Below are 72,089 nucleotides of genomic sequence, written 5' to 3'. Positions count from 1 at the left end.
TCTGACATCCAATATTGGATCGGGCAATGTGTAAAAGCTCTAATGATTATTATTAATATTCATTGCAGAGGAGTACACTCACTAGATATGGGTTCACTGGTCCCATCTCCATCCTGAATTTCTGGATTCTCTGGCTTGACGACAGATTCTTCCTTTAGAGCTAACAAACACAACACAAGTCACATTATCTCACTGTTAAATGAATGCTCACAAAAGTGATCCTAAAGAAACCCTATAATATTATCTGCCAGGATACTGGACAGTCAACCCCATGGCAGGAGTGTGTATGGAGCCACCATTTATAATTGCAGATCCAAGTGTCATTGTAACATTGTTATTTAATAAGCCTTCTGTGCAGAAATGAAAGGATGTGATTAAAATTGACTAGTTGTTTGATGAATGGCGCTTCTCTACCTTTAACACGACTTGCTCCCTGTGCGCGCGCCTGCAGCTCCGCCTGGCTGCGCTGCACTTGCAGCTTGAAGTTGCTCGCGTCTCGCAGGCGGCCCACGCACGCCGAGCAGATGCCGCACGAGCCCGCGCCGCCCGCCACCAGCTGCATGTTCAATAATCAATCACACACATTTGCTAGTCTTGTATTAAATCAAAGATCATGCTGTCCTAACCCTGTTTCTAACAACATCATCCGTCTATAACTTAACAAAATCTTAAGTTTGTGTACGTTTTGCTACACAGCTACACGAACAAGAATGTTGTACTTACATTTATGTCGAAGCACTGTTTGATCATGTCGGCATATATCTCTGTTTGGCCGAGATGCGTGTACGGCGTCGTGAGGTCCTTGTCCGGGGGGCACAGCAGGCAGCAGCGACACGCTCGCATCGCGTCCATCGCGACAACCGCTACGTTGTGTGTGTGTACTCGCCAATCCCTGCAAGTAGCCCTTGCCTTTGTCTGACAATGACTAACTCCCCCACAATAGGGATGTCTAAGAAATAAAAATGTAATGAACAGAAAGTTAAAATTCTATATACTAAGTGATGTAGCAACGAAATAGTCGTTCTGAAGTAAATAAAACAAAATGAAAAGGGCTTTGCTTTCGTTTCGTGGCACTTTCGTGGTAAAAAAGCTAAAAGCTAATTTCAGTAAGCTATTAACCTCAAATCTGACAAATCTTAAAATCAGTGTTGCCAGCTCGGATTTTGAAAAATTCTACACTAAGTAATAGAGTCTGGCTACTGCAATTTTACACAAATGGTTGGCGGGAAAATCAAAAAATCTTGGGCTGGTCACACTTTGTGTAATAGAAATTATATTTTTGATACTAGAAAATATTTTTGATTTTCCGTGCACACGTAAGGTACCTTAAGGATATAAGTTAAATATACGTTGACGTGCACTCAAAGTCAGCTCACATAATTTCTACTAGCCTGAGCAAATTAGAAAAATCTGCGGAAATAATTCGTGTAGTTTTGAAAATTGGTACAGGTATACCTTGTGGTGTCCAGATAAACATACTAAAAGTCCTCGAGGGTAGGGGGTGTGCTGGGGGTGTAGAGGGGGGTTGAAGGTACTTTTTTCATATTTTTGCTCATATCTCGAATATCTGTACGAATAGCATTATAATTACTTAAGACAAAAGTTTTAACATAAAATTTACTACAAATTTGGTTATGTTTATTTTTACTCTGCGATCAATACTTTAGGGGCTACAGGCTGTTAAAGTTAAATAAGTAATAAAAAATAGACGGTTTAAGAAAACGTCGTTTTTAGGGTTCCGTACCCAAAGGGTAAAACGGGACCCTATTACTAAGACTTCGCTGTCCGTCCGTCCGTCCGTCCGTCCGTCCGTCCGTCCGTCCGTCTGTCACCAGGCTGTATCTCACGAACCGTGATAGCTAGACAGTTGAAATTTTCACAGACTATGTATTTCTGTTGCCGCTATAACAACAAATACTAAAAACAGAATAAAATAAAGATTTAAATGGGGCTCCCATACAACAAACGTGATTTTTGACCAAAGTTAAGCAACGTCGGGCAGGGTCAGTACTTGGATGGGTGACCGTTTTTTTTTTTTTGCTTTTTTTGTTTTTCTTTTTTTTGCATTGTGGTGCGGAACCCTTCGTGCGCGAGTCCGACTCGCACTTGCCCGGTTTTTTTTGTAATTGTTCATCACAAATAAAAAAATTAGCTTAGAGTAAGCAAGCTAAGCAACCTGCTGATAAAATATAAAAAAATAGGCCATATGCATGTCGGGCCATGCTCAGTGTAGGGCAAGGCCTGTTCACTTCCTAAGAAAGTTATGTCCCCAAATAATTGCGCATGTGTGCGCCTGAAGCTTCTATGTGTGCGTTGGCCTCCGAGAAAAAGTTGCGAGTAATAAAAATAAAAACATTTTTCTACAGCAACATTGCTCCCAACTCTGATTAAAATTATCACGAATTGTATACATAATTAATCATAAAACGGGACTTAAAACGCTTAAAACTTAATTACACGCGATTAAGTTTTATAATGAATATTTGCTTCCAACTGTCTTTATCAATATTCATAAAATATATGGAGGGTAGGTACGTCTACCCACCATAATAAAAAAATATATTTGTCAATGACTCTGTCCAACTGCTGTGGTTAAAGTTCATAACGAATTTTATTTATTAAATCTTTAAATAATAAATACAACGTAGCGGTGTTGGAAATTATATTCTCAACTATGGCAACACCGAATGTCATTCTGGCCTCTTTCCTTGATGGCTATCTCTATGGCCGCTGTGTTTGCTACAAGGGGCCAACGTTTTCTGTTCTCTTTCACGACGCAGCAACTAGTATCATTTCTCTCTCCTCGCTCTTTTAAAATGCCGTTTGTCAAAAAAGGACAACCATACTGTTGACAAGGTGGACTTCAAATCGAGTGTTGCCTTTCTTGATGCGCCCAGGCTGTGTATGTGTGCGTAAAAGCGTATATGTGTGCTCTTTTAGGGATGTGAAAAGTCGATTTTAATCATGTTATATATCGATAAACGCTACACGGCGGAACGAAATAGCGATTAATTGAAGCTTCAATATCTTCGTTAAACATAAACATAATTGAAATGCTAATGGATAATAAATATATTATAATATAATTCAATTATTGCGGAACACCTATTTTAGGAGGTATGTATGTATTTTAATTAAATATCTGAACTTTCCCTTGGTTCCCTGCTGGGGCGTGACTATAAAATTGTGATCTGATAACCACAATAAAGAATAAAAGCGTTTTTGGTCATTTTAGGTATCGTTAAGCCTTTAAAGTAAAATTAAAATTGCAAGAAATGTCGATAGTTTATCGATATGACTTTATCGACATGGCTACAGCAACGTGGGCCTCATTGTTAATCGTACACTAAACAAAAGTGGCAACAGTGACAGCTCGCTGAGACACCGTCTATATATATATTATGTCTATGGTTTGCTATCCTCGTATTTTAAATTATATTCTAATTAATAGTTAATTAGTTATCGTCTGTCGTGTAACCCGCCTGACAAATATGAACGTATGGTATTCTGAGAAATACACATTGCTTCATCTGCAGAGACGTGAGTGTTTTATTTCCACGCCAACTCCTTACCGCCATTAACATGCCGTATTCCACTGCACAGGCCCCGATCTTTACTACAAGCGGTACAACCACTTAAGACTGTAAGTCTGTACCTACATAGATTACAGCAATGCACATAGAAAATGTGCTAAATGCGGAGCAACGGCTGTTGAAGCAGCCAGAGTGAAATTTATACAGCTTTAGTGGGTTCAGAAGGAACCGAGTCATAACGCATCTGGAAAGCGTATTAATTAACCGTGAAGAAATGTATGAATGAATACAAGTTACAAATCTGTGTAAAATGCCGTGTGTAAAGTGTAGTGTATCTGTGTGTAAAGTGTAACAGGTAGGCATGCCTAATGTTATTTGTATAATACTGAAAACTTTGTGAATGCGCTTTATTAATGTCTATTTTTATTACAAGGCTTGCTACACGGTCGCCGACAAGCCTTCTAACCGTCTGACCTTGGTCTGTCCTTGGACAGTTTTGGTCAAATTTTGTTGGTAACAACTGTCTACACGGTCCGGGACCGGCCAAGGCCACGCGGTCTGGAGGCTTGTCGGCGACCGTGTAGCAAGCCTTAAGTTGTCAGGGTTTAATTTTCAGTGTATATTTCTATATGTAAAACATAATACAATGTTATAAACATAAATATGCCTTTTTATTTAAATCAATAGATAATACCACAAACAAGGGGTAATATTTGCATCTTTCATATATTTCGTGATATGAAGATAACAAATATGTTTATCAACATAATTACTATAGATGGTCAAGCAAATCTTGTCAGTAGAAAAAGGCGCGAAATTCAAATTTTCTATGAAACGATATCCCTTCGCACCTACATTTTTCAAATTTGCCGCCTTTTTCTACTGACAAGATCTGCTTGACCAACTTTATATACCTATAATACCAATACCAAGGGCCCAACCTTTTCTGTTCTCTTTCACGACGCAGCAACTAGTATCATTTCTCTCTCCTCGCTCTTTTAAAATGCCGTTTGTCAAAAAAGGACAACCATACTGTTGACAAGGTGGACTTCAAATCAAGTGTTGCCTTTCTTGATGCGCCCAGGCTGTGTATGTGTGCGTAAAAGCGTATATGTGTGCTCTTTTAGGGATGTGAAAAGTCGATTTTAATCATGTTATATATCGATAAACGCTACACAGCGGAACGAAATAGCGATTAATTGAAGCTTCAATATCTTCGTTAAACATAAACATAATTGAAATGCTAATGGATAATGAATATATTATAATATAATAATATAATTCAATTATTGCGGAACACCTATTTTAGGAGGTATTTATGTATTTTAATTAAATATCTGAACTTTCCCTTGGTTCCCTGCTGGGGCGTGACTATAAAATTGTGATCTGATAACCACAATAAAGAATAAAAGCGTTTTTGGTCATTTTAGGTATCGTTAAGCCTTTGAAGTAAAATTAAAATTGCAAGAAATGTCGATAGTTTATCGATATGACTTTATCGACATGGCTACAGCAACGTGGGCCTCATTGTTAATCGTACACTAAACAAAAGTGGCAACAGTGACAGCTGAGACACCGTCTATATATATATTATGTCTATGACCAATACCCGCCAGGCTAAACCGGTTGTCAACTTTAGTTCCATTGGTACACATCGAGGGCGCCAGTAGTATAAACGTATAAACGGTTGGGGACATTTTTTTGTATGGAGTTACCGTTCTTCTCCTAGTGAGTATTATATTCTTTGGTGTAGGGTTCCGTAGTTACCCGTCTGTCAAAATAGACTATTTGCCATAACTCAAAAACAGCTGTACCGATTAGGTTCGCTATATTTTCCCTTCAAAGTATTTACTAAGTTATATTTTCCCGATTTTTTTCATATTTTTTGGACCCATGGTTCAAAAGTTAGGGGAACTAAGGGGTAAATCACAACTTTTTTTCTTTCAGATCGATTATTTCCGAAAATATTAAGTTGATCAAAAAATGGTTCTTGAAGACCCTTATTCGTTTTAAAAGACCTATCCAACGACACCCCACACTATAGGGTGGAAGCGAAAAAAAAAAATTCATCCCCACTTTAATGTAGGGCTTCTTCTTCCTCGGTCCCTCATTGCTGAGGATCGCGACCATGTATGCTACGTCTCCACAGTGTGCGATCATAAGCCATATGGGTCACGCACTGCATGTTGCCGCCAACCACTCTCTTCACAATATCAGACCATCTCGTGGGTGCTTTTCCTCGCGCTCGCTTGCCCTCTATTTGGCCCAAGATAATTTGCCTTTCTAGGTCGTGCTTTTTAGACCGCATGATATGACCAAAGAAGCTGAGTGCGCGTTCTTGACAATTTGTAGAGAGCCGTGTGGTGATCTTCAGCTCCTCCTAATGTAGGGCAACCACCATAAAAAAAAATTTTTCTTGTTTTCATGTTTAAATTTGACACGAATATATAAATCAGTTACGCTGACAAAGTTATAAAATATAAATTAGAATAAATATTTTTAGGGTGGCTGCCGTACATTAAAAAGGGGATGAAATTTTTTTTCGCTTCCACCCTATAGTGTGGGGTGTCGTTGGATAGGTCTTTTAAAACGAATACGGGTCTTCCAGAACCATTTTTTGATCTGCGTAATATTTTCGGAAATAATCGATCTGAAAGAAAAAAAGTTGTGTTTTCCACTTTAGTTCCCCTAACATTTGAACCATGGGTCCAAAAAATATGAAAAAAATCGTGAAAGTAAAGCTTAGTAAAGACTTTCAGAGAAAAATATAGCGAACCTAATCGATTAAGCAGTTTTTGAGTTTTTGCAAATAGTCTATTTTGACGGACGGGTAACTACGGAACCCTACACTGACCCGACATGCTCTTGGCCGGTTTTTTTATATTTTATCAGCAGGTCATTTAGCTTGCTTATTCTCAATTAAAATTTTTATTTATGATGAACAATTATGAAAATACGACGTTTTTTAAACCGTCTATTTTTTATCTCTTATTTAACTTTAACAGCCTGTAGCTCCTAAAGTATTGATCGCAGAGTAAAAATAAACATAACCAAATTTGTAGTAAATTTTATGTTAAAACTTTTGTCCGAAGTAATTATAATGCAATTCGTACACATTTTCGAGATATGAGCAAAGATATGAAAAAAGGTACCTTCAACCCCCCTCTACACCCCCAGCACACCCCCTACCCTCGAGGACTTTTAGTATGTTTATCTAGACACCACAAGGTATGCCTGTACCAATTTTCAAAACTACACGAATTATTTCCGCAGCTTGCCCAAATTCGGCTTAATTTGACGTGGCTATACCACTGTGACACGGCACTTTGCATGTGTAATTCAGTTTAACGTTTTTAGGATTGTCTCGAATATAATATAGTTTTGTTTCATGGCAAGAAAGTCATTGATGTAGCAACAAAACGAATGACACCCATTTGGCCAATTAGAAACTAATTAAATCGGATGGTGTTGCTACTTCAAATAAATCCTAAAATTTATGGAATAATATTATTAAATATTTAAATCAAAACTTAATATATAAATACAGAAAAGGTTGAAATATGTTTAAATAATTAAATATGATTTGTTTCTATATGTTATACTTACATATAAAATTATTCCATAAATTTCATTAGTTACTGTTATTTTGATTTACTGGAATCAGTTATGTAACGCTGCCATACATGACCCAAAAATTTTTTATTAAGCTATGAGCTTCATCACATCTGATATTTGAGTAATTCTAAGCATTTCTAGCCTGGGGTAGGGGGGAGGGTGGGGTACAAAGACGGCCGCCACCCGTCATCTTTAAAAAAAATCTATTCTGATCCTGGTGGGTACTAGGGCAAGTTTAGTATCATTTTCGTATAAACCAAAGACGTAGAATTCATTGCTGATATTTGTTTTTTTCATTTTCATAATAATTTTACAAGAAAAACGTAAAAAGGTGAAAAATTTGGTTGGAGATTTTTGCTACGCGGAGCCGAAACTACAAAAGATAGAAAGTTGAAATTTGCACACTAGATTACATTTATAAAGTGTACAAGAGGTAAGAAGCGATTTTGAGAAATTCAACCCCTAAGGGGGTTAAAAAGGGGATGAAAGTTTGTATGGGTTTCAAGTTTTATTTTAAGCTAGGAATTTGAAACTTCGTAAAACGATATATTATTAAAATACAAGAAAACTAATTTCAGCGTTTTTGAAAATTCATCCCCTAAGGTGGTGAAAAAGGGGTTGAAAGTTTGTATGGATATCAAAAAAATTTTCGAACGCGGGACTTGAATCTTTGTATTTGGGGATATTATTAAAAGACAGGAAAAGTAATTTCAGCGTTTTGTAAAATTCATCCCCTAACAGGGTTAAAAAGGGGTTGAAAGTTTGAATCCATTACAAATCCGAGTAGACACACATTTCTTATTGCCTCCCAGGCTTGAAATGCTTAGAATTACTCAAGGAACATATGTGATGAAGCTCATAGCTTAATAAAAATTTTTTGGGTCAACTTTATAACTGCTTCCGCTAATTGTGTTATCCCAGGGACAGTTGGGCTTGAGATCATTTCCTGGTTGGCTTTCGCCCTGGATGGGCATCTTTTAATTTAGAAAGTGAAGCTAAATACATCATGCTCTGGTAGCATCGATCCGAGTTTTGGTTAGGCAGCAGCCGCTGCGTCCATGAGCTAGGAAGCTCATGCAGTAGTTATTTTCGCCATCAACAGTAAGTAGAATGTAATAGTGTCTTCAGGTTTATTTCCTTGGTTGAATCCTTGTCCCTGCATATTTGACCATTTGTTTTGTTTCCAGTCTGCTGGTGAAACAATGTGGTTGGGTGGGATTGTCACAGCTGTGAGATGAATCCTCTCTAGGAATTTCCAGCTGGTAAGAAACGCAGAATATAATAATGTCCCTTGAAAGGTTAGGATACCACATGTTTCTAGCTGTTAATGTTGAAATGTTTTCTTTCAGCTGACTGGGTGCAATGCTATGCTATGTAATATTCTGTTCTGTTATGTCATGTCAAGCGACTGTTATGTTACATTACTGCAATGTTCCTGCTATCTGGTGAGCAGTTTGCAATGAGCATTTCGTCCTTCTGCTGGATGGAGGAGAAGTCACCTCCAAACTGAGACTTTAGTCCTACGGCGGTGCTCTGCGGTGTTTGGTCAGTTGCCTGCTGCCACACTTGGCTCCGGCACAGCGGAGGATGGCACGTCGGGTGAACTGGCGGTAGCATATCGTCTTGAGGTTGGTGTATCTTTTCCTTCCATCCTAGGAGCGTACGTACAGAATATAAATAAGTAGATTTAGTATAAATCATATGTGATGGCAAATGATAATTTAGGGACTAACAAATTTAGATAGGTCTGCTTGTAAATCATTGTAGAACCGTTTTTGGCACGACCCAGCTCTATCGCCTGACATTATAGAATAAGGTGCTTAATGCTAGCTTTAAAAATGATTTACTTGTAGAACAACTTCCCCAGTGTGAGAATAGAAATAAATTATGTGTCACAAAACTAACATTTCATTTTGACATCCTTTAGAAACCCCTGTATAGTTGATGGAAATAAGTGTAAGCACCTGCTTGAGTTTCTGGTAAGATTTAGATTGGTTAATTTAGTAACTTTAATTGTCCGTGAGTTTCCTCAGGGTTAAGCCCACAGCCGGGCTAGGAACACTCACGTGACACCACTAATATGTAAAGTACAGTCAATGATAAACACATATGTTAACACTTTCTCACCAAGGCGAAACAAGGGGAAAAATGAAACCATAGTATTAATCCATCACCAAACAAAATACATAATTACTATGCCAAATATGGTAAATGCTAAGTATCAAAATACTTATAGAGCATAGATATATGATATACTTAGATGACGCCTCAGCGAGCTGTCACTGTTGCCACTTTTGTTAACCGACTTCCAAATCCCAAAGGAGGAGGTTATCAATTCGGTTGTATGTTTTTTATTTTTTTTATTTTTTTTATTTTTTTTTTTATTTTTTATGTTTGTTACTCCATATCTCCGTCATTACTGGACCGATTTTGAAAATTATTTTTTTGATTGTATGTATATGCATACAGATTGGTCCCGTTTTTGTCAAAATCCAGTTCTGATGATGGGATCCATGAGGAATCGACGGAACTCCTCAAATCTTAAAGGCATACATATGGTGATTTTTGTGTTTTTATCAACAAATCAAGCATATACATTCAAAAACGTGACATTTGATGAAGTGGAACTGCTGATGATGATCAGAACGGAACTCTTCAACGACGCATAGTTCACCTTTGGCGATTTGTCCTCTTCGTTATGTTTGTTAAGCAAGTTAAGTTTTTAAGCCACAATTTTATCAAGTTTGAGTTCTGATGATGGGATCCATGAGAAATCGAGGGAACTCCTCAAATTTTAAAGGCATGCGTATAGAGATTTTTGTATTTTCATCAGAAAATCAAGCATTTTCATTAAAAACTGTCGCATTTGATGAAGTGGAACTGCTGATGATGATCAGAACGGAACTCTTCAACGACGCATAGTTCACGTTTGGCGATTTGTCCTCTTCGTTATGTTTGTTAAGCAAGTTTAGTTTTTAAGCCACATTTCTGTCAAGCTCGAGTTCTGATGATGGGATCCATAAGGAATCGAGGGAACTCCTCAAATCTTAAAGGCATACGTATAGAATTTTTTGTATTTTCATCATAAAATCAAGCATTTACATTAAAAACTGTCGCATTTGATGAAGTGGAACTGCTGATGATGATCAGAACAGAACTCTTCAACGACGCATAGTACATGTTTGGTGATTTCGAATTTCGATTTTGACTTGGACTGGGACCCGGACTCATACCCGGATCCGGTTCGGACCCGGACTCGGACTCGGACTCGGACTCGGACCCGGACTCGGACCCGGACTCGGACCCGGACTCGGACCCGGACCCGGACTTGGACCGGGACTCGGACCCGGACTCTGACTCAGAGACCCGGACCTTGACCCGGAAAACCACTATGATACCTAAACTAAATAAACCACTATGATTACCTACCATAAAATGTGGGTATGATGATGCCATACCCCTCCCGCTCAAACTCCCGTACACCGCACCTCATGCGCCGTTAAGTGGGTTAGGTTAGGTTTGAACTGCGATCCTCACAGAACCGAACAAAAGTGGGTTAGGTTTGGTTAGAACTGCGAGTCTTACAGAAACGAAATGCTACTAGAAAAGTGGGTTTGATTAGGTTCGAACTGCGATCCTCACAGAACCGAACTGCTATCAGAGAAGTGGGTTAGGTTAGATAACTACGACCCTTACGGAAACGAAATGCTACTAGAAAGTAGGTACTGGTTTTACCTCCTTTTCTACATAGTGCACCATCTACCATAATCTTTCACCGGGCCCCATAGAAGTCGGTTTTTTTTTCTTAAAAATTATTTAGTGTACGATTCATAGACTTATAATATGTAATGTAATTTATTTATTTGCTAGAATCATGGTTACATAGATGTTAGATAGAAATATAAGTCCAGCACAATTCTGCCGACTTACGGCGTGCAAATTTTGCTATACATACTTAATTACTAACATGCATTTACTCTACATATATTTACATTTCACAGATTAATTATTGCTTAATAACAATGTCAATATTTATAAATAGTTCATTACCAAAATGAGAATAATTACATTAACGGATGTCCTACAGAATACTTGCATTAATTAAATTATAATTAGATAAACCATTTTACATAGAATTACATTTGCAGCCCTTTATTGCGCATAATTATTAAATCTACAGTTGGTTTCTTTTAAGAATTCCTTGACTGAGTAAAAGCACTGCTCTTTCAACCATAAATTAAGTTTTTTGCAAAAATTGTTATAATCCATGTCCGTTATTTGTTTTGGTATAGAGTTATAGATTAAACAGGCCATGTAGTAGCAGTTTTTGCGGTACAGTTTTAGTCTTGGGGCGGGCATGGTTAAATTAACTTGAGTTTCAGCTCTCCGGTTGAAATTGTCGTTCGGCTTAAATAGTGACATATTTGCCTTTACTAGTTTAGCTGTTTCAAAGATATACATGCCCGGTAGCGTCATAAATTTATTTTTAATGAAAATTGGATAGCATGACTCCTCATGATGATGAATATATAAAGACGGTGTCTCAGCGAGCTGTCACTGTTGCCACTTTTGTTTAGTGTACGATTAACAATGAGGCCCACGTTGCTGTAGCCATGTCGATAAAGTCATATCGATAAACTATCGACATTTCTTGTAATTTTAATTTTACTTCAAAGGCTTAACGATACCTAAAATGACCAAAAACGCTTTTATTCTTTATTGTGGTTATCAGATCACAATTTTATAGTCACGCCCCAGCAGGGAACCAAGGGAAAGTTCAGATATTTAATTAAAATACATAAATACCTCCTAAAATAGGTGTTCCGCAATAATTGAATTATATTATTATATTATAATATATTCATTATCCATTAGCATTTCAATTATGTTTATGTTTAACGAAGATATTGAAGCTTCAATTAATCGCTATTTCGTTCCGCTGTGTAGCATTTATCGATATATAACATGATTAAAATCGACTTTTGACATCCCTAAAAGAGCACACATATACGCTTTTACGCACACATACACAGCCTGGGCGCATCAAGAAAGGCAACACTTGATTTGAAGTCCACCTTGTCAACAGTATGGTTGTCCTTTTTTGACAAACGGCATTTTAAAAGAGCGAGGAGTGAGAAATGATACTAGTTGCTGCGCCGTGAAAGAGAACAGAAAACGTTGGGCCCTTGGTACGATTAACAATTTAACACCACCTTGCTGTAGCCATGTCGACAAGACAAAGTCATATCGATAAACTATCGACATGTCTTGCTCTTTAGCCCCCTCTAGACGATGCGCGTGAATCGCGGGCGAAGCCGCGAACGCGAGTGTGGAGTCGATTTCGCTGTCTGCGAAAATTGACTCCACACTCGCGTTCGCGGCTTCGCCCGCGATTCACGCGCATAGTCTGGAGGGGGCTTTTTAAAAATGCCGTTTTAGGGATGTGAAAAGTCGATTTTAATCATGTTATATATCGATAAACGCTACACAGCGGAACGCAATAGCGATTAATTGAAGCTTCAATATCTTCGTTAAACATAAACATAATTGCAATGCTAATTGGATAATGAATAAATTATAACACAATAAAATAATTCAATTAGTGCGGAACACCTATTTTTGTAGGTATTTATGTATTTTAATTAAATATCTGAATATATTATATTTACCTTGGTTCCCTGCTGGGGCGTGACTATAAAATTGTGATCTGATAACCACAATAAAGAATAAAAGCGTTTTTGTTCATTTTAGTAAAAATAAAATTGCAAATTGAAGTAAAATTAAAATTGCAAGAAATGCCGATAGTTTATCGATATGTCTTTATCGACATGGCTAACAGCAAGGTGGGCCTCATTGTCAATCGTACACTAAACAAAAGTGGTCCCACTGACAGCTCGCTTGGAAGGTATCTCTGTATATTATATCCCATCAAAAACATAAATGTAAAAAAGGAGAGCCAAGTTCAATACAAAAATTATGCTTGGCTGTGGGGTTCGCCGCAAAAAAAATGGAGATCTAAATGAGAGCCAAGTTCAAGCAAAGGAACTGGCTAGCCAGCGCCAAGTGTAATATTACACGAACCACTTGGTGCCACTTTTGACCCTTCTATAACTCAAAACATCTTTAACGTAAACACATAAAACTACGTGTGTTTAATTATATCCATAAGGACATCTAGAAGCCCAAATTTCATGAAGCTAGCTCAAACGGTTATAAAGATATGAAGGTCAAAAAGTCGTAAATTTTAAGACTGACTGACATACCTATAGTACCTAAACCTAACCTACTTCCAGATGACCTAGAAGGATGAAATTTGGAATCCAGCTCAGTTATTGTGTGAAAGCGTAGGAAAAAATCTAAAAATTAAAAAAAGTTATAAAATAGGGGGGGTCCCCATACAAAAAAACCATTTTTTATTGTGACTGACATATAAGTACCTAAACCTAACCTACTTCCAGATGACCTAGAAGGATGAATTTGGAATCCAGCTCAGTTATTGTGTGAAAGCGTAGGAAAAAATCTAAAAATTAAAAAAAGTTATAAAATAGGGGGGTCCCCATACAAAAAAACATTTTTTATTCTGACTGACATATAAGTACCTAAACCTAACCTACTTCCAGATGACCTAGAAGGATGAACTTTGGAATCCAGCTCGGTTATTGTGTGTAAGCGTAGGAAAAAATCTAAAAACAAAAAAAAGTTAATAAATAGGGGGGGTTCCCATACAAATTTCTTTTTTATTGTGACTGACATATAGTACCTAAACCTAACCTACTTCCAGATGACCTAGAAGGATGAAATTTGGAATCCAGCTCGGTAATTGTGTGTAAGCGTAGGAAAAAATGTAAAAATAAAAAAAAGTTAAAAAATAGGGGGGGTCCCCATACAAAAAACCTGTAATACGCGCTAAACAACCGGCCCACGGTGTGTCGTTGGCGGCGCGTGGCACCACATAATTAATACAAAGAACAGAAGTAAAAAACATGCAGCGGAAACACAAGAAAAAACATTAAATCTCAATACCTGCCTAGTTTTCTTTACAAAAAGTATTGATATCCCATCAAAAACATAAATGTAAAAAAGGAGAGCCAAGTTCAATACAAAAATTATGCTTGGCTGTGGGGTTCGCCGCAAAAAGAATGGAGATTTAAATGAGTGCCAAGTTCTATGCAAAATCCAAATATGTATTTATATGAACAAAATAACATTATAAACAAGTATTAAACTCTATTTCTTTGCTTTATTGGATACCTATAACAATTGCTGTTATTTAAAAAAAATGTGAGATCTTAAAGTAGGTTAGATTTGGCTTGGCCAGTTTTTATCAGAATTACAAAATATATATGTTGAATAACTTTATAAAATGATTGATGTAATGAAAACTGGCCAAGTCAAATCTAACCTGCTTTAAGATCTCGCATTTTTTTTAAATAACAGCAATTGTTATAGGTATCCAATAAAGCAAAGAAATAGAGTTTAATACTTGTTTATAATGTTATTTTGTTCATATAAATACATATTTGGATTTTGCATAGAACTTGGCACTCATTTAAATCTCCATTCTTTTTGCGGCGAACCCCACAGCCAAGCATAATTTTTGTATTGAACTTGGCTCTCCTTTTTTACATTTATGTTTTTGATGGGATATGTATTTATAGGAACAAAATAACATTATAAACAAGTATTTAAACTCTATTTCCTTGCTTTATTGGATACCTATAACAATTGCTGTTATTTAGAAAAAATGCGAGATCTCTCTGCTGCTCTCGCTCTGCTCTCGCCCTTGTCTGAGCAACCATTCAATATTTATCATTCAAACATAAACGTGAATTACATAAGCTGACATGAGAAAAAAACTCAATATTTACATCGAATTACTTTGCCACTTGTGGATTAAATGCAAGCCGCGCGTCAGTTTTTGAGGAATAAAGAGCGACTTTACGAGCTGAGAATCAGTTACCGCTAACGTTCCAGGCCCCCTCTATCTGACAGGAGGAGGTGGCCGTGCCGAACTTGAACCCGTCCGGGAAGCGCCGCTCCGCCGTCGCCACACTCAGCAACACACTGTAACACAAGTTACTATTGTCAACGTGAGGCCTGTTACATCTGGAGTTTGACAGATGATTTAAAAGCAACGTCACATTAGTCCCATTTTTGTCAAAATCCAGTCCTGATGATGAGCTCCTCATGGAGCTCATCAGGAGGATTGAAGAAACTCCTCAAATTTATAGAATACTAAGGGATTACTGTAATCTATATATATAAATGCCAAGTGTCCTGACTGACTGACTGACTGACTGACTGACTGACTGACTGACTGACTGACTGATTCATCAACGCAGAGCCGAAACTACAGAAGCCAGAAAGTTTAAATTTGCACACCAGATTGAATTTATAAAGTGTACAAGAGAAAAGAAGCGATTTTGAAAAATTCAACCCCTAAGGGGGTTAAAAAGGGGATGAAAGTTTGTATGGGGTTAAAGTTTTCTTTTAAGCTAGGAATTTGAAACTTCGTAAAAAGATATGTTATTAAAATACAAGAAAACTAATTTCAGCGTTTTTGAAAATTCATCCCCTAAGGTGGTGAAAAGGGGGTTGAAAGTTTGTATGGAAATCAAAAAAATTTTCGAGTGGTGGACTTGAATCTTTGTATTTAGGGATATTATTAGAAGACAGGAAAAGTAATTTCAGCGTTTTGTAAAATTCATCCCCTAACAGGGTTAAAAAGGGGTTGAAAGTTTGAATCCATTACAAATGCTTTGAAACTTCTTAGAAAGGCATAATAGCCGATTACAAAAAAAAGTGATTGCAACGTTTTTGGAAATTCAACCCCTAAGGGGGTTAAAAAGGGGATGAACGTTCGTCTTCGGGTGCAAATTTTATTTTAAGCTAGGAACTTGAAACTTTGTAAAAATGTATCAAATTTAAATACAAGAAAACTTATTTCAGCGTTTTTGAAAATTCATCCCCTATGGTGGTGAAAACGGGGTTGAAAGTTTGTATGGATATCATACATATTTCGAGCGCGGGATTTGAATCTTTGTATTTGGGGATATTATTAGAAGACAATAAAAGTGATTTCCGCGATTTGTAAAATTCATCCCCTAACAGGGTTAAAATGGGGTTCAAAGTTTGAATCCATTACAAATGCTTTGAAACTTCTTAGAAAGACATAATAGCTGATTACAAAAAAAAGTAAGTTTTAGGAAATTCTACCCCTAAGGGGGTTAAAAAGGGGGTGAAAGTTCGTCTTGGGGTGTAAATTTAATTTTAAGCTAGGAACTTGAACTTTTTGCAAAAAAAGGTATTAAAATAAAAACATGAAAACTAATTCAAGCACTTTTGAAAATCATCCTTCAAGGTGGTGAGAAAGAGGTTGAAAGTTTGTATGGAGATCAGATATTTTGTGAGTGCGGAACTTTAATCTTTGTATAAGGGCATAGATACCTATTATGAGAATACAAGGAAAGTAATTTCAGCAACCAACATTGCTATTGCTATTGCTAAAAAATAAAAGTACTTAATTTCAACATTGCTTGGATATGAAAATTATAGGTACTAAAGATGTAAAATGTTGAAGATAAGATTCCACGCGGACGAAGTCGCGGGCAACAGCTAGTTTATCTTATAAATCAAGTACCTATGCGCATTTAACCAGTAGGTACTATTTCGTGAAGCGGAGCTCGTGATGAAGACCAGAAGGGAACTCCACAACGACAACATTTTACGTTTTTAGGCACATTGTAAATGTAATCCCATCAAAAACATAAATGTAAAAAAGGAGAGCCAAGTTCAATACAAAAATTATGCTTGGCTGTGGGGTTCGCCGCAAAAAGAATGGAGATTTAAATGAGTGCCAAGTTCTATGCAAAATCGAAATATGTATTTATAGGAACAAAATAACATTATAAACAAGTATTAAACTCTATTTCTTTGCTTTATTAGATACCTATAACAATTGCTGTTATTTAAAAAAATGCGAGATCTTAAAGCAGGTTAGATTTGACTTGGCCAGTTTTCATTACATCAGTCATTTTATAAAGTTATTCAACATATATATTTTTTAATTCTGATAAAAACTGGCCAAGCCAAATCTAACCTACTTTAAGATCTCACATTTTTTTTAAATAACAGCAATTGTTATAGGTATCTAATAAAGCAAAGAAATAGAGTTTAATACTTGTTTATAATGTTATTTTGTTCCTATAAATACATATTTCGATTTTGCATAGAACTTGGCACTCATTTAAATCTCCATTCTTTTTGCGGCGAACCCCACAGCCAAGCATAATTTTTGTATTGAACTTGGCTCTCCTTTTTTACATTTATGTTTTTGATGGGATATCAATACTTTTTGTAAAGAAAACTAGGCAGGTATTGAGATTTAATGTTTTTTCTTGTGTTTCCGCTGCATGTTTTTTACTTCTGTTCTTTGTATTAATTATGTGGTGCCGTGCGCCGCCAACGACACACCGTTGGCCGGTTGTTTAGCGCGTATTACAGGTTTTTTGTATGGGGACCCCCCCTATTTTTTAACTTTTTTTATTTTTAGATTTTTTCCTACGCTTACACACAATTACCGAGCTGGATTCCAAATTTCATCCTTCTAGGTCATCTGGAAGTAGGTTAGGTTTAGGTACTATATGTCAGTCACAATAAAAAAGAAATTTGTATGGGGACCCCCCCTATTTATTAACTTTTTTTTGTTTTTAGATTTTTTCCTACGCTTACACACAATAACCGAGCTGGATTCCAAATTTCATCCTTCTAGGTCACCTGGAAGTAGGTTAGGTTTAGGTACTTATATGTCAGTCACAATAAAAATGGTTTTTTTTGTATGGGGACCCCCCCCAATTTTATAACTTTTTTTAATTTTTAGATTTTTTCCTACGCTTTCATACAATAACTGAGCTGGATTCCAAATTTCATCCTTCTAGGTCATCTGGAAGTAGGTTAGGTTTAGGTACTTATATGTCAGTCACAATAAAAAATGGTTTTTTTGTATGGGGACCCCCCCTATTTTATAACTTTTTTTAATTTTTAGATTTTTTCCTACGCTTTCACACAATAACTGAGCTGGATTCCAAATTTCATCCTTCTGGGTCATCTGGAAGTAGGTTAGGTTTAGGTACTATAGGTATGTCAGTCAGTCTTAAAATTTACGATTTTTTGACCTTCATATCTTTATAACCGTTTGAGCTAGCTTCATGAAATTTGGGCTTCTAGATGTCCTTATGGATATAATTAAACACACGTAGTTTTATGTGTTTACGTTAAAGATGTTTTGAGTTATAGAAGAGTCAAAAGTGGCACCAAGTGGTTCGTGTAATATTACACTTGGCGCTGGCTAGCCAGTTCCTTTGCTTGAACTTGGCTTGACACGCTGCCGCGTGTCTAGATTTCCGCAAATGATTTAATGAACTTTCTATTTTGATATTTATATTTTACTGTTTAAAATTATTTACAATTCTGCTTTGCCTCACGGTTGACTGATAGAGAATGCCTCATGGTATTAGATCAGCCATTAAGTTATCTGTATAAACTTAATGTAGATAATAATTTAATGCAACAAAGTTTAAATAAATGCCTGTTTCCGTCCACTTGGCGTAGTTGCTACAGAAATACGTATAATTTGAATATATACGACTACGCCAAATGGACGCACACTGGCACTGGACGGGAACCGACGCAATCATCCTACTTACCCGATAATTACCGCCTTCATGCAAGCCATGTCTTCGACTGATCACCGAACTACCTGTTATCTTCTTCTATATATATAAATGCAAGTGTCCTGACTGACTGACTGACTGATTCATCAACGCAGAGCCGAAACTACAAAAGCCAGAAAGTTGAAATTTGCACAACAGATTGCATTTATAAAGTGTACAAGAGATAAGAAGCGATTTTGAGAAATTCAACCCCTAAGGGGGTTAAAAAGGGGATGAAAGTTTGTATGGGGTTAAAGTTTTCTTTTAAGCTAGGAATTTGAAACTTCTTAAAAAGATATATTATTAAAATACAAGAAAACGAATTTCAGCGTTTTTGAAAATTCATCCCCTAAGGTGGTGAAAAAGGGGTTGAAAGTTTGTATGGATATCAAAAAAAAAATCAAGTGGTGGACTTGAATCTTTGTATTTAGGGATATTATTAGAAGACAGGAAAAGTAATTTCAGCGTTTTGTAAAATTCATCCCCTAACAGGGTTAAAAAGGGGTTGAAAATTTTAATCCATTACAAATGCTTTGAAACTTCGTAGAAAGGCATAATAGCCGATTACAAAAAATAATGATTGCAACGTTTTTGGAAATTCAACCCCTAAGGGGGTTAAAAAGGGGATGAAAGTTCGTCTTCGGGTGCAAATTTTATTTTAAGCTAGGAACTTGAAACTTTGTAAAAGAGTATCAAATTCAAATACAAGAAAACTAATTTCAGCGTTTTAGAAAATTCATCCCCCATGGTGGTGAAAAAGGGGTTGAAAGTTTGTATGGATATCAAAAAATTTTTCGAGCGCGGGACTTGAATCGTTGTATTTGGGGATATTATTAGAAGACAATAAAAATCATTTCAGCGTTTTGTAAAATTCATCCCCTAACAGGGTTAAAAAGGGGATGAAAGTTTGTATGGGGTTAAAGTTTTCTTTTGAGCTACGAATTTGAATACTTCGTTAAAAGGTATATTATTAAAATACAAGAAAACTTATTTCAGCGTTTTTGAAAATTCATCCCCTAAGGCGGTGAAAAAGGGGTTGAAAGTTTGTATGGATATCAAACATTTTTTCGAGTGGTGGACTTGAATCTTTGTATTTAGGGATATTATTAGAAGACAGGAAAAGTAATTTCAGCGTTTTGTAAAATTCATCCCCTAACAGGGTTAAAAAGGGGTTGAAAGTTTGAATCCATTACAAATGGTTTTGAAACTTCTTAGAAAGGCATAATAGCCGATTACAAAAAAAAGTGATTGCAACGTTTTTGGAATTTCAACCCCTAAGGGGGTTAAAAAGGGGATGGAAGTTCGTCTGCGGGTGCAAATTTTATTTTAAGCAAGGAACTTGAAACTTTGTAAAAACGTTTTAAATTAAAATACAAGAAAACTCATTTCAGCGTTTTTGAACATTCATCCCCTAAGGTGGTGAAAAAGGGGTTGAAAGTTTGTATGGATATCAAACATTTTTTGGAGCGCGGGACTTGAATCTTTGTATTTGGGGATACTATTAGAAGACAATAAAAGTGATTTCAGTGATTTGTAAAATTCATCCCCTAACAGGGTTAAAATGGGGTTCAAAGTTTGAATCCATTACAAATGCTTTGAAACTTCTTAGAAAGTCATAATAGCCGATTACAAAAAAAAACCGGGCAAGTGCGAGTCGGACTCGTGCACGAAGGGTTCCGTACCATAAAGCAAAAAAAAACGGAAAAAATGCAAAATGAAAACGGTCACCCATCCAATTACTGACCACGCCCGACGTTGCTTAACTTTGGTCAAAAATCACGTTTGCTGTATGGGAGCCCCATTTAAATCTTTATTTTATTCTGTTTTTAGTATTTGTTGTTATAGCGGCAACAGAAATACATCATCTGTGAAAATTTCAACGGACGGACGGACGGATGGACGGACGGACGGACGGACGGACAGCGAAGTCTTAGTAATAGGGTTTTACCCTTTGGGTACGGAACCCTAAAAAGTAATTGCAACGTTTTTGGAAATTCAATCCCTAAGGGGGCTAAAAAGGGGATGAAAATTCGTCTTGGGGTGTAAATTTAATTTTAAGCTAGGAAATAACTTTTTGGAAAAAAAGGTAATAAATTAAAAAACATGAAAACTAATTCTTAGCATTTTTGAAAATCATCCCCCAAGGTGGTGAGAAAGGGGTTGAAAGTTTGTATGGAGATCAGATATTTTGTGAGTGCGGAATGCGGAACTTTAATCTTTGTATAAGGGCATAGGTACCTATTATGAGAATACAAGAAAAGTAATTTCAGCAACCAACATCAAAATCCACTTGACTTAAAACTTCATACAACTTGCTAAAAAAGAAAAGTACTTAATTTCAACATTGCTTGGATATGAAAATTATAGGTACTAAAGATGTAAAATGTTGAAGATAAGATTCCACGCGGACGAAGTCGCGGGCAACAGCTAGTCATCATATATAACGAAAACAATAATCACGGCGATCGGCGATAACATACCGTCCAAAATATTTATCTTCAAGAATTGAATGTAAATAAGTAGGTACTTAAGATAAAAGTATGACAAGATAAATATAATACTTGGGTACCTAAGGGACCTAGTTATTTATTACACAATTGCGTGGCTGTTGTTTATATGTTGTGCTTATGAAACTTACTTATATTGATACAAATAAATAAAACTAATAAAATAAATAAATAATTGGGGACAATCATACACAAATCGACCTAGCCCCAAGCCCCAAACTAAGCAAAGCTTGTACTATGGGTGCTAGACGACGATATAATAAATACATACGTAAATACACAGAAAACACCCATGACTCAGGAACAAATATCTATGTTCATCACACAAATAAATGCCCTTACCGCTTAATATATTGCTACAATATGCCTACCTATGTTCATATACATAAATACCTACCTATGTTTTTGTTCATATTTAGGTTAAAAATGTATTAATACCCAAACCAGAAGCAATCACGGTATTCTATACCGGTACTAGCCAAGGACCGGAAAACCCCTCTTTACGCTTAATCCTATCATTTCGGTAACCCAATCGATTCGGTTACCTTATCATTCGGTAACCCTAACTTTGTTAAGGGTTTAGAAACAGGTTTTCATTCAGTTATGGTAGCCTTTATTATCGGTTGCTTATTGGTTTGTTACATTTAATAGTACATTATTGTCGAGGCTCGGAAGTTAGCTACGAGAGCTACTTGCAGGCTGAGGATTCGTTTTAAATGGACGACCTTGGGAGTATATTTATACTCTTTGGGGGTATTTTATTTATATTATTTATTTTATTTATAATATAATAAGATTTATAATAAGAACACACCACATAGGTATAAAGATAAATAAAGGAATGGCAAAAAAACTTGTTTGTGCTGAAAGCTTCATGGACCGCCCCTGCCAACCTCGGTTATTCAATAACAAGTTGAATTTAAGTGTGCGTAAAAATTACAATCGTTTGAATTGATCATAAACCTTATAATGCGGTAACTGAATAGACTGGGTTTTTATTTCGGTTACCGGTAAAAGAGGATAACCGTATCTGATACGGTTACCGAATCAAAGTGTTACCTTATCAAACGGTTACCGTTATGGTAGGGGTTTTTATAACCGCCTCTAAAAATAACCCTATGAAAAACCCCGGTTAAGGTAACCGGTTCCTGTCCCTGGTATATACTAGCTTTTTTGTGACACAAACTAACAACGGCAGCAGGATGTAAGTATGTGAATCTTATGTAGGTAGTGAACTAACAAGAAGACGAGGATACATTAAAAAAAACATATAAATATAATAATTTTAATAATTTTTATTAATCATCATTTACTTAATAAGTTTTTGGTAAAAATTTCATTTTTGGTACAAGCTTTTATCGCTGACTGTATTTTTCTTACGACAGACAACTAATACTCATCGAGACAATTCTAAAAACCCCTGACACAATTAGGTTACGTTGTTTCATCACAGGGTTCCTATGGCCACCTCCTGTCTCCATCACCAGATCAGCTCGATGGTACCTACCATAATATTGCATTGTCATCCGATTTATATATGCATGCAAAATTTCAGCTCAATCGGAAACCGGGAAGTGGATCAAATTTAACTTGCAAGATTTGATTACACACAGACAGACATACAGGTGAGACTACATAAAAGCTTGTAAAAAAGGGTAATATTTTATTACATCCTTTTGGATGTGGGTTTTCTTTATTTTTGCAAAAAGTTTTTGTTTCGAAAATACCGACTTATATGTAAAATGTGAAACGTTAATTCGACTAAACATTGCTTAAAAAACGAAACGATTACTCTGCCAAATGGAAACCGTCCAATAATAGTTCTGCTAATTTACACAGAAGCGAACTAACGGTATGTGAACCAAGAGTCTACGTAACGTTAGTCGACCAAAAGTTACATTGACAAATAAATGACTCTGCGAACGATGTTCGGCGAATCGATAATCTGCTAAAAGTTTCTCGGAGAATCATTAGGTGATATGCCGCTTGCGTCCAGTCCGCGGCCTTACAAATGCATTACTTTACGAAGCGATATTCAGAGCTCATCCTTGACATGTGGGTCCGGCACATCCAGGGACCTGGTCCGTATCACGTCGCGGTAGAACAGTGCAGACTTCCTCGGTCTTCTCTTTCGCTCGGGGTCTGAGAAGTCCACGTCGTATATACCGAATTTGGACCTGAAAGGAAAACCATCCGTAAGCCTTATTTATTGCCAAAACATAAGGTCCACTATAGCCAGTAAGCCTCTTGATATGTGACGTTCCAAGAAAAAAGGTACCTTACGGCGGCCGGCGCTTACGTCGCATAGCGCCGCAATAATATTAGAGCGGCGTAGATAATAGCGTAAGCGCCAACCCTCATAAGGTACCTTTACCCATGGGACGTTACATATGCTCTCTCCAGAAACACTAAGAACGCCTCGGCATGTCTAAGACACCTCGGCATGCCTGAGGACGCCTCGGCATGCCTGAGGACGCCTCGGCATGCCTGAGGACGCCTCGGCAACATGCCGCGGGATCCCTTGCCGTGCCATGCCGATATTAGAGTTCGTCTGCGCCGGGCCCTAAAGGTAGCGACTGACTTGTATCATAACCGTAACACGATACAACTCAACCATACAGCATAGGCTGTCGGTTATTTCGCGAATCCCTTTTAGTGTTACATCACAAGTCAGTGCAGGCCTCGAGTCTCGGGTATTTGAGCACAAGTGAGCAGAGCGTTCGCCGTGTAGCTGTAATGTAACACGTTCGCCGTGAAAGTTACACATTACACCGAAAAGTTCCAAGTCAGTCGCCACCTTAATGTATATATTTACGTGTATCCGTCGACCCACTCGAAGTTGTCCATGAGCGACCAGGCGGTGTACGCGGTCACGTTCGCGCCGTCCTCCTTGATGGCCAGCAGCAGCTGCATAGGAAACTTTACAATGAGGGTTTCCTAGATCGAGATTTTCACTAGATGGCAGCACCGTGACGAGGTCTTTTTGACAACTGCTGTCAAAATCCACCAATAAAAAAACATGGTTAAACATGATTAGTGGATTACGACAGCTAGACCTCTCGCCACGGTGCTGTCATCTAGTGAAAAACTCGATCGCGGAAACCCTATTTAGGAGTGACCCGAATAAGTGGTCATTATTCGTTATTCTGCAAATTTTTCAACGTTCGTATCGTAAAGTACCGAACATGTTCGAAATAATAGTACATTACTACAGAGGCCGGGACGAAAGGGGTTGCCTGCCGAAAACATATAGACGTATAGACGTAATATAGACGTAAGTTGAAAATTTCATTCTGTTTTATTGGATTTATGGTGCGTTGTTGATTTTTTTACTTTAATATGAGTTCCGACGAAATAATGAAATTAATATTAATTGTAATCGTAGGTGTTGGAATTGGCAGCGTAAGCAGAATTGATTTTAAATAACTTGCTGCTGCTGCCGCCAAGTCAAAGACGAAGTATGTATATGGTTGCTTATGGCAATTTTATTATTTGAGAAACTAAGAAAAATGGCTTACAGTTTATTATAAACAGTTTTGTGGCATATTTTAAATGAATGTAACTACAAATTCGTCAACACTGTGGAAATTATACTTATTTACTCCATGCATAAAGCAACGATGTATGTGAAACATGATATCAACATGTAAGACTATGTAAACTTATGTGACGAAAACGACAGTCAGACGGATACAAGGCGAAAAAATCAAAGATACATGAAAATATACGGGTAGTAAAAATACACGACTCGTGTAAAACATACGTGTGATAATGATATAGGTACGTGTTGGTTATATTTTGGGTGTAGTTTACTTTTAGTTTTTTCTATAAATAAAACTTGGGTTTCGTGGAGTTTTTATTTTATTTATTTCATTGCATGTTTGAGAAAAGCACTATACATACCTCGGCGGGAAATGGGGTTGCCCGCGCTCAGACCTATCCGGCCTCGCTTCGCTCGGCCGTCTATATGTCTTCGGCCGGCAACCCCTTTCGTCCCGGCCTCTGTAGTAATGTACTATTGCATGTAAAATACAATAAGCCACCTCTTATGGCGAGTTTGTTGCATACTCACATTTGGAGCATATCCCCACTTTATGAATTAATTTCCTTTATAAAGTGGGTATGCACTTGCAGCCGCGTGTACATGGTGCTCTAATTAATGTCTCCCGTTCAAGGCAGCCTATAACAGTAACTACGGAACAGGGACAGGAACGTAGGGTTAGAGCCGATGTAGCTTTACTTGCTTCTTTATATGACCTTCATACGGGCATTGGATGTGATATGTCTACTTGAATAATAAACTGTCTTTATGTTTAACCCTCCATTGAGCAAGGCCAGACGACTTGGCCGTTTTTATTTCACCTGCTTCAGATAGTCCCTGTAGTACTGCAGCCGATCGTCGTCCTGCAGGCTCCTCGCGGCCGTGGAGTACCCGTTCTCCGTGATGATGATCTCCACGTCGCCGTAGTTCTGCTTCAGCCAGCCCAGCAGCTTGCGCAGGCCTTCCGGGTACACCTGGAACATGTTCATATACATACAATATGTGACGTCCCATGGGTAAAAGTACCTTGTTGCGGTTGTAATGTTACATTACAGCCACCACCGCCAGGGGGGTGTCACTACGCAGTTTAGGTACATTTGGCCGGCGCGCCGCGCCGCGCGGCGTATGGCAGTGGGCTGCCGCGTGCCGCTCGGCTCGCACGATAGTCGTGTCATGTGGCGCTCGCGCAAAATTGAAAATACACAATGGCTTCGAAACCTATATCTCGATCTAATCCGTATAAAAGATATTGTTCTGTTTACGGATGTCTGAAGAACAAGGAAGCAGAAATAACATTTTATTAAATTCCGGACGATATTGAAAGGTGAATTTTAAACTTTAAAACATAACATAAATACTAAGTAATAAATTCGATAACTAATTCGTTTTGTTTGCATACAACTAAAGACCAATTTAATAGTACATTATTGTCGAGGCTCGGAAGTAGCTACTTGCAGGCTGAGGATTCGTTTTAAACGGACGACCTTGGGAGTCCGTTTAATTGAATCCGAAGCCAGCAAGTAGCCTTCCAGCCGAGTCATATATAGTGCTTTTCTCAAAAATGGTGCTAGAAATATAAATATCATAGAAATATTTTACAAAAGCAACATTCTTACGTATATATTTTCACAGAACAAAGCCCTTGCCGCCTTTTTATTTTTTTTAATAAAAAAATAGAAGTGTGTTTTTCTGCCGAAAATACGCCAACCTATTTGAGACAGCTAAATAGTCGCGGTACTAATCATCTGTTTGGCTGTTTCATGGGCCTGTGCCTTCTTTTGTTATGGCCATTTCAACTTTTAAAAAGTTTGGATCTCGACAAATAATGGAATTTGTATGCAACATTGCAGTCCTAAAATCGAGACTGCAATGTTTTTAACTTTTTAATTTTTGACTGACCATAAACTCCGCGCTTCGCGACCTATTTTTTAGATGGCAAAGTCGACTTTGCCGTCCATTTTTGAGAAAAATCATTATTGGTCACCCAGAAACAATATTAGGAACTGACCGACATATTTTCAAAGGAATACGGCTGTGGCATACCTACCTAATACTTCCGTAAGAATCAGACATACTATCTCCGGATAAAAAAAATATGTTTTCTCAAAAATGGACGGCAACGTCGACTTTGCCGTCTAAAAAATAGGTCGCGAAGCGCTTAGTTTATGGTCAGTCAAAAATTAAAAAGTTAAAAACATTGCAGTCTCGATTTTGGGACTGCAATGTTGCATATAAATTCCATTATTTGTCGAGTTCCAAACTTTTTAAAAGTTGAAATGGCCATGTCAAATGAAGGCACAGGCCCATTAAACAGCCAAACAGATGATTAGTACCGCGACTATTTAGTTGTCTCCAATAGGTTGGCGTATTTTCGACAGAAAAATACACTTCTATTTTTTTATTAAAAAAAATAAAAAGGCGGCAAGGGCTTTCTTCTGTGAAAATATATACGTAACAACGTTACTTTTGTAAAATATTTCTATGATATTTATATTTCTTGCACCATTTTTGAGAAAAGCACTATATATGACTCGGCTGGAAGGCTACTTGCTGGCTTCGGATTCAATTAAACGGACTCCCAAGGTCGTCCGTTTAAAACGAATCCTCAGCCTGCAAGTAGCTACTTCCGAGCCTCGACAATAATGTACTATTACAGAATCAACGTTTGTAATTCCTACATATTAATCTTAAAAATAATAAATCGGTAGGTATAGGTACAAAAACTTGTCAAGTTTCAACCCTGTGCCGACACTCACAGCTCGGTCATAAAACTGCGGCGCGCAAGGAAGATTCACGGTTCGTGACCGTAGGTATATAAGTTTCAATTTTGCTTGCAGGCGGCGAGTATAGGTATAATTTTATACCTAAATGTGACTTTTGCGAACGAGTGAATTTTCTGTACGGTAGTACTATTACTTATTCTGTGACGCCGCTCCAATATTATTGCGGCGCTATGCGGCGTAAGCGCCAGCCGCCATAACGTACCTTTTGGCGTGGAATGTCACATATCAGGACTCACGCATAATTCTCAAATGTATTTAAGGAGTTAGGGATTTGCGACTTTAAGTACCGTCAGTTACAGTGGCAGATTTAAATGCCAGATGATCTGATTCGGGGCCTCGCGAAGACCGAAGGTGAGTTCCGAGACTTCCGAGTAAGGCCGAAGACTCGAGGCCTCCCAGCCCAGCTAGTCACGTTGTCGAGCGAGGACAAAGGCCGAGCGATCGAAGAGTCGAAATTACAGCGGTTAAAGTCCAAGCTCTGCTCTCTCACAGCTCGGACTTTGGCCTCGCACAGAAGTGTGCTGCAATCTGACGTGCCGGGCCTCGGGCCTTAGGAGCTGCTTCGGCCTCGCTTTTCGCTTAGAAATTTGGCCATCGGTGTTAACGAAGCCCTCGGCCTCGAACGGAAGCTCGCCGCGTTCGATACTTCGCCTTAACTAAAACTAAAACCATATGACGCTGTACATCAGTTTAATTACCTAATTTGAACGACAATCTTTTCCCCAACATATGTTGCAACCTCAATACTCGTTTCCCGTAGTCGATACTACACTTATATGCTTAACCAAAAAATCCTCTTCTTAAATGTCATCGCTCTTACACTTAAGACCTTACCTAACAATTCCCACATACTCACTCCTCTTATCCTTCACCTAGCCGGAACTATCTGTAAACCAAAGCTTTTAATGCAGCTATATTTTATTATTGACACATTAGCCCTAGTATCTACCTACCTAGTACCTAGATATAATTTCCCATCTAAACAATCTACAACTACGTGAATATTAAAATAAGAAGATAATATTTCTATAAATTCATCGTTAGTCACGAAGAAATTCCGACTCGCTACGTTGCTCAGCAGAGTCACGCCGTCGCGCACTACAGCTGATATGATAACTCTATCTATGATGTTGACATTACTTCTGACTTAGCAAAATTGTCCGATTTGTGCTTACTTGGGAAATTTGTTATCAGTCCTCGACCTTGCTGAGTCACATTGCGATTATAACTGAGGTGTGCGGAAATATGCCTATTATTGCTACTATACCAACACATAACGGTCGTTGACTGTAAACGCAGTCTGTTATTATTACCAACAAAAAAAAATTTGACTGAAAGGCCGCCTTGAGAATTGAAAGCAATTTGTACCCGGTTTTTGAACCACTTGCAATTCATCTATACTTCCCTAATCGACTTGACCCGCGATGCTAAAATGGTACCTATCCTGTCACTAGTAAATAATAGTAATCCTTCCGCAAAACGCCTAATAGCAGTTTTCTCATTTATCGGCCTAAGGATATCGTGCGCTGCCGTATTTCCATCGGCTTGAGTCAAGGTCAGGTCAACAAACAGCTATTCGATCTCATTTCCAAAATCTTCTATAAGTACTCTTATTTCCTTGCCTCATACACCTCTGTAGCTGCGAATGGATAGCTGTAGGTATAAGACTTTTTAGGCAACAAATACTTCCTAATATCGTCAATCTAACCCGACACGGTCGTTTATTTATTCATTTTTAATTTTCAATTTAGCTTTACTCGACACTCGCGTCTTAACAACGAAATTAATCAAAACGGTTCTCCTTTAACGTACCGCTATAAAATTGTAACCCATCAATCAATTATTTTTCACCACACCAGCTTGGAAAAACTTACTTTGCACTTCAAGAACTGATAGCAAAGTTGCATTTTATTCACATGGGAGGCAAAGTAATCAAATGCAAATTTTGAGTTGTTTTCTTATGTTGACTGGTGGGATTGACTTTTCAATGATGATTATGGATGATAAATATTTAATAACATTCATTTGGATTTGATTTGGTTTGATTTTGTTTGATATTTTACATTTAATATTTGCCTCGGGTTGGTGTGGTGAAAAATTTTGTGTTTCACTCGGGGGCAAATTTTGTTTAACCCTCGTGCTTTAAAATCCTCGCAACGCTCAAGATTCCATTTTTCGAACCACTCGCTACGCTCGTGGTTCAATTTTGGAATCTTTCGCTTGCTCAGGTATCAATATTAGCACGAGCGCTTAAACAACAACTTTGCCCCCTTGTAAAACAATAGTACATTTCGATGCTAGTGCGGAAGGTATGTCATTACTTCACGAGTACCGAGATATCTTGCCACGAGCCGCAGGCGAGTGGCAAGACTCGGGACGAGTGAAGAATGACATTTCCGCACGTGTATCGAACGACGTTTTTTAATACAGTTGCGAAAAAATAAGAAAAACATTGTTAATCGTACACTAAACAAAAGTGGTAACAGTGACAGCTCGGTTAGACGTCGTCTTTAAGTATATTATATCTATGGGCGTTTGGCAGCTATTCCGTTCCATTCAGTCAACTTATTAAGAACGGAATTTTCAATATTGAATATTAAAAAATAAACGTGTTATAATAATGAAGAGGTAAGTAATTAAATATGAAATATGTAATATTTTCGTATTCTTACATTAACGGTAGGGTCGGTAGGTTTTTATGCTGATTACGACGTTTAAAGGAAACTAATATTAACACTCATCAATAAGTAGTCGTGAATTGGATCAAGTATAAATTTAAAAAAATTGGAAAAGTAAAAAGCACTAGTTCGAGATAACCAACTTTCCGCACGCTAAACAGCTACGTAAAGTAGCACTTTTTGAGCAACTGTATTAAAAATAACTATTGTTTGATATTCATCCACGTCTACCACAGCGAGCCGAAACGAAAGAGCCGTCTTTAATCAACATCGGCCATTTATTGATACCGTATCCGACTTAACTAGTCTTTGAATTTCCCAATATAAACATTCGAAGTCCTCTGCTGTTTAAAGCTACATCGTGAACCCCACTGGAGGTTCAAGATCTACATTAAATGTGCTGATCACTCAATATGCACCGACGTGCTAATACGAGTGCCTGCCCATCGCAGTGGTAATAGTGACCACTAGTTATGGCTCCTCTACACGATGTCCCAACGCCGGCCACTCTAAGGGACGCATTTATGCGTTAGATGAGCAAGTGATATTGCTATCTCATTCTACCGCATGGCTGCGCGCCTTTGAGTGGCCGGCGCTGGGCCATCGTGTAGAGGAGCCATTACATATAGCCAGCCGTTCCCCGCCGCCCTCCACTCCGCTCGGCCGCGGGTCCGGGCGCCCAGCTCCCGCACGTCGAACATGGGCCCCCGCGCGCCCGGCGCCTCGCCCCCCCGCGCCGCGCGCACCGCCTGCGACGTGTAGTGGTTGAACGCCAGGAAATCGAACGAGCCTGGAAACACACTATTGTTGAAGTGAGAACTTCTTTAGCGGCGCTGTGCACTTTTTGTAATGGGGAAAAGATGTTAAGCTCGCGAACAGGTCACGTGTCCGTAAAACGTAAGATTTCGTGATGTAGAAAAAATGTTAAACTCGCGACAGCGCAAGACGTAAGACGCTTCGTAAGAAGGACACGAGACCTAATCGAAAAACTGTTACAATGTCATTGAGTTTTCACTTATGCCGGCACTCCCGGAGTGCAACCCATTTTTTTATTAGTATTTTACTATTGTAATCACCATAACTTAGCTCGAGTAAGGCGGTGGAGCTATATGCATCGTACTATCCTCACCCCTGATCCGCTCGACCTCTTGTTTACTGAAGGGGGGAAGCCTGGAGATCGCGTGTCCTTCGTCTCTGCTGTTCTTCGCCAGGTGCCGCTCCACGGCCGGGGGCCAGCCGCCCTCCGCGGAGAAGATGGGGTGCGTGTAGCGCCCGATCTGGTACGAACGACCGAGTATAATATTTTTTCTACTCGTGTACTTTTATCTGTCATTTACATAGTCATGAACGAACATATAAGGGCATACATTATTAATACTCCTTAAAAGTCTATAGTCTATTGCCCAAAAAAGCACTTGTGTCGTTTTAGAGACATTACGACACGGTAAGCTAGTGCGGCGGTAGCAGGTGCCACATACCGATACATTGCTACCAACGTGACAAACGATTGAATGCATACGGTATTTATTAAAAAAAAACAAATTTGTACTGAGTTCATTGCTACCAACATAATAAAAAATACTTTTTCTCAAAAATGGACGTCAAAGTCGACTTTGCCGTGTAAAAAATAGGTCGCGAAGCGCGGAGTTTATGGTCAGTCAAAAATTAAAAAGTTAAAAACATTGCAGTCTCGATTTTAGGACTGCAATGTTGCATACAAATTCCATCATTTGTCGAGTTCCAAACTTTTTAAAAGTTGAAATGGCCATATCAAATGAAGGCACAGGCCCATTAAACAGCCAAACAGATGATTAGTACCGCGACTATTTAGCTGTCTCAAATAGGTTGGCGTATTTTCGGCAGAAAAATACACTTCTATTTTTTTATTAAAAAAAATAAAAAGGCGGCAAGGGCTTTGTTCTGTGAAAATATATACGTAAGAATGTTGCTTTTGTAAAATATTTCTATGATATTTATATTTCTTGCACCATTTTTGAGAAAAGCACTATATATGACTCGGCTGGGAGGCTACTTGCTGGCTTCGGATTCAATTAAACGGACTCCCAAGGTCGTCCGTTTAAAACGAATCCTCAGCCTGCAAGTAGCTACTTCCGAGCCTCGACAATAATGTACTATTTTTGGTATCATCACTATTGGAAAGTGGACTTCTAATGCTTCTAAGGCCCGTAACACACTTATACCCTACAGCACCACGACCCTGGTGCGGTGCGGTAGTGTGTAACGGCTTTTAAAAAAAAGCATATCCATAGACATTACTCGTTTGTTTTTACGTTTCCCGCCTTTCCCGGTAATTTCTAGCTGTTTGAGTACTTTGCGTTATTATTTGTTTTGCGTTCATAAAAACCGTTGAAAATGGGCGAAGAAGACAACATTGTTTCTACATCTGAAGAAATATCCGCTGCAGCACAATCAGCGACCGTAAATTTGTTGCCTAAGAAGTACTAAGTCGCAGCACATATACGACAAATCTTATGAGAAGTTCATGGCGTGGAGATTGGAGCACAAAACTTCGTCATTCTCTGAAAATGTCTTATTGGTGTATTTTCAAAGACTGATTGGAAGCATCGGATCAGATCTATCTTTTAAGCAAGGTTGGTATATGTTATAAAAAAATATTGATTTAGAGTACACAGTACAACGAGCTATATTTATGTAGGTACATTTTATATTTTTGCATTGAAACTTGTGAATCTATATATATAAATGCAAGTGTCCTGACTGACTGACTGACTGATTCATCAACGCAGAGCCGAAACTACAAAAGCCAGAAAGTTGAAATTTGCACACCAGATTGCATTTTTAAAGTGTACAAGAGATAAGAAGCGATTTTGATAAATTCAACCCCTAAGGGGGTTAAAAAGGGGATGAAAGTTTGTATGGGGTTAAAGTCTTTTCTTAAGCTAGGAATTTGAAACTTTGTAAAAAGATATATTATTAAAATACAAGATAACTAATTTCAGCGTTTTTGAAAATTCATCCCCTATGGTGGTGAAAAAGGGGTTGAAAGTTTGTATGGATATCAAAAAAAAATTCGAGTGGTGGAGTTGAATCTTTGTATTTAGAGATATTATTAGAAGACAAGAAAAGTAATTTCAGCGTTTTGTAAAATTCATCCCCTAACAGGGTTAAAAAGGGGTTAAAAATTTTAATCCATTACAAATGCTTTGAAACTTCTTAGAAAGACATAATAGCCGATTTCAAAAAAAGTGTTTGCAACGTTTTTGGAAATTCAATCCCTAAGAGGGTTAAAAAGGGGATGAAAGTTCGTCTTCGGGTGCAAATTTTATTTTAAGCTAGGAACTTGAAACTTTGTAAAAAGGTATTAAATTAAAATACAAGAAACTAATTCAAGCGTTTTTGTAAATCATCCCCCAAGGTGGTGAGAAAAGGGTTGAAAGTTTGTATGGAAATCAGATATTTTGTGAGCGCGGAACTTGAATCTTTGTATAAGGGCATAGTCTCATAATAGGTACCTATTATGAGAATACAAGAAAAGTAATTTTAGCAACCAACATCAAAATTCACTTGACTTAAAACTTCATACAACTTCCTAAAAAAGAAAAGTACTTAATTTCAACATTGCTTGGATATGAAAATTGAGATAAAGATGTAAAATTTTTAAGATAAAGATTCCACGTGGACGAAGTCGCGGGCAACAGCTAGTATTATCTAATTCTCCTTTTTTAACCGACTTCCATATCCCAAAGGAGGAGGTTATCAATTCGGTTGTGTTTTTTTTTTATTTTTTTTATTTTTGTTAGTCCATATCTCCGTCATTAGGGCCCCCCCACATCTGGCGTCTTTCGAGCGTCGGCGTCTGTCGGCGTCGGTCCAGCGCTATGGAAAATGACGTCGCTGCGTAGTTGCGTCGACGCTGCGTCGACGTTGCGTCGACGTCGGCCATAGAATTGTAGACGCCGACGCTCGAAAGACGCCAGATGTGGGGGGGGCCTTACTTGTACGATTTTGAAATTACTTTTTTTGGTTGTATTGATACAGATTGATCCCGTTTTTGTCAAAATCCATTTCTAATGATGGGATCCATGAGGAATCGACGGAACTCCTCAAATTTTAAAGGCATACATATAGTGATTTTTATGTTTTTATCAACAAATCAAGCATATACATTCAAAAACGTGACATTTGATGAAGTGGAACTGCTGATGATGATCAGAACGGAACTCTTCAACGACGCATAGTTCACCTTTGGCGATTTATCCTCTTCGTTTTGTTTGTTAAGCAAGTTAAGTTTTTAAGCCACATTTTTGTCAAGCTTGAGTTCTGATGATGGGATCCATGAGAAATCGAGGGAACTCCTCAAATTTTACAGGCATGCGTATAGAGATTTTTTGTATTTTCATCAGAAAATCAAGCATTTTCATTAATAACTGTCGCATTTGATGAAGTGGAACTGCTGATGATGACCAGAACGGAACTCTTCAACGACGCATAGTTCACGTTTGGCGATTTGTCCTCTTCGTTATGTTTGTTAAGCAAGTTTAGTTTTTAAGCCACATTTCTGTCAAGCTCGAGTTCTGATGATGGGATCCATAAGGAATCGAGGGAACTCCTCAAATCGTAAAGGCATAGGTACGCATAGAATTTTCTGTATTTTCATCATAGAATCAAGCATTTACATTAAAAACTGTCGCATTTGATGAAGTGGAACTGCTGATGATGATCAGAACAGAACTCTTCAACGACGCATAGTACACGTTTGGTGATTTCGAATTTCGATTTTGACTTGGACTGGGACCCGGACTCGTAAGTAAAGTACGTACTTATGTTTGAACATATGATTTAAGCTAAAAAATAGTATGCATAAAGTAAAAAATAGTGTCCTCGATAACAGAGAAGTGCCATTTAAAAACCCTCCTAGCAGGGAAGAAAAATCACCTATTCGGAAAAGGGCTTTTTCTTTGCTCCCTTGTGACACAATCTACTATTTCCGAATAGGTGTTGTTAAAAGTAAATAGTAAATACATAATATACCATGTACTGTCGAACGAGTTCTGCGATGTGCTCGTCTCCCGGGTCCTCGGGCTCGTGCCACATGTATTGGTTGGCGATGGACAGCCGCCCTGCAACCACAACAACACACCTTGTTCACCCGCACGCGGTTCTCTTCTAATGGCTCCTCTACACGATGGGCCAACGGACGCAGGGACGCAGCCATGCGGCGGAATGAGATAGCAATATCACTTACTCCCTCTAACGCATAAATGCGTCCCTTGGAGTGGCGGGCGTTGGCCCTTGGAGCCATAATTTGTTTTATTACCTATGCAATGGTTAATAGGCATGTTGACAAGTTTTTAGAACTGTATTCATTTTATAGATAGACACGTAATTATTACAAAAAAAAAATATTTCAAATTTTTATTCATTAATTTTAAATACTAAATAGAGCTTAATTAGTTTAGTGTTTAAAGTTTGAGCCTAAACGCTCTAAGCTGTCACGTGACGTCACGAACAGATAAATAAACAAACTGCTGCCAAAATGTCAGTCCTAGCGTAGAACAAAAGCTGTAGTATTTAATTTATCTCTCTTTCTAAAAGATCAGTATTACGTAAATAATGAATAACAAGTTTTACATGTCTTATGCAGTGCCTACGTGTAAATAAAAGAACAACAATCAAGACCCTAGAGTGTAGGTAAAACGAATATTTGTTACTTACATGATACTTACGTTGCAGTTACGAGTTTCGACTCGAATGATATTGTTATTATGTGTTCCGTACTCCACATCGGATATCTTCATTGAGAGAGTAACGCGATCGTTGACCAATGATGCCGCTAGCGTCTATGTAGTCGCTCCGCCCCACGCCGTGACGTAGTTCCGCTTCCACTTCCTGCGAACCGTTGCTCGCTTCCCGCTACTCGCCACCGCCATGTCTTTGTTTCGCCGACCGTCTTGACCGATGGTCCGCAAATATTTTTTGCGTATATTTTTGCAGCATGGTGCTTTAACATTTCCGATCCAAAGCTCGGTCGATTAAAATAGTGAGATATGGCAGAGATCGCCACTATTAGTCTTTTGGCGGTCTCGCGATCGAAGCCATCGAACGGTGCTTTTCGATTCTACCCACTTTTTTCTTGCTAAATTAATTCTCGCATTCCATGCTGCTAAAATCGTTACCGTTAACTCGCATTTTCGAGATCGAAGTAGGAAGTGCGTCAGTGGTTTTTGTTAACAAGTGGTAACAAGTCGCTCCGCATCGGAGAGGGAACGTGCGGTCATCGTGCCTGCGGCGGCGGGGGCGGCGCGGCGGCGGACGGCCTGCGCGCGCCGCTGCCGGGGGCCGCGCTTCGCTGATAAGGAGGTTTGGATTGTCTCGAACCATCCGGTGAGCCAGTTTAAGATATTCTAGAACTAAAGGAGGGTTCTCAGGCAGTAGCCTGGGAGTACCTCGACCGGGGCGCCCCGTCCCCCGGCGCGGGGGCGCGGGCCCGGCGCCCGCCCCCGCCCGCGCGCGCCGCATCTTCTGCTGTCGTCCAAGGTGACTCCGAGACACCGCGACGCTGCGGGCCACGGTGGGCGCCTCCAGTCCGCAGGACTCGAAGAGACGTCACACGCCCGCTCCTGTTACTGCAGTCGCGGTGCGGACGCCTCCAGTCCGCGGGACTCCGAGAGACGTCACACGCCCGCTCCTGTTGCTGCAGTCGCGGTGCGGACGCCTCCAGTCCGCGGGACTCCGAGAGACGTCACACGCCCGCTCCTGTTGCTGGAGTCGCGGTGCGGACGCCTCCAGTCCGCGGGACTCCGAGAGACGTCACACGCCCGCTCCTGTTGCTGCAGTCGCGGTGCGGACGCCTCCAGTCCGCGGGACTCCGAGAGACGTCACACGCCCGCTCCTGTTGCTGCAGTCGCGGTGCGGACGCCTCCAGTCCGCGGGACTCCGAGAGGCGTCACACGCCCGCTCCTGTTGCTGCAGCCGCGGTGCGGACGCCTCCAGTCCGTGGGACTCCGAGAGACGTCACACGCCCGCTCCTGTTGCTGCAGTCACGGTGCGGACGCCTCCAGTCCGCGGGACTCCGCGAGACGTTACACGCCCGCTCCTATTGCTGCAGTTGCGGTGCGGACGCTTCCAGTCCAGCGGGACTCCGAGAGATCCGCGTGGCTCTGCGAGACGTCACACGCCCGCTCCTGCAGCTGCGGGCGCATCGCGGGTGGATCGCGCCAAGGTGAAGGCGGACCGCTTCTGCGTCCCGACTGCTCTAGCGGAAGGAAGGTAAGTTACGTGTAAGCAGTGGAAATGCTACGAGTACAGCGACGATCGCCGCGTTGGTTGCCGCCCGTCATGACGTCGCTGGTGACCTACGCGCCGGTGGTGGCCACCACGATGGCACCGCCGAGGGCAACAGCGTCGCCGTGATGATGTGTGCAGCTACGAGCCTAGCCATCGGCGCCTCCCGTGCCGGTAACGTCCGTCACGCGTACCGTCGTGTCGAGCTAGCCGCCACGACGGCGCCTCTCGCACCTGAGCCTGGCGACGGTGGCCGCCATGATGGCGCCGCCCGCTCGATGACGCCGCCTGCCCCCCGAGCTGGCCGCCACGATGGCGCCTCTCGCATTACGCATCGACGCGGCGGCGGCGGCTGCCACAATGGCGCTGCCCGCCACGATGATGCCGCCCGCCACGATGGCACCACCACCTGCGCACTGGCGCCTCTCGAGCTGGCCGCCACAATGGCGCCTCTCGCCTCACAGCAGTGCCTCCCAGACCAGCCAGCCAGACGGCGACCGCCTCATGCACCGGTGCCTCCCGAGCTGGCCGCCACGATGGCGCCTCTCGCATCACGCACCGGCGCCTCCCGAGCCGGTGGCGGCGGCCGCCACGATGGAGCCGCCCGCCTCACGCGACAACGCCTCTAGAGCGGGCCGCCACTATGGGTCCTCGCCTCACGCACCAGCGCTTCCCGAACCAGTGGCGGCCGCCATGAGCCGCCCGGCCTCAGGTACCGGCTCCCAGACCAGCCAGCCAGACGGCGACCGCCTCATGCACCGGTGCCTCCCGAGCTGGCCGCCACGATGGCGCCTCTCGCATCACGCACCGGCGCCTCCCGAGCCGGTGGCGGCGGCCGCCACGATGGAGCCGCCCGCCTCACGCGACAACGCCTCTAGAGCGGGCCGCCACTATGGGTCCTCGCCTCACGCACCAGCGCTTCCCGAACCAGTGGCGGCCGCCATGAGCCGCCCGGCCTCAGGCACCGGTGCCCCCCCCCCCCCCCCGAGCCGGCCGCCACGATGGCGCCCCTAGCTTCACGCACCGGCGCCTCCCGAGCGGCGGCGGTTGCCACAATCACGCCGATGCTGTCCACCGATGCTGCAACTACGACGATGTCGTCCCTTGCTCGCTGGGCGCCACAGTATCAGTTTTGTCCTGTCCACATGGTTCCATTGAGGTACGCAGGCGCCTATAGCTATGGTGCAGGTATAGGTATGGTATGGTACAGCACGAACAGACCGCTAAGCTCTTGGTTTCGGTTAAAGAATCCTCCGGCGACGGCAGACAAGGTCGTAAAGAGCCCCGTCCTAGCGCGGCTCGACTGCCCGGAGTTGAAAGCGGTAAGATATGTCGATACTCAGAGGAAAATACGTCGTGTTCCCGGGCTTCATAAAGGTGCTGATCGACTTCGCTGTGTCGCTTCGAAGTTCCTACGACTTCTCGAGGCCATGGAGTGGTCCAACCGGAGAACAGCTAGCGACGAGGCCCTGTGCGACCGCTCGAAACCGAGGTGAAAGGCATCGAAAAGGTCTGCAGACTTCACATAATTATCTCTGCTTGCTCGCGCTCTCCAGCTTAAGTTCCGTCTTACAAAGACGAACTCGTGCGAAAAGCCATAATAAACAAAATGGGACAAATAAACCCGCTGCGCCTGAACAAGCTTGAGTTTCCGGTGCTAAGAGAAAGGGGCCAGGAGGACTCCAGCAGTTTCCATCTGTCTGTATTCGACTTTATCGAAACAGTTTTGTTACGCAAAGCGCCAAAATCGATTTTGGACTTGATTTCATCAGTTCGATTTCCTTAAAAGCATGCTACTAACTCGATGCCCTATACTAACTCGATATAGGGTGTCTCTTCGGATAAAGCGAATTAGACCATCACGCTCCTAGACATCACGTGGGACACGCGGCACAACACACCGATTGAAAGTTTTCTTTTTCACGACATACAGGCCTGCCTTGCTGCAGAGTTTCTCGCAGAAATGAGACTCAATGCCTTCTGTTCAGTCTCAAATTCGCAAACTTTAGTTCATGGAGGAAGGTGAAGCCTTCGCAGTCCCCAGCAACACGGAGCTGCCGAAAGCCTCGCACCACTTTCTTCCTCATCTTATGCAAGCAGTCCGTTACAATCTCCAATATTGGTAGACAATGTACGAGGTAAGGCCCTTTCAGCGAAGAGTAACCGTTAACGGGCCGCATCTGCAGCGCTGACGACAGAAGTGTAAACATACAACCGCACCGGTACAGTATACATAAAACGACGGCGACACTACATCCCTTCCGTTACTACGGCTGTCGCAAAAACTGCTGATGCCAGCAGATCGTCTACAGGTCGCGCTGGTTGCTTGCTACTTGCCAGGTCGGTACAACCCCCGAGGGCGACGGTTTATCAAGAAATCACTGCGCGCCCGAGTGGCAGCTGCGCCCAGCAGCCGCCGAGACTGTCTTCACCTGACAGGCGCCTTGTTGGCCGGCCTCCGCTTTCGAGAGCCCTCGCACTGTGCCACGGTATTTCTTAACAGACTCATTGAACTGCTACCACGACCTTTGACAGCTGCCTGTGAGACTTGGCATGGATGTCTCCACCTCCCAGCCTAGTCTGTGTACTGCGACGGCGTGATAAGGAGTCTTAAAGCAGCTGTGGTAAGCTTGCAATTTACTGGCGGTCCTAGTGAACACAACGTCAGACCGCCCTCCCTTACGAGTCAACGACCTTAAGAATGAGGCGTAGCTCCTGTCAGATAGGACGCTCCAACACCGGGCTGGCGGGATCAGGAGTGACATCCGCTACTGGCGTGACTGGCGCATGCATATAACATGCCAAGGTCTAACGCTACGTAGCGAACGAAACGCAACTGTCACTGTCTCACTAATATGGAAAAACCGGATATTCCCGATTCCGGTACTGTGTTTGTATAGAAAACAGTAACGGGAGCCCCTAGATCGTCCCCTTGTCTAGGCTGCATGTACGGCCACAATGTAGAAACGATCTTTATGGTGCATCAAAAATAAGATCAACTGCCAGGTACCTCTATCCAGTGAAGTAGCGAGCTATCTCAGACGTCTATTTCTATTATCCATGTTAGCTTTCAGAACGATACTCGTTCATAAGCCTCTCACAAGTGCTGTGTATGAACCACTATCGGACACTATGCCTTCTTCCAACGCCATTAATAGCGAGACCAGCGCCTCCCAAAGCACCAGCTTGGGACGCGAGACATCTACTTGCCCTAATTTAAATAGCCCTACAACGTTAGGTACGTTAGAAGAAGTACGATAGAATAGCTGCCGCACTTTTGCTGTTAGCATCAGGCCGCAGGGTCAATGACCTTACTCTACTACACTGTAGCCCGGGCAATTACATAGATAACTTTAACGCTATTATTTTGTGTCCGAAATTCGGCTCTAAACCAGATAACGTGTCTTACCGACTGGACTCTTAGAAGCTCCGGAATAAAGTATAGACCCAGTATAAGTAGGTAGTCTGGGTACGTCACCTTGCGAGAATTACACAAAATGTTAGGGGACACTTCGCTTATTTCTTTCAGCCACAGTCTCATCCAAGCCGGCCTCGCCTACGATTGCTTTTGATCCACGATGTACTTAATAACTAAATTGGCTGGAAAGCTATTCACTTAGCGATATTTTCGCTTATGTTAATTGGGAACATGACTCGCCGAGATTCTGCGGATCGGATGCGATTTCGAATGAGAATTCTCTTAAACCAGTTTAACGTCAGATTCGAACCTGAGATTACAATTTCAATTCTCAATTTCCTGTAATTCTCATTATAACGAGTCACTGTGATTTTATGGGTTGCAATATGGTGTATACATATTTATTCTTTCTCTGAGTTCTATGACAGTAGGTGTAGCCCTATCGCTTGCGCGCCCGCTAACTCGCCACCAGGAGATATAAGTAGTCAAAAAAGAAAGAGAAGTTTACATAGGTGTACCTTTCTGGCTCTCTCTGAACTCGCCATATATTTCATAAGCCCTGGCGTGGGCCAATAGGACGTGTCTGGCGCACAGATGAATGCCTATCTCAGGGTCCTCCTTCCCCGGACCCCAGCCCTAGAAGTCAAAAGATAAGATAACTATTAAACATAAGGTAGTACGCTTCATAGTAATTTTTTTATAGAAATAGGGCTGTAGACTCTATTACTGACTGATTTTATCGTTTCAGTTCTGACCAAAGCTATATTTGTTGTCTCGCGTAGATATTCGTCGTTATTGTAAACTATGAACCCAGTCAAGGCTTGTGTTTAAGTCGATTTTAAATCATCATCACATCTTCAGGCCTCCGTAGCAGAGGCCAGCTTGAAACAACGCCGGTCTGAGCACTCGGCACAAACTACGTTACCGAGTGGAGGCTTATTAATAACATTTTTGGTGGCCCATGAGGGAAAAACTAAAAGCACGATAAATCAGAAGATCAGATATCAGTACGATATATGAAGATTGAATTAAGCCAGTATCAGACCTGGCTGGAGACGTCGCAGACGAGGACGGGCTCGTTGATCGTCAGCCAGGTCTTGACGCGGTCGCCGAACAGGCTGAACACCACGCGGGCGAAGTCGCCGAACCAGGTTATCATCAGCGGGTTTTGCCAGCCACCTGAAAATGTTCATCATCAGTATTTAAGAGCTATGGATTGTCGTGGAGTAATCGCCACTCTTCTTTTTTCTGGGCCAGCCTTTTAACTCCCTCGTACCTACGACACGACAAAAACTTTTTCTTGAATATGTTAATGAGGTTAAAATATTTTTTTGCCAAAAATGTCATGTCTGATAGGTGCAAAGCTTTTGCTTTTGATAAACTATATAATCTTATAGTTCTGACACCTAGAGACATTTATACCTCTAAATATTATAGATTTTTTTTGTATTTTTTTATCTGTATTTTGTATGTAATTCGACATTAAGAGACCATATACATCTCTTAGTAATTGTAATACGTTAGATTGAATTGTTAGTTTTTAACCGACTTCCAAATCCCAAAGGAGGAGGTTATCAATTCGGTTGTATGTTTTTTATTTTTATTTTTATTTTTTTTATTTTTATTTTTAATATTTGTTACTCCATATCTCCGCTATTACTGGACCGATTTTGAAAAATATTTTTTTGTTTGTATGTATATGCATACAGATTGGTCCCGTTTTTGTCAAAATCCAGTTCTGATGATGGGATCCATGAGGAATTGACGGAACTCCTCAAATCTTAAAGGCATATGTCAGATTTACTTTAGTATTATCGTTGATAAAATAGGAAATAATTATGTAAGGCAGTATTTAATTAAGACTAGTTAGTTATTGCTCAAAGTAATGTATTTATTATAGCGACAACTACAAGGTTTAGAATATGAAAAATGGTAGACATTATTTAAGTAATATATTTATATAAGCAGATTGTAAGTAAAAGTATATTGTAGATTTATGGAACAATTAATCGGCTTTATTATCACATAATTCACAAAAATATTATTTTATGCGTAATAAATATTGGTGGCTTATAGTTAGTACTGGCTACCTTAATGTACACACTTGGCATAGTTTAAAATAGTAATAAAGATCGAGCAATAAGCCACATGATGTATTACACCGTAATCAGTTGGAATATACGTTACATAGTAACTATTAAAAACTCATCAAAGGGTTATATTCACATTAAAGATTGTAACGTACATACCATCAGACTATAACACAAAGAAAACATTCAGAAATTTATAACAAGTCATAAAATCACAATTAAATAAAATTGACACTTAACTTCGTTCGTCGTCGTAGCTCTCCAACTGAGAAGTGACCCACAACTGTCAGACACCCGCTTATATTCGATTAGACTTCACCCCTTCTACCACTTCTTGGTGGGAATAACAAATAAGATGTTTCCTGCACATCCGGTTATTATAATAATTCAATTCAACAAATGTATTTGCTGCATTTAGTTTAATTTATTATAGAATAATTAACGCAAACTAATACAAATTTAATATCATGGCTTATTATTATAAAATACTTTATTTACCTTACTTATGTTCTGACAGTTATGGTCAAGAAATATACATGGAGGGTAGTTGTGTTATTGAACAGCAGTTCTAACTTATTATTTCGATATAAGTACGTATTAGCTTAGCAAAAGTGAACCATCTCGTAAAAATGTAAGTGTGATCTTTGTTTTTATACTACGTATCTCACACGGCCATACTGACAGGTGCTTCGTTCTCGAAGTACCTTATTTCTATATTTATTATTATTTATTTATTATATTAAACTTAGTATATGCAATGACTATTTTTTATTAGTCAGATACTATATCACATATCACATTAATCAAGTGAGAGCTCGAAAGCTCGGCAGCAATTATCCTACTTACAATCACCATACTACTGTTTCACTTATCACATCAAGTGAGCCTCAGTAGCATGTATCACCCTAGGTTGGCTGCTGGTCCACTTATAACATCAAGTGGGGCACACAGGCTCTGCAGCAGGTCCCTATATTGCTACTTTTTCACTTACATCAAGCGAGAGCTCGCAGGCTCGGCAGCAATTATCCTACTTACAATCACCATGCTACGGGCACTTATCACATCAAGTCAGCCTCGGTAGCATGTATCGCCCTGAGTTGGCTACTGGTCCACCTATAACATCAAGTGGGGCACACAGGCTCTGCAGCAGGTCCCTATATTGCTACTTTTTCACTTACATCAAGCGAGAGCTCGCAGGCTCGGCAGCAATTATCCTACTTACAATCACCATGCTACGGGCACTTATCACATCAAGTCAGCCTCGGTAGCATGTATCGCCCTGAGTTGGCTACTGGTCCACCTATAACATCAAGTGGGGCACACAGGCTCTGCAGCAGGTCCCTATATTGCTACTTTTTCACTTACATCAAGTGAGAGCTCACAGGCTCGGCAGCAATTATTAATCGGTTATTATTTTGTCAAATTAGCTTTTTAACTACACTGGAATGATGTACACTGGAAGTTCTCAATCGATCGATAATCAACTCATGTCTCATTCACATAAGTAAACTTTATAAACTTTTCTTTTTTTCTTTTTTTTTAATACATAAATTACCTTAAGTATATAAAACTTCTTAATCCCATAGTCCAACTAGCTTATGTTTTGAACACTAGAAGATGATAGACATGTATAAATATATTTATGCATATGTACATAATAATATGTTACATATTCATACTTACATACATAAAAATCATTCACGGTTAAGGAACAAATCCTTCCGATGAACACACAGATGTACCCACTGGATATCGAACCCGGGACCTCCAGTTTGGTATGCAGAGATTTCTCTTTTTTTTGACAAATAAAAACGCCAACACATGAAGTATACTAATCCAAGACCTCCAATCTTCGTAAACTTACTAAGTTCTTGTGCACTATAGGTTTACAACCACAATAAATAATGAATTTTAAAGAGAGAAAAAAAAAAGCTAAATTTTATAGTATCATTCGCAAACGTTTCTGTTTAATACAAAATTAATTTGGCATTCAGCTGGCAGTAGACGGTCGGGAAGGCATCATGGAGGTGGTCAGTTAAGAAGGAGGCTGGCTCAACTGGACTCGACTGATAGCTGGAAGTAACCGCTTAAGATCGCGACAAATGGAAAATAAATCTGGGAACCCTATGTCTCAAATTAATTTACAATAATTAATGTTTCTAAACTATTCTCCTGCCACAGGTAATGTCTATACCTACTAGGAGTTCTTAACTTTTATAAATTAACCTGAATCGTTTAACAGAAATAAACATTTTTCATTTATTTTTTCGTTTTTTTTTTTTCATTCCATTAGAACTTCCTACGTTGGTCACTCCCATGAATTATATAAACCTAATGTAACAGAATTTTAAACTCCGTTCGGCCATCCCACAAAACAACTATTTTAAAAGTCAGTGATCAGTATTATCTATAATGTATTCAATATATCTATCTTTTATTTAGCTGAAGCTTCGGTGGCAAAATAAAAATGTGGTTACAAATAATAGGCAACGTATTTCTTTTTATGAAATGGTATTTTGGAGCTTCCATCGTAACTGTCCTTAAACCGCAGGAGATAACGCGATATTCTTCTATTTGAATCTTAACTTATCGTACAAAGGTGGATTCATCTTACAAAAGTCGTTCTCTAGGATGGTTCTAGGATGTTTTGGGCTTCTGGGTAGGACACAATTAATTCGAAGACATATTATTTATATCAGTCATGCTTCATTATGGCAATAGGTTAGGTATAAATAAATAAAAAAATGATGTTTGCTAAATACTATAGAATCAGGATTATACGATTCGTTTTATTCCTGAACAGCTCACTCATAGCAACAAGTGGCACCAAAAGGTTAATTCACCTATCTACCTTCCACTTGGCTTTATCAGTATTCCGGTGGTCTTATGTTTTCTCCAAAATTAAAACAAACATTAAAATGAACCAGAAGATCATAGGTACAAAATTGCCATTGTTATAGGCATTTTATTACCGCAGCATATTTAATTACCGCCAGACCAGGTAAATGGTGGTACATATACCCAAGGGCTTATGCGAGTTTACTACGAGAACTGGTAAAGTATATAACAGTTTAAAATATCGTATATACATGGTGTTCACAAGGAATGCGAAAGACCTTAACCACGCATTTCTGAGGTCAAAAGAGAGAAAATAATGTAATATGTGTATATGTCAATTTCGCCCAAAAAAAAAATTTTTTTTTTAATGTACTTGTACATAAAAAAGTATATGTTAAAGGTAAACATGTCACTTAAAATACATTTTTAAAAACTTTTTTTTTGTAAATCATAGTTGTTGCAAAGTGTTACTTGTTACTTTTTGACATCTATCAATAAGGATATTTAGACTACGTCCCATAGTAGTAACATCGTCATCAAAAAGTTAAGGCGTTTTGCACTACGTAACAATAAAAACTAGTTTTTTTTTTAATTTTTTCTTTTCTGTATTTGTATTAAATGAACTCTGAAACTAGGCGAATTTCAAAACGGTTTAAAGGACTTTGTCTCTAAATATAATCAGGAATACGCTGCTAAAACTATTCGGCCCCCTCATGTTACACCGTGTATATATTTTTTATATTCCTTACAAGTAGGGTTGCCAACCGTACTATATTATATAGTATTGTACTATATTTTGGCTCTTTGTACTATATACTTTTGGAAAAATATATAGTACGCTAAAATACTATATTTCCGATTGAAAGTATATTACACTCATGTTTAGTATTTTATCTAAAAGTACTATATATTTTTTTTAAATGTACTATATTTTTGATGCCTTATTCTGGAAAATACTATATTCCACCAAAAAAAGTTGGCAACCCAGTTACAGGTCACCTAGATGAATTGTCCTAAAGGAATACGTTTACTTTGTACACATTTATTGTACTGTATGTTGTATATTTACCCCTTTTTTTTGTAAAGTATTTTTATTACCAAGAGAATATGTGCTTTTTATTTACTGACTAATTTGCATGTGCAAAAATCTTTCAACTTCACGGTTTCAAAACATAATTTACTAACACGGGACTTGAATTACCTCTGATTACCACAAGAACAATACTGACTAGTCTACTATTTTGTATGACGTAATTGTCTAAGGTTGTCACTGAGATATCCTTTTTTTTTTATAGTCATTTAATATCCATCAATCAGTAAATTTATCAAATTGGAAGCATACTTTCAAAAACGCTTTTATGCCAAACACGTATTACTATCTGTACACAGAACTCGCAATAAGCACTGTAGGTGCAAAATTGTAAATAGCCGTTATTACTATTTATGAAAGTATCACGACTACCACCGACTGTTTTAATATCGATAAGCCTACGAGGGGCTTGTAACTGAAAACCAAAAGCGTGTTGACTTTATCCTTTACAGTTTTAAAACGACCTGACAGTTTAATATTGTTTACTGTTTTATATTTATTGAAATAGTTCCTTGATAAGATCATGATCGGTGAGATAGAATCTTTAAGATATGTGCCTTCGATATCAGACTATTGAACCTAAGTAACTGGTGTTATATAAATATTTATTCGTATCAATCGTAACAAAAATAAGAAATAATGTGACTAATAAAATACAAAGGACGTATAAGGGTATTTCCACTTAACTGTATACCGTTAACGGCCGGTTAGGAAAAGTCACAAATCTGAGGACAAATATCATAACCGCGACAATTAAATTAAGTATCAAATTCGTAACTAAACCGACAGCTGAACGTGACTTGATAAACGTACCTAACTTAAGACACGCGGTAAGTTACAATTAAAATGCCCATTGTTATTAACCGCCTAAAATTTCCAACGTAGTCTTTAATGCAGACCTCAAAATCTTATAATGAGATTCGAGTTGTAGCTAACTGATCACGATTAAAATATTTATCCAGGCCATAAATGACGTTATTCCAACGTTTGGAAACTTATTCAAACCAAACTGCTTTTCTAAAATCCAATTTCACAAATAGCTTCTTTTTTTATTTTATTATTATTCGATTCAGTCATTAACTAAGTCGTCATTTAGAATAGTATAGATTAGAAAATATTTATTTATGCGTCATTATGGTTACATAACAGGTTATGAAAAGGACAGACGTTTACGTTTATCTAACTCGGTAACTATTCGATGTGATTCGATATCTAAACATACCTATACAGTCCTATTTTTAAGTGTAAGCAAATTTTAACATACCAGAAACAACATCATTCATCAGTCATCCTTCCAGACAGGCGCCACTCCGCAGCGTCTCACAGGTGCGGCAGTTTCTGTTTCGCGAAGTACTTTTGAGCTGCTTGCTGCGGTTCTCCATAAAAAGCATCATGCTTAGTATACCAAATATCTTGTTTCACCTGGGGTTTTCACTGAAAGTGAAACACCAGTGTCCTTGTGTCCAGGATAGCGCGGCTTACAGTGTCTGTTTGGAGTTGGATGGCGTCCCGCTGTTGACTAGCATAAGCAGTCCTTATACTCGTACTGCTCCTGAAACATTAGTTTTGTAGGCATAGAATGTGTGTAATATCATCCCACTTCTGATGTCAGATTTACTTTAGTCTTATCGTTGATAAAATAGGAAATAAGGATGTAAGGCAGTATTTAATTCAGACTAGTTAATTATTGCTCAAAATAATGTATTTATTGTAGCGACAACTACAAGGTTTAGAATATGAAAAATGGTAGACATTATTTAAGTAATATATTTACATAAGCAGATTGTAAGTAAAAGTATATTGTAGATTTACGGAACAATTAAACGGCTTTATTATCACATCACACACTTGGCATAGTTTAAAATAGTAATAAAGATCGAGCAATAAGCCACATGATGTATTACACCGTAATCAGTTGGAATATACGTTACATAGTAACTATTAAAAACTCATCAAAGGGTTATATTCACATTAAAGATTGTAACGTACATACCATCAGACTATAACACAAAGAAAACATACAGAAATTTATAACAAGTCATAAAATCACAATTAAATAAAATTGACACTTAACTTCGTTCGTCGTCGTAGCTCTCCAACTGAGAAGTGACCCACAACTGTCAGACACCCGCTTATATTCGATTAGACTTCACCCCTTCTACCACTTCTTGGTGGGAATAACAAGTAAGATGTTTCCTGCACATCCGGTTATTATAATAATTCAATTCAACAAATGTATTTGCTGCATTTAGTTTAATTTATTATAGAATAATTAACGCAAACTAATACAAATTTAATATCATGGCTTATTATTATAAAATACTTTATTTACCTTACTTATGTTCTGACAGTTATGGTCAAGAAATATACATGGAGGGTAGTTGTGTTATTGAACAGCAGTTCTAACTTATTATTTCGATATAAGTACGTATTAGCTTAGCAAAAGTGAACCATCTCGTAAAAATGTAAGTGTGATCTTTGTTTTTATACTACGTATCTCACACGGCCATACTGACAGGTGCTTCGTTCTCGAAGTACCTTATTTCTATATTTATTATTATTTATTTATTATATTAAACTTAGTATATGCAATGACTATTTTTTATTAGTCAGATACTATATCACATATCACATTAATCAAGTGAGAGCTCGAAGGCTCGGCAGCAATTATCCTACTTACAATCACCATACTACTGTTTCACTTATCACATCAAGTGAGCCTCAGTAGCATGTATCACCCTAGGTTGGCTACTGGTCCACTTATAACATCAAGTGGGGCACGCAGGCTCTGCAGCAGGTCCCTATATTGCTACTTTTTCACTTACATCAAGCGAGAGCTCGCAGGCTCGGCAGCAATTATCCTACTTACAATCACCATGCTACGGGCACTTATCACATCAAGTCAGCCTCGGTAGCATGTATCGCCCTGAGTTGGCTACTGGTCCACCTATAACATCAAGTGGGGCACACAGGCTCTGCAGCAGGTCCCTATATTGCTACTTTTTCACTTACATCAAGCGAGAGCTCGCAGGCTCGGCAGCAATTATCCTACTTACAATCACCATGCTACGGGCACTTATCACATCAAGTCAGCCTCGGTAGCATGTATCGCCCTGAGTTTGCTACTGGTCCACCTATAACATCAAGTGGGGCACACAGGCTCTGCAGCAGGTCCCTATATTGCTACTTTTTCACTTACATCAAGTGAGAGCTCACAGGCTCGGCAGCAATTATTAATCGGTTATTATTTTGTCAAATTAGCTTTTTAACTACACTGGAATGATGTACACTGGAAGTTCTCAATCGATCGATAATCAACTCATGTCTCATTCACATAAGTAAACTTTATAAACTTTTCTTTTTTTCTTTTTTTTTTAATACATAAATTACCTTAAGTATATAAAACTTCTTAATCCCATAGTCCAACTAGCTTATGTTTTGAACACTAGAAGATGATAGACATGTATAAATATATTTATGCATATGTACATAATAATATGTTACATATTCATACTTACATACATAAAAATCATTCACGGTTAAGGAACAAATCCTTCCGATGAACACACAGATGTACTCACTGGATATCGAACCCGGGACCTCCAGTTTGGTATGCAGAGATTTCTCTTTTTTTTTTGACAAATAAAAACGCCAACACATGAAGTTTACTAATCCAAGACCTCCAATCTTCGTAAACTTACTAAGTTCTTGTGCACTATAGGTTTACAACCACAATAAATAATGAATTTTAAAGAGAGAAAAAAAAAAAGCTAAATTTTATAGTATCATTCGCAAACGTTTCTGTTTAATACAAAATTAATTTGGCATTCAGCTGGCAGTAGACGGTCGGGAGGGCATCATGGAGGTGGTCAGTTAAGAAGGAGGCTGGCTCAACTGGACTCGACTGATAGCTGGAAGTAACCGCTTAAGATCGCGACAAATGGAAAATAAATCTGGGAACCCTATGTCTCAAATTAATTTACAATAATTAATGTTTCTAACTATTCTCTTGCCACAGGTAATGTCTATACCTACTAGGAGTTCTTAACTTTTATAAATTAACCTGAATCGTTTAACAGAAATAAACATTTTTCATTTATTTTTTTTCGTTTTTTTATTTTTTTATTTTATTTTTTTCATTCTATTAGAACTTCCTACGTTGGTCACTCCCATAAATTATATAAACCTAATGTAACAGAATTTTAAACTCCGTTCGGCCATCCCACAAAACAACTATTTTAAAAGTCAGTGATCAGTATTATCTATAATGTATTCAATATGTATAGATCTATCTTTTATTTAGCTGAAGCTTCGGTGGCAAAATAAAAATGTGGTTACAAATAATAGGCAACGTATTTCTTTTTATGAAATGGTATTTTGGAGCTTCCGTAACTGTCCTTAAACCGCAGGAGATAACGCGATATTCTTCTAGTTGAATCTTAACTTATCGTACAAAGGCGGATTCATCTTACAAAAGTCGTTCTCTAGGATGGGTCTAGGATGTTTTGGGCTTCTGGGTAGGACACAATTAATTCGAAGACATATTATTTATATCAGTCATGCTTCATTATGGCAATAGGTTAGGTATAAATTAAAAAAAAAAAGATGTTTGCTAAATACTATAGAATCAGGATTATACGATTCGTTTTATTCCTGAACAGCTCACTCATAGCAACAAGTGGCACCAAAAGGTTAATTCACCTATCTACCTTCCACTTGGCTTTATCAGTATTCCGGTGGTCTTATGTTTTCTTGTATGTACCAAAATTAAAACAAACATTAAAATGAACCAGAAGATCATAGGTACAAAATTGCCATTGTTATAGGCATTTTATTACCGCAGCATATTTAATTACCGCCAGACCAGGTAAATGGTGGTACATATACCCAAGGGCTTATGCGAGTTTACTACGAGAACTGGTAAAGTATATAACAGTTTAAAATATCGTATATACATGGTGTTCACAAGGAATGCGAAAGACCTTAACCACGCATTTCTGAGGTCAAAAGAGAGAAAATAATGTAATATGTGTATATGTCAATTTCGCCCAAAAAAAAAATTTTTTTTTTAATGTACTTGTACATAAAAAAGTATATGTTATTGGTAAACATGTCACTTAAAATACATTTTTAAAACTTTTTTTTTTGTAAATCATAGTTGTTGCAAAGTGTTACTTGTTACTTTTTGACATCTATCGATAAGGATATTTAGACTACGTCCCATAGTAGTAACATCGTCATCAAAAAGTTAAGGCGTTTTGCACTACGTAACAATAAAAACTAGTTTTTTTTAATTTTTTTTTTTCTTTTCTGTATTTGTATTAAATGAACTCTGAAACTAGGCGAATTTCAAAAAGGTTTAAAGGACTTTGTCTCTAAATATAATCAGGAATACGCTGCTAAAACTATTCGGCCCCCTCATGTTACACCGTGTATATATTTTTTATATTCCTTACAGGTAGGGTTGCCAACCGTACTATATTATATAGTATTGTACTATATTTTGGCTCTTTGTACTATATACTTTTGGAAAAATATATAGTACGCTAAAATACTATATTTCCGATTAAAAGTATATTACACTCATGTTTAGTATTTTATCTAAAAGTACTATTTTTTTTTTAAATGTACTATATTTTTGATGCCTTATTCTGGAAAATACTATATTCCACCAAAAAAAAGTTGGCAACCCAGTTACAGGTCACCTAGATGAATTGTCCTAAAGGAATACGTTTACTTTGTACACATTTATTGTACTCTATGTTGTATATTTACCCCTTTTTTTGTAAAGTATTTTTATTACCAAGAGAATATGTGCTTTTTATTTACTGACTAATTTGCATGTGCAAAAATCTTTCAACTTCACGGTTTCAAAACATAATTTACTAACACGGGACTTGAATTACCTCTGATTACCACAAGAACAATACTGACTAGTCTACTATTTTGTATGACGTAATTGTCTAAGGTTGTCACTGAGATATCCTTTTTTTTATAGTCATTTAATATCCATCAATCAGTAAATTTATCAAATTGGAAGCATACTTTCAAAAACGCTTTTATGCCAAACACGTATTACTATCTGTACACAGAACTCGCAATAAGCACTGTAGGTGCAAAATTGTAAATAGCCGTTATTACTATTTATGAAAGTATCACGACTACCACCGACTGTTTTAATATCGATAAGCTTACGAGGGGCTTGTAACTGAAAACCAAAAGCGTGTTGACTTTATCCTTTACAGTTTTAAAACGACCTGACAGTTTAATATTGTTTACTGTTTTATATTTATTGAAATAGTTCCTTGATAAGATCCTGATCGGTGAGATAGAATCTTTACATAAAAAAGTATATGTTATTGGTAAACATGTCACTTAAAATACATTTTTAAAACTTTTTTTTTTGTAAATCATAGTTGTTGCAAAGTGTTACTTGTTACTTTTTGACATCTATCGATAAGGATATTTAGACTACGTCCCATAGTAGTAACATCGTCATCAAAAAGTTAAGGCGTTTTGCACTACGTAACAATAAAAACTAGTTTTTTTTAATTTTTTTTTTTCTTTTCTGTATTTGTATTAAATGAACTCTGAAACTAGGCGAATTTCAAAAAGGTTTAAAGGACTTTGTCTCTAAATATAATCAGGAATACGCTGCTAAAACTATTCGGCCCCCTCATGTTACACCGTGTATATATTTTTTATATTCCTTACAGGTAGGGTTGCCAACCGTACTATATTATATAGTATTGTACTATATTTTGGCTCTTTGTACTATATACTTTTGGAAAAATATATAGTACGCTAAAATACTATATTTCCGATTAAAAGTATATTACACTCATGTTTAGTATTTTATCTAAAAGTACTATTTTTTTTAAAATGTACTATATTTTTGATGCCTTATTCTGGAAAATACTATATTCCACCAAAAAAAAGTTGGCAACCCAGTTACAGGTCACCTAGATGAATTGTCCTAAAGGAATACGTTTACTTTGTACACATTTATTGTACTCTATGTTGTATATTTACCCCTTTTTTTGTAAAGTATTTTTATTACCAAGAGAATATGTGCTTTTTATTTACTGACTAATTTGCATGTGCAAAAATCTTTCAACTTCACGGTTTCAAAACATAATTTACTAACACGGGACTTGAATTACCTCTGATTACCACAAGAACAATACTGACTAGTCTACTATTTTGTATGACGTAATTGTCTAAGGTTGTCACTGAGATATCCTTTTTTTTATAGTCATTTAATATCCATCAATCAGTAAATTTATCAAATTGGAAGCATACTTTCAAAAACGCTTTTATGCCAAACACGTATTACTATCTGTACACAGAACTCGCAATAAGCACTGTAGGTGCAAAATTGTAAATAGCCGTTATTACTATTTATGAAAGTATCACGACTACCACCGACTGTTTTAATATCGATAAGCTTACGAGGGGCTTGTAACTGAAAACCAAAAGCGTGTTGACTTTATCCTTTACAGTTTTAAAACGACCTGACAGTTTAATATTGTTTACTGTTTTATATTTATTGAAATAGTTCCTTGATAAGATCCTGATCGGTGAGATAGAATCTTTAAGATATGTGCCTTCGATATCAGACTATTGAACCTAAGTAACTGGTGTTATATAAATATTTATTCGTATCAATCGTAACAAAAATAAGAAATAATGTGACTAATAAAATACAAAGGACGTATAAGGGTATTTCCACTTAACTGTATACCGTTAACGGCCGGTTAGGAAAAGTCACAAATCTGAGGACAAATATCATAACCGCGACAATTAAATTAAGTATCAAATTCGTAACTAAACCGACAGCTGAACGTGACTTGATAAACGTACCTAACTTAAGACACGCGGTAAGTTACAATTAAAATGCCCATTGTTATTAACCGCCTAAAATTTCCAACGTAGTCTTTAATGCAGACCTCAAAATCTTATAATGAGATTCGAGTTGTAGCTAACTGATCACGATTAAAATATTTATCCAGGCCATAAATAACGTTATTCCAACGTTTGGAAACTTATTCAAACCAAACTGCTTTTCTAAAATCCAATTTCACAAAAAGCTTCTTTTTTTTTATTATTATTCGATTCAGTCATTAACTAAGTCGTCATTTAGAATAGTATAGATTAGAAAATATTTATTTATGCGTCATTATGGTTACATAACAGGTTATGAAAAGGACAGACGTTTACGTTTATCTAACTCGGTAACTATTCGATGTGATTCGATATCTAAACATACCTATACAGTCCTATTTTTAAGTGTAACCAAATTTTAACATACCAGAAACAACATCATTCATCAGTCATCCTTCCAGACAGGCGCCACGCCGCAGCGTCTCACAGGTGCGGCAGTTTCTGTTTCGCGAAGTACTTTTGAGCTGCTTGCTGCGGTTCTCCATAAAAAGCATCATGCTTAGTATACCAAATATCTTGTTTCACCTGGGGTTTTCACTGAAAGTGAAACACCAGTGTCCTTGTGTCCAGGATAGCGCGGCTTACAGTGTCTGTTTGGAGTTGGATGGCGTCCCGCTGTTGACTAGCATAAGCAGTCCTTATACTCGTACTGCTCCTGAAACATTAGTTTTGTAGGCATAGAATGTGTGTAATATCATCCCACTTCTGATGTCAGATTTACTTTAGTATTATCGTTGATAAAATAGGAAATAATTATGTAAGGCAGTATTTAATTAAGACTAGTTAGTTATTGCTCAAAGTAATGTATTTATTATAGCGACAACTACAAGGTTTAGAATATGAAAAATGGTAGACATTATTTAAGTAATATATTTATATAAGCAGATTGTAAGTAAAAGTATATTGTAGATTTATGGAACAATTAATCGGCTTTATTATCACATAATTCACAAAAATATTATTTTATGCGTAATAAATATTGGTGGCTTATAGTTAGTACTGGCTACCTTAATGTACACACTTGGCATAGTTTAAAATAGTAATAAAGATCGAGCAATAAGCCACATGATGTATTACACCGTAATCAGTTGGAATATACGTTACATAGCAACTATTAAAAACTCATCAAAGGGTTATATTCACATTAAAGATTGTAACGTACATACCATCAGACTATAACACAAAGAAAACATACAGAAATTTATAACAAGTCATAAAATCACAATTAAATAAAATTGACACTTAACTTCGTTCGTCGTCGTAGCTCTCCAACTGAGAAGTGACCCACAACTGTCAGACACCCGCTTATATTCGATTAGACTTCACCCCTTCTACCACTTCTTGGTGGGAATAACAAATAAGATGTTTCCTGCACATCCGGTTATTATAATAATTCAATTCAACAAATGTATTTGCTGCATTTAGTTTAATTTATTATAGAATAATTAACGCAAACTAATACAAATTTAATATCATGGCTTATTATTATAAAATACTTTATTTACCTTACTTATGTTCTGACAGTTATGGTCAAGAAATATACATGGAGGGTAGTTGTGTTATTGAACAGCAGTTCTAACTTATTATTTCGATATAAGTACGTATTAGCTTAGCAAAAGTGAACCATCTCGTAAAAATGTAAGTGTGATCTTTGTTTTTATACTACGTATCTCACACATACATATGGTGATTTTTGTGTTTTTATCAACAAATCAAGCATATACATTCAAAAACGTGACATTTGATGAAGTGGAACTGCTGATGATGATCAGAACGGAACTCTTCAACGACGCATAGTTCACCTTTGGCGATTTGTCCTCTTCGTTATGTTTGTTAAGCAAGTTAAATTTTTAAGCCACAATTTTATCAAGCTTGAGTTCTGATGATGGGATCCATGAGAAATCGAGGGAACTCCTCAAATTTTAAAGGCATGCGTATAGAGATTTTTGTATTTTCATCAGAAAATCAAGCATTTTCATTAAAAACTGTCGCATTTGATGAAGTGGAACTGCTGATGATGATCAGAACAGAACTCTTCAACGACGCATAGTACATGTTTGGTGATTTCGAATTTCGATTTTGACTTGGACTGGGACCCGGACTCATACCCGGATCCGGTTCGGACCCGGACTCGGACTCGGACCCGGACTCGGACCCGGACTCGGACCCGGACTCGGACCCGGACTCGGACCCGGACTCGGACCCGGACCCGGACTTGGACCGGGACTCGGACCCGGACTCTGACTCAGAGACCCGGACCTTGACCCGGAAAACCACTATGATACCTAAACTAAATAAACAACTATGATTACCTACCATAAAATGTGGGTATGATGATGCCAAACCCCTCCCGCTCAAACTCCCGTACACCGCACTGCATGCGCCGTTAAGTGGGTTAGGTTAGGTTTGAACTGCGATCCTCACAGAACCGAACAAAAGTGGGTTAGGTTTGGTTAGAACTGCGAGTCTTACAGAAACGAAATGCTACTAGAAAAGTGGGTTTGATTAGGTTCGAACTGCGATCCTCACAGAACCGAACTGCTATCAGAGAAGTGGGTTAGGTTAGGCTAGATAACTACGACCCTTACGGAAACGAAATGCTACTAGAAAGTAGGTACTGGTTTTACCTCCTTTTCTACATAGTGCACCATCTACCATAATCGTTCACCGGGCCCCATAGAAGTCGGTTTTTTTTTCTTAAAAATTATATTTTATAAAATTGTTATTATTTTTGCTTTTATGTAAATTCAATGTTGAGGTGTAAAAATGCCCTTGTGGCCTATTTGCTGAATAAATGTTGATGTTTGATGTTTGATGATGTTTGATGTTTGATGTTTTGCTGACTTCACTTTTCTTTGAACAGGCAACTCATACTCACCGAGACAATGCTAGCAAATCCAAACACAATTAGATTGCGTTCCTACGGTCATCTCCTGTGTCCATCATCAGATCAGCTCAATGGTACCATAACATTGCATACTATTACCCAACTTTAACAGAATATGTGAATGGGAGGCTGGGGTCCGCTTGACAACTGAACTCAGGAATTGGCACAAGTGCTAGTTTTTACTAAAGCATCTGACCTTTCAATGCAGAGAGGAAAATAGTGTGCAGGAATAATAAACAAATACTTTTTGTTTCCAAGACTGAAGACAATATTTATGTACGGTTGCTTGCCGATCTCGAGCATCGCGTTGAAATGAAAGGTGTATAAAGTTAAACCATGCTAAGGTTTCATGTCAAGTATGGAGCTTTAGGGATTCATGTAAGTATATATGCTTGTTACTGGCAAGTATACGCAATGTTAGCGTGGTGAGAGTTCAGCATGTTTGAATAGTTTTACGAATAAAGTGAGCATTTACCCATGTTATATATCCTCCGGGGCATGTCCCAGTGATAGATGGTGACGTAGGGTTGTATCCGGTTCCGGAGCAGCGCGTCGATGAGCTGGTTGTAGTAGCGGGCACCATCTTGGCTGATCTTGTTCGGCAGCCCGGTGGGCAGCAGCCGCGGCCACGATATTGAGAACCTGGGCTTAAACTCACTTTATCTCCCTACATGCAGACATATGATGAACCAAAGAGAAATGTATACTCCGGCACATCCACTATGTCAGTCGAAAAGGGTACGAAACTCAATTTTTCTATGGGAGGTTTAATAATGACATTCATATTTCGAATACCTTTGAAAAACTAAAGAATTTAATTTGCCCTCATTTCTAGTACCTATCAGTCGTGATGGCGTTTTATTTAAAATGAAATGTCTAATGTTATTTAACATAAACAAATGCCGCAATGGCGATAGCGATTTTACATATAGGTATGTATTATTTAGGTGCATTATTTTGGTTTCATTAGTAATAGTTACTATTTTTAAAAGCGTTCTTCGATAAAAAAACTCGTCAAGATTGTTTACTTGTATTTAATGCTAAAACGAGGTATATATAGATCTGTGGTGTGTCGTAATGTAAAATGTTAAGTAATATATGAAATGTGAAAGCCGTATAACCTGTAGTAATCCACCCCCAGATCCTTCAACATTCGGATGTCCTCCGGCCATCTGTACAGTGAGAAAATACAATCTTATTTAATAAATTTAAGGATATTACAAGGCACTTGAGCCCCGTTTAGACGGTTCAAAACGTGCTTGCATGCCTATATCTTCCAGCTTGGCCGAAAATGCTCTCGTATGTCCGGACGGATGTTTTCCTCTACACGTCGCAATCCTCAACTGATTGTCGTGAAACTTTGTGAGTAGGTTCGATGAATACATAGATTTTATTGTGGATTCAGTTGTTGGAGATTTTACAAAATGGCGAAGCCATTCGTTAATTTTATTCAGGAATAAGTAAAGCTCGCGGAGTCTACAGCTCACAGAGCCACTACATTATTAATTATTACTAAGAAGCATTGATTGAAAGAAAGAAATGATTGGCGATTGCTCCACCGACAAGAACAAAGCTCTTAAGTTATGATGATGATGATGATGAAGAAGTATTAGTAACTCAATATAGTTGTACTTGTTGTATGAGTTGCAGGCCACGTCCCCCGTGCTGCCGTCTGGTATCTTGTGGGGGTTCTGCTGCGTCCAGTCGTCCCACATGCTGGGGGTCTTGTCTGCAAACATTCAGATATACAATCAAAATGTATGCGTACACATCTACACGTGGCCCATTCCATAGTGCGTCCGCTTAACTATCGCATGGCCATCTCGCTGCTCCAGCGCTGGGCCTTATGTAGAGGAGCCATAACCACCGCATGGTCATCTCGCTAGTCCAGCGCTGGGCCATTGTGTATAGGAGCCATAACCATCGCATGGCCATCTCGCTGGTCCAGCGCTGGGCCATTGTGTATAGGAGCCATAACCATCGCATGGCCATCTTGCTGGTCCAGCCCTGGGCCATCGTGTAGAGAAGCTATTAAGTTTTGTTCCTCATTCACCTCAGCCATGCATCCCTATTGGCCCCGGTTGACGGTATCTATCATTTAGACTATATATTATAGGCTACAAGGGCACTTTAACACGTCAAGATGTTTTACAAGCAATAAAAATAAATTTATATTATAGTTCTGACACCTAGAGACATTTACACCTCTAAATATTATAGATTTTTTTTGTGTGTGTTTTTTTATCTGTATTTTGTATGTAATTCGACATTAAGAGACCATATACATCTCTTAGTAATTGTAATACGTTAGATTGAATTGTTAGTTTTATTTTATAAAATTGTTGATGTTATTATTTTTGCTTTTATGTAAATTCAATGTTGACGTGTAAAAGTGCCCTTGTGGCCTATTTGCTGAATAAATGTTGATGTTTGATGATGTTTGATTTTCTGATTTGGAGGGTAGGTGGTACTCTCGCAACCTTATAGCTCTGTGTATTTTCGCTCGATAAAAATACTAAAGCGACTTAAAATCACAAGTAGAAGTGATAAATATTTAAAGTGCAGTGCGAATAACCTGGACAAATAAAATCAAAAGAAAATAAACAGTAAATTGTGTGAAAATGGCAAAAAAAACATCGTTGTTTACAGTGACAAAAACACTACTATTTACCTCTTGGAGGTTCTTTTTCGGACTAAAATCACGAAGTGGGCACCATAAATAGTGAGTGAAACGCTAAATAAAGTGAGAAATATCAACCCTTAATTTTTTTGGACAAAATATAACCAAAATAGTGAAAACCGGAACGGAAAATACACCTTTATCGCTAGATGTCGCTCAAATTCAAAGAGTGCTGCCATCTATGAGATCACACAAAAATTAAGTGGAACGCTACAAATCAACTCGAAGCACGCAGCGACCTTACTCCGTAAATTGCGCTTACGCATTTTAACAACAAGCTTAACGCTAAGAGACCACAGAGGGCGTAAAACATAAAAAGATGGACCAACTCAACGAAATGCTAAAAAACATACAAGAAGAAATGAAAAAATTAAGAACTGAAAATAGAGAGATGGAAAATAGGATCACGGACACAATATCAAAAAAAATCGATGAAAAAATCGACAAGTTGGAAGGAAAACAAAAAGTTATGGAAGAAAAAATTGAAAAACAAGAAAAAAGATTAAAATACGTAGAAAAAGAAAGTAAGAAGCGAAACATTGTAATTTTTGGAGTCCCGGAAACAGAATCTAGTTACGAAAAATTGGAAGATAACATTCTCTTGCTTGTCAACAATACTATGAAGACACCACTTTCAAGATCTGAAATAGAGGTCGCTGCAAGGCGGGGTAAAAAAGGAGAAAACAAAATTAGACCCATAGCGATAACCCTTTCCACGCTGGGCAAAAAAATAATTATCTTAAAAAACAAAAGATCATTAGAAAATACTAACTATTATATAAAAGAAGATTTCCCTCCCGAGATACTGGAAAAACGCAAAACATTGTTAGAAGAAGTCAAAACGCTGAGAGAGGAAGGGAAAAACGCTGTAATCAAATATGACCGCATCATTTTCTTAAAGGACCGACCGTTACAAAAAACAAACAATCATTGTAACAATAAACGTAACTTATCCGCATCTCCGGAAACCTCAAACTCGAGTCCTAACAACGCAGCGGCCAGCAGGCTGAATAAGAAAAATAAAATCTCCGAAAACAATCCCCGGACGAACTACTGGCCTGTGTTTGCTCCTCATACTGTATCCGACGTAGACTCAGATAGCCAAGAGCAGGTTGCTGAAAATAGAGCATAGCAATTAGAAATAACGCCTCCCTCCTATACCACTGAAATAGAAAGAAGCATAAGTAACAAACATAACCCCGCTGTCCCTGCGGACAGCACAACCCCTCCAATCCGGCTGGTCACCGTGGAGGGAGTAGACCAAAACCCTCCACTACAAAACAATACCATTTCAAGCAAAAACAGAAACGAAAATAAAGAACAAAAAATATACACATGCACATTCAATGTTAGATCACTGTCAACAATAGAAAGGCTAATAGAATTTAAAGAAGCTATATCAAAAATTAAATACATAATGTCGTATTTAATTTTTGATATATGGCTTGTCCGAAATAAGAATAAACGCCAGTAAAATTCTTGAAGATACAGACCACATATTCTGCTATACAGGCGAAAAGAAAGGACACTACGGAGTTGGGTTTATACTCAAAAAAAAATACAAAAACAATATTGAAAAATTCTCACCGATTTCGGATAGAGTATGCGCACTCCATATTATGAGGTTCGAAAAAATATCACTATCTATAATTTAACAAATGTACCGAAAAGATTTACGAACCTCGAAGTAATAAGCAATCTAAATTACCCCAGCGACCACCGAATGCTACGAGGCGCTCTAAAAATCGATAAATTACAAAAAAATAGAGCGAACTATAACGCATTACATAGTAAGTATAAAAGCCTCAACGAAGAAGAATTCTTACAAAACTTAGTAAAAAATGTAAGTGCTACGTATTTCAACGAAGACGAAAATATCGAATCATTATACCACAAAATTGAAAAGTGTATCACGTCGAGCATATTATCGTCTAATACTCAAGTAAAATCTACTGAAAAATATATATTAAGTGCAGAGACGAAAGAGTTACTGAAAAAACGTCAAAAACTGCAGAGAATAAAACCAAAAACAACAGAACAAAAACGAGAGCTTTCTTACTTGTACAAAACCACAAATAAACAAATTAAAAAGGATTACTACCAACATCGTCTAGAAGTTATCCAAAAATATCTGGAAAGCTCCGGCGGAACAAAGAAAGCTCTCAAGAAACTTAACACGACAAAGGAATTGATACAGACTCTATCAAAAAATGGAAACGAAACAAACGGAACGCGAACAGATATAGTTGCCATTGCCACTGACTTCTACCGCAAACTATATTCTCGTCAACATGAAACAACAAACCAAAAAGAACTAGAATGTACAACCAACTTGGATACACCACAATATTTTAGCACAAGTGATTTAATTAAGAAGCTCGAGAAACTGAAATGTGATAAAAGCCCCGGCCCCGATTCTATATCAAATGAAATGCTAAAATTATCCCGATACGTTATAGCTACGCCCCTTACGCACCTGTTCAACAAAATATTGCAAGAAAGGAAAGTACCAAAAAAATGGACTATGTCAAATATCACCCTATTACATAAAAAAGGCAACCCCGCAGACATAGGTAACTACCGCCCGATTAGCCTGTTACCTAGCATCTATAAGCTGTTTGCAACGTGTCTAGAAGAAAGAATAAGTCCATATATAGAGCTCCACCAACCTGTAGATGTGACTAGCCGTATGCCTATTGCCTAGTATAAGCCTCATTTTTCATTACAAAACACGGGAAATAAAAAGAAATTACCAATTTAGTACTGATGTCCTCTTCAGAGGCATATTTCATTCATAATTCCATCTAATATTCTAACGATTGAAACTTGATGCACGTAATTCTATGGTTTATTACTTATCACATGCATTTTTTTTTAAATTAATCCTTATTTTAACTTAGAAATAAACAAACTAAAAAAATACCAAAGTAAAATAATGTTTAAAAATTCGCGCGCCGAGAGTATTCGAACGTTCCCTTTTTATTAAAGTCTACTCAAACGGACTACTCGGAATACACAGCTAATGTCTATGTGTGCGTAAATATCAATGAAAATAACTCTGTCTACCTCTAAACTGTGTGAGAGAAAGGGACGTGATTTTTGATCTGAAGTAAGCGAAAGTGAACCTTAAAATTTAGGACATATGGTTTAGTAAAACAACCTGAAACCTAAGACCTTTCTTCTTGAATCAAACCTTGTTACCTGTCCGAGGCAACGACCTCTTCTGCAGTTCTGGTATCCTGGTACTTTTGGAATGATGTTTATCTTTATAAGTCGCTGTTATGTCGCCCAAATGTCGCTGTTATGTCGCCATTAGTATTTTCTGGGTAATGTCGCCAATATGTCGCTATTAAGTCGCTAATATGTCGCTGTTATGTCGCCATTAGTATTTTCTGGGTAATGTCGCCAATATGTCGCTATTAAGTCGCTAATATGTCGCTGTTATGTCGCCATTAGATCTTTCTAGGTAATGTCGCCAATATGTCGCTATTAAGTCGTCAATATGTCGCTATTATGTCGCCATTAGGATATTCAGGGAAATGTCGCCAATATGTCGCTATTAACTCGCCAATATGTCGCTGTTATGTCTCCATTAGTATTTTCTGGTTAATGTCGCCAATATGTCGCTATTAAGTCGCTAATATGTCGCTGTTATGTCGCCATTAGATGTTTCTAGGTAATGTCGCCAATATGTCGCTATTATGTCGCCATTAGGATATTCAGGGTAATGTCGCCAATATGTCGCTATTAAGTCGCCAATATGTCGCTGTTATGTCGCCATTAGGTTTTTCTAGGTAATGTCGCCAATATGTCGCCGTTATGTCGCTGTTATGTCGCCATTATGTCGCCAATAAGTCGCTGTTATGTCGCCAATATGTCGCTATTATGTCGCCAATAAGTCGCTATTATGTCGCTGTTATGTCGCCAATAAGTCGCTATTATGCCGCTATTATGTCGCCAATAAGTCGCTATTATGTCGCTGTTTTGTCGCCAATATGTCGCCGTTCAGTCGCCATTATGTCGCCATAGTAAAAGGTATAAAAGGCCGGTGCGGAGAGTAGGGGGGATTGATACATTCTTCGACCATCGGACTAGCAGTGACTCTGGTTTTCGGGTGTAACGTAGTGCGGGGAGGTAAAGTTTCTCCGCGAACTTTTTCTGTTTGTTTTTACTTGGAATTATCCTGGTAAATTTAAACTTAGAATTTGTGTCTGTGCTTAGTTTTGCGGGGATTTTGATCGTCGTAATGCTAAGTTTGGACTGTTGTGGAGATTCTTTACTGCCTTGTGTGGGTTTTAGTTATTGTGAAGTTTTCTTTACGCTGTGTGTTCTAAGTGTCGTCATGCTATGCAGGGATAATGTCGTTGCATGACCGGGGCTTGGAATTGTGTCTGTGTTTGGTTTTACGGGAAGAAATTCTCGTAATGTTAAATATAGATGACAGTGTTTGGGGGAATTTCACTTCTCCGGTGAGTTAGTTTAATTTTGTGATAATTTAGTTATTTTAGTGTCTTTCTATGGGGTATTTTTGCTATTTAAAAAGCCAGATCATTGTTTGGACTGACAGTTTGTCCAGCTAAGCATTCACTCCGCCTAACGGTGCCAAAGGATTGGATGATTAGGAGTCTTTTGCTCCAAGTTTGAGAGGACTTGGCATCTCTTTTATATCAACATAAGAGATGAATTATCTCACTAGTCTCAAGGTCCAGCTGTTTAGATGGATGTGGGGACGTCACGTGCGCGTCATTTGGGAGTAATCCCTGCCCACTGAAGTCGGCAGTAATTGAGACTAGGTCTCCTATTAAATTTATTTATATATTTCGGTGCTCCGGTTCATACTAGTGCTGGTTGCGGGGAAAAGCTTTTGTCGTGATTGCTATCTTACGCTTAGTCTTAGTCGCGGCAGAGTTTCCCACATGATTGGTGCGTGTGTGTGCTAGGGTACTGATACACTTATATACACGGAATAGGGCGGTTTACTTCCTACCACCATGCCCGCGGGCGTAGGAGGGGGAACCAAATACACTGGCCTGTAGGTTGCTTCATCGGTTTCGCCTGCCGAACTTTACAGCTTCTCGTAGGGACTACACTTGTGTATATTACAAAGCATTAGGTCGATGGTAAGAACGAACTGTGCTTTGAATGTACTAGATTAGGGACAAAGGGTAGGAATAGGGTAGAATCACACACACTTTTATTGTCTATCAAGGTTCCTTTTTAGTTCTGATTTATAAAATTGATATGGTAGATATAAATTTCTCTTTAAATGTTTAAAAATATGGTTTCTTTATCCTAAAATATGTGTGTTTAGAAAGTAAAAGTGTTCAACTGTCTATGACTTCCTAATTTATATGGGTAAATAATTAATGTAATTTATTTCTAATTTTCATTTCTGGTTGTCTGGTGTAGGAGCGAGGTACTGAGTAATACAATCAGATATTTACAACATCAGCTGGATTTAGGAACGCAGACTATTCTGGGATTGAGGAACGGTTTGCTTTAGGGAACCTTTGTCAGGCAGGAGCAGTACAAAGGATATAATTGAGTGAATACTCAATTTCGGCCTCGATTAAACTAATAGTTAGCAAATAAACTCGGTACTTTGTTTATACATCAAGAAAACTAGGAATTCTGTCTATATTATCAGTTTTGGGGAATGGGACTAAGGGATTAGCATCCCTAGCTTTTGAATATAAAAAAGATAAGTAATTTTGATGACTGATGGATACTTTGACACTTCTTTTCATCATCATCTAGGTGCGCTTAAGTTACGAAGTGTTGGTCAAAGCCCTTCTGGCTAAACTGGTAGGGTAGGTGTTCCGATTGATCTTGTAATCGGACTAAGAGTTCCCAGACCTGCATCGGGCATACGAAGTAGCACGTGTGAGTAAATCACACATCGGTTAGAAGTTGATAGTTAACTGTAATTATTCTTGAAATTCTAGGGTGTAAATGAGCTTATCTCAGGAGTGCTACTTCTATGTTATACCGGGATCTTAATAGGCGTAGCAGGATTTTACCAACAACAATTTTTTATATTTATGTCATCATATATGCTGCAATACTTAAATACATTATAGTAATTCTACAACTTCATTTACATTACGCTAATAAATTTTATTGAATTATTCCATTTCTATAACTCGACTTTCTTTAAATTATTTCTTATTTTCATAATTAATTTATTACCATAAATTTCTGTTCATAAAATCTAGGTAAATTTAAATAAAATCAGAGTCCAAAATTTAGTTGATACTCATTAAAGAATTTGAGGTTACTGCGGTTCGCTTCGAGGGGTCCTAACTACTAGCTAGACGATCACATGGCCATATTTTAGGGATAAATCTACAGGGGGTGTTTATGTTACGGTTAGGTAAGTAAGTAATTAAGTAAGTAAGGAGGGGTTAGTGACATAGAGCAAGCTGGATTTCGAAAGGGATTCAATACCTTAGACCATATACACACAATCGACCAAGTAATCGAAAAATACACAGAGTTCAAACGGCCATTATATCTAGCTTTTATCGATTACGCAAAAGCGTTCGATTCTATCTCGCACATAAGTATTTGGAACGCACTAAGAGATCAAAATATCCCAGAAACATATATACAAATATTAAAGGACATATATAACAAGAGCATAAGTAGAATTAAACTAGATAGAATTGGTGAACCCATCGAAATAAAGCGGGGCGTAAAGCAGGGGGATCCGCTATCACCTAAATTATTCATTTCAGTCCTTCAGCACATCATGAAAGACTTAGACTGGACTTCAAACGGTTTATTCATTAACGGAAAATATCTGAATAACCTACGGTTCGCAGACGACATCGTCATATTTTCAGAAACAGCGCGTCAACTGGAAAAAATGATAAACGAATTGAACCACGTAAGCAGGGAAATAGGCCTAGAGCTAAATGTACTAAAAACTAAAATCATGACAAATTATACAGAAAAGGACATAATTGTTAACTCACAACCATTAGAATATGTTCAAAAATATATCTACTTAGGAAAATTAGTATCGTTCAACCAAGACAGAAACATGGAAGAAATTGCTAGACGGATTGCTATCACTTGGAACAAATTCTGGTCATACAAGGAAATTTTAAAATCAAACATGCCAATAAAATTAAAAAAAAAAAAATTAGATACTTGTTTGCTGCCAAGCCTCACTTATGCATGCCAAACATGGATATATAACAAGAAGACGCGAAACCAAATACAGTGCTGTCAGCGAGCTATGGAAAGGTGTATTTTAAACTTAAAACTAATCCACAAAAAGAGAAACACGGACATACGACAGAAAACTGGCATCATAGATGCTTTACCATACGCGCAAAAACTTAAATGGAAATGGTGTGGCCACGTAGCACGCTCAAGCAATGAAAGATGGGCAAAAATAACCACGCTATGGCGTGGTCCCACCGGGACCAGGAAACAAGGAAAGCCCAAAGAAAGGTGGACCGACGAAATAATGGCTACAGCTGGCAAGGATTGGCCACAGAAGGCCAAGGATAGAAAAGCTTGGCGAAAACTGGAGGAGGCCTTCACCCAAAAAGGGGTCTCTACAAACAAACCTTAAAGATTAAAAAAAAATACTTATATAACATACTGTAATCTCTTAGAGAATCAATAAAGGCTTTTTATTTTATTTATTTAAAAATAAATCATCAACAATTATAATGTTTAATAACTAGAAATAAATGTACCAATAACAACGCCATTTTGAAAAAAAATCCAAAAACTGAATCGACAAAAGAAAACTATTAAATCATCGAGCCGGACATACGTAAATATTTTTGGCCTACCTGAAACGGAGACATTCGCTAACGCTCGGTTAGTGAAGATCCTTGCAATGACTGATTGGTACAATTATATTGATTTAATGTTATTTATTTATTATATGTATTGATTGTAATCATGCGATGGGGAATATATCTTTTTTTAGCACGCACAACAATAGGCGCAATAAAGGCTAATGATTGTTATTGTATTTTTATATATATTTTATTGATATTCATTTGCATTTTAACTTAATTATTGATATAAATTATTTGTTTATTGATATAAATTTGCACGCACGGCTTGCCTTCTGTCCTCTAAATAATAATTAGTACTTAGTTTATGTGACTGCTACATAATGAAAGTCAATAAAATACGAGTGTGGGTTTATGAACCGAGCTAAAAGCGAGTTTCATACAAACTAACAATTGTAGGTACTCGTACTTTTCCTTCAGTCAGTACATGACCTGATTGTGTACCTACTGATTGATTAAACTGATTGAATGACTGATGACTAGTTCTCTAGTTGAGTAGATGGCTGCATCATCTCTCTCGCTGAACCGTAATCCCGTAACGCTCCATCTTACGTAAGCGAACAACTCGCGAACAAGACCCGGCGCGGCGGGCCCAAGGCGTTCGCGTTCGCAACAAGATCGCCCACGTAGCGTAGGACACTTCTATAGGTATCAAAGGATTGATTCACCCCGCGCCGCATCGCTTCGCTTCGCGTTCGCAGGAGGAGGTGCAAGAACACACTGCACGCCCTACTATAGAGTTATATGTACCTACCTTAGTGTGTTATCTGTCATAGCATCACCGAAAGGGCCTTAAGGAAGACCAGGGCTGGTTTCATAGCTACCACTGCGTTCCAGGAGCCCTCGACCTGGTAGGCCGCGGTGGCCACGCCGAAGTGTCGTCCGGGTAACGCAGCCCGACCGCAGCTCCGCCACCAAGCTGTACACGTTTACTATAAACTCACCGCTCACGTTCCACGCCCCCTCGACCTGGTAGGCCGCGGTGGCCACGCCGAACTGGAACCCGTCCGGAAAACGCAGCCCGACCGTAGCTCCGCCACCAAACTGTACACTTTACTATAAACTCACCGCTCACGTTCCACGCCCCCTCGACCTGGTAGGCCGCGGTGGCCACGCCGAACTGGAACCCGTCCGGAAAACGCAGCCCGACCGCAGCTCCCGCCACCAAGCTGTGCAAACAATTAAACTTTATTTTAATAGTATTTTTTTGCAACAGTTACATAATAAGGGTTCTTAAAATTCGAGGGCCGCAGTTATAAGTTATAAACTAGATGAAGTCGAGTTTTCTGAGCCGAGAATTGTAAGACCTAATTACACACAATAAATATTTGTACTGGTACCTGCTGCAAGTAACACCTAAAATAATAATAAAATCGTACACACAAAAGTAAACCAGTTTTGTTTCTAAGACTCTGCCTACAAGTTTTTAAATAAATACAACAAGTTGTATACTAGATTCTATGAATAAGTATATTATAGAGATTATAGACAAGGCCCATAGGGCCAGCGCGCTCCACGGGCTATCGAGTCGAAAAAAAATTAAATATATTTTCATATCTCGTGCTCTGAAAGTGGGTCGTTGTTGTTCTAAAAGGTGCGCAGAGAGTGATACGTTTATGCTCTAGTGCAGAAAAGTGGTGTGCTCCTCTGCGTCCCCGTCCCACGAACAACTGGGTGGAAACAAAATGGAAAAATAGTGTCTTTATTTCCTCGCCTGGAACAATTGGTAATTGTTTAATTTTATTAATCCCACGTTGATCCTTTTTTTATAAAAAATGATGTAAGTGAATTGTTAAAAACAAATTATTCTTGATTTCTTTGAATTCTATTTACTCGATTTCATAAGGCGGGAACCAAAAGGAATACACCAAAAATATTTTTTTAAACCTTACACTTGCGTAAATGAGCAAAGGCAGAATCTTATACAGCCACAGAGTTAAACGTTTGTACGATATTAAATTGATTTTTAAAGTTATTTAGCACTATATTCATGAAAATAAAATAAAATACAAGTTAAAAATTACTTATATTATTAATTAATATTTAAAATACTTTTATTATGTTATTACGTGGTGCGGCGCACCAAGGTCGCGGTGCGGTCCGGTAGTCTGTTGCGGCTTTTAGAACGAAAAAGTATAAAATTAAAAAGTAAGAGGCAATCCAGTTGATTTTCATACTATAATGATCAAATCATTTTAAAAATACTGCAGTTTGTTAAAAAATGTGTGTTTTCGTAAATATTGCAATCTAAATGATTTTCGCTAGGGGTTCACACATGTAAAGTCTCCGAGTGCAAGTAAGTCCTAAGGAAAATAAATCATGGCCGTAGGTCTATTAGGTACTTCCATTACTGATTTTGCGAAATTGCCTTGTCTTGTTTGGTTTCCTCGCATTCGATATGAAAAGTAGAGTGTTTAACTCGGGTGAAAAGCACCATTTCTGTCTCGGACTATTGGCGCTCTCACTGCGTTCGAGCGCCAAACTACCTCGACAGAAATGGGTGCCTTTCAACCCTTGGTTAACAATCTACTATTAACTAGTAGTTCGCCCCCAACTGTGAACTCGCGGTTCGCCAAAAAGATCAATTGAATGCAGTGCTACTTAGTCCGAGATGGGCATTTCGTAATTGATTCCTGATTCCACGATTACTTGAAATTACTTTGTAATCTGATTACCGATTCCCAGATTACTTTGTAATCTAACAACACCGAATTACTAAGTACTTACCTACAATTCTATTTGAGGAATTAGGAATAAATTTTTCGAATATTACAATTACTAGTAATTGGAATCAATGTCGATTCCTCCGACAGAAATGCGCATGCTACGCTGGTCAGCGGGCGTAACACTTCTAGACAAAGTCCGAAACATACACATCCGAGGCAGTTACAAAGTCGCTCCCATCATTGACAAGGTCAAGGAACGTCGCTTGCGATAGTATGGCCATATACTTCGCCGCCCTACAGACCACATGGTAAACGTAGCGTTAAGCCTACCCACCACGACGCGTCGCCGCGGAAGACCCCCCGCCACCTGGCTGACGACGGTCCAGAGAGATCTGAAGGACACCGAGATGGACGCAGCAACAGCGCAGGATAGAGAAAAATGGAAAAGACAGACAAGGAGAGCTGACCCCAGATGATGGGAAAAAAGCTTAGGAGAAGAAGAAGAAGGAATCAATGTCGATTCCTCATTACAGGAATATATTACATGATTCCTTTCAGATTACATTTCGTACTACTACTATCAAAAGTACATTTCGATAATAGATATAGATGTTGTTGACTTACTAAGATACCTTATTTCTAACACAGGTGTGCAGATTTCGAAAATGATGACCATGACCAATAAAACGACATCCATGATGACTTTTAAGACATAATTCCAAAATGGTCATCATTTTCGAAATCTGCGCCCCCTAAAACCTATAAAACGACACCCATGACGACTTTTATGACATAGTGCATGGCCGCCATTTTGGAATCCAAAATGGTTATCATTTTCGAAATCTGCGCCCCCTAAAACCTACAAAGTTACACCCATGACGACTTTTAAGACATAGTGCATGGCCGCCATTTTGGAATCCAAAATGGTTATCATTTTCGAAATCTGCGCCCCCTAAAACCTACAAAGTTACACCCATGACGACTTTTAAGACATAGTGCATGGCCGCCATTTTAGAATCCAA

The 72,089-nt window shown here is 38.6% G+C and overlaps 1 protein-coding gene across 1 annotated transcript; it reads right to left on the bottom strand.

Annotated features, from left to right (window-relative positions):
- Positions 1–23,149: 23,149 nt before the first annotated feature.
- LOC134677244 (myrosinase 1-like) lies at positions 23,150–71,348 on the bottom strand. The gene is made up of 14 exons (XM_063535676.1): positions 71,275–71,348; positions 69,470–69,570; positions 69,346–69,432; positions 59,534–59,630; positions 59,023–59,073; positions 58,377–58,543; positions 42,098–42,231; positions 41,571–41,688; positions 35,382–35,470; positions 31,498–31,645; positions 30,992–31,158; positions 25,729–25,881; positions 24,182–24,273; positions 23,150–23,543 (listed from the first exon to the last, which is right to left on the bottom strand). The coding sequence occupies exons 1-14, from the start codon at positions 71,346–71,348 to the stop codon at positions 23,402–23,404; spliced, it is 1,620 nt and encodes a 539-aa protein (XP_063391746.1). The 3' UTR covers positions 23,150–23,401.
- Positions 71,349–72,089: the final 741 nt, after the last annotated feature.

The sequence above is a fragment of the Cydia fagiglandana genome, chromosome 26 (assembly GCF_963556715.1).
Source record: "Cydia fagiglandana chromosome 26, ilCydFagi1.1, whole genome shotgun sequence".
Classification (NCBI taxonomy): Eukaryota; Metazoa; Arthropoda; class Insecta; order Lepidoptera; family Tortricidae; genus Cydia; species Cydia fagiglandana.
The sequence above is the reverse complement of the archived record's forward strand: the minus strand, read 5'-3'. Positions and strand labels throughout refer to the sequence as shown.

Coding starts and splice junctions, on each gene's coding strand:
- LOC134677244 (XM_063535676.1), bottom strand. CDS start 71,348: ATGGCCATACTATCGCAAGCGACGTTCCTTGACCTTGTCAATGATGGG. Junction 69,571..71,274: donor TTTGTAACTGCCTCGGATGT/GTATGTTTCGGA, acceptor TTGTTTGCACAG/CTTGGTGGCGGGAGCTGCGG. Junction 69,433..69,469: donor GGGGGCGTGGAACGTGAGCG/GTGAGTTTATAG, acceptor TTGGTGGCGGAG/CTACGGTCGGGCTGCGTTTT.